Source organism: Phodopus roborovskii, unplaced genomic scaffold (assembly GCF_943737965.1).
Source record: "Phodopus roborovskii unplaced genomic scaffold, PHOROB, whole genome shotgun sequence".
NCBI lineage: Eukaryota > Metazoa > Chordata > Mammalia > Rodentia > Cricetidae > Phodopus > Phodopus roborovskii.
Window position 1 is genome coordinate 20,714,286 of NW_026126482.1, and position 51,744 is coordinate 20,766,029.

The window sequence follows — 51,744 nt, forward strand, 5'->3', positions numbered from 1 at the left end:
CTCCAAAGCATGCTCCCCAGTACAAGGAAGTCACAGTACTCTTTAGATGCCCATCAGTAATAGCAGTGAAACCCACAAAATATTGTATCATCAGAAGTGATAAGCCTTGAACTGAATGCTTCTAAATGAAGTAAGAGCAGTTAACCTCAATAATTGATCCTTTTTTAAACATTTTATTTTTAATGTGTGTATGTGTGTGCATATGCAGGTACATGCACACCACTCATTAAGTTTCTGTGCTTAAAAATATATGTGTTCCTTAGTAAATGGGACCTCATGAAACTGAAAAGTTTCTTTAAGGCAAAAGTCACTGTCAATAGGACAAAACAGCAGTCTACAGAATGGGAAAAGATCTTCAAAAACCCCACATCCAACAAAGGGCTTATTTCCAAAATATATAAAGAAAACTCTAGAAACTAGATACCAACAAACCAAATAATCCAATTTTAAAATGGGGTATATATCTAAACAGAGAATTCTCAACAGAAGAATCTGAAATGGCTGAGAAACACTTGAGATGCTCATCATCCTTATCCATCAGGGAAATGCAAATCAAAACAACTCTGAGATTCCATCTTACACCTGTCAGAAGTGACAGCTTATGCTGGAAAGGGTGTAAGGGAAGGGGAATACTCCTTCATTGCCAGTCGGGGTGAAAATTTGTACAGTCACTTTGGAAATCAGATGGCCCCTAGGATTCTTAAAGATAAGATTGCTCAGGAAAACATAGCATTGTGAGAAGGACCCAACATGCTTTTGGTTGAATTCTGACTTCCTCAATATTCTACCTCTGTTCCCTTCTATCCATTATTTGACTTTCCCAAGACTCAGTTTCCTTACTGGGCAAGTGTCGCTGAACTGCTATAAGTCACTTAGCACACTTTGGATTTATATACTCAATAGTTACCAGAAAACACTACATTTGACCTGAAAGAATGACTTGGCATTAACTTTAGGATCCCTGTTTCCCAGACATTGACAAGCTCTCTCAGATTGTAGCCATGTGTGTAGTTGAACTATGTGCTGAGAAAAAGCCCCTTCTCACTCTTTTTTTTAATAAAATAAATTTTGACAGTTTCACACATGTACATGACATTTTTTTAATCATAGTCCCTGTGGTGGTTTGAATATAAAAGGCCCTCATAGACTCATGTGCTTGAACACTTGGCCCACAGGGAGTGACACTATTAAGAGGTGTGGCCTTGTTGGGGTAGGCGTTTGAGGAAGTGTGCCTCTGTAGAGGTGGGCATTGAGGTCTCATGTATGTTCAATCTATACCCAGTTTGGGACTCAGTCTCTCCTGCTGCTGCTGCCTGCACATTAAGAAGATGTAGCATTATCAGCTCCTTCTCCAGCACCATGTCTGCCTGCATGTTTTCAGGCTTCTCCCATGATGATAATGGACTAAACCTCTGAAACTATAAGCCAGTCCCAATTAAATGTTCTCCTTTATAAGAGTTGCCATGGTCATGGTGTCTCTTCACAGCAACCCCCTTTTGCATTAACCTCTGTTATCCCCCTCCCACTGTCTTGACTTGACTTCTTTCCAACATGACCCCTTCATACTTTCATGTCTTTGCCATGAGCCACATCCTAGGTACTTGGCTTCACTTGTGTGGATCTTGGGTTGTGGTCAAAGCATCTGGAAGGGCAGAGACTGCATCTTCAGGAGCAGAAAGACCACAGCAGTTGTATACTATCATTATATGAGTGCTCCCCTAATAAACACCTGTTAATCAGTTATCTGGGTTTTGTGGACTCATTTGTGGACTCCAGGCTTTCAGTGGCCTGAAAATGTAAGACAAATAAACTACTATATTACACTACAACAACAGAAAGCAAACTAAAACACTGACCAAGGATGAGATATGGGAATAAACATAAATATTTAGAAGGCAGTATGCTCTGCCCTAGAGCAATGAATCCCCAGTTAGGGTCTTTTTGACATGATTTACAGTATCAGGTATGAATTCACTCCTGTGGAGCTTGCCTCGGATTAAGTCACAAAGTGGTTGGCTACCCCCACAGCAGTCATGCCACGATTACACCAGAAGTCACATTCTCCCTGGAAATTCAGTATGGTAGTACCCAGGTTCACTTCTGAGTAAGATCACAGAGGGGTGTACAGTGCACTCTGGCATTATGAAAGCTAGCCAGTAGAGAGGAAGATTCCAGATCAGTCCCAGCTTGATTTCTGTGTCTCTTATAACCCAAGTGTGTGATGTCTTCAGCAACAGGGTCTTACCATCTAGTTCTACTAGGCAACCAACAAGGCTCTTCAAACCATTGAATACATGCCCAGAGTGGGTCTCCTAGTTGGTTCTAAATCCTGTCAAATTGACAGTAAGGATGAAACATCACAGGAGGTGTCAAAAGAAGAGCTCCTTCAGAAGAAAACCATGCACACACACAAAGGACATCAGCCAGTGCCTATACTTCCCAGTTTTCATCGTGGTGGGTACTGGGTGGCCATGGAGATCAAATGAATACTGGTTCAGGATTTCGGCGATTTGTGGATTAGATACACTTTCCACATGTGAAATATAAGATATACAAAGGAAGAGAGAAGGAATGTATTTTCAGGTTTAAGATTCTTAGCATTTTTTATGATCGATATTTCTTTGTCCATGAGCCACCAAAGAACAACATGAACTCATTATGGAGGCAAAATGAAAAGCAGCCATGTGACACACAAAGGCTGTTCCCAGTTAACGAAGCATTGAATAAATCACCTGAGCCCCCGGCATTGTCCGGAAGTAAGATCTTCTGAAAAAGTCAGCTGAGACTGAACATTGGTACTAATCTGCTCCCGATGGCACACCAAAGGAATACAACTTATCGTTTGTTTATTTTCTACTTACTTATTTGGAGCAGGGTCTCACGAAGCTCAGGTTGGTGCTGACCTCACTAAGAAGCCAAGGCTGACCTTGAACTCTTTCCTATTCCTCCTGTCTTCTGCTCCCCAAGTGCCGGTATTGCAGGCGTGCCCTGCACATGCCCTGTCTCTATATCTACTACACCACCCACATCGGGCAAACCTGCGTGCCCAATTTAAATCACCTGGCTTTCGCCCCTAGCCTCGCTGCAGGGGTCCCCTCCTCCCAGGGCTGGCAGAATTGAGGGACCTCAGGTGACTTCTCCAGGTGCTGGCTGTGCCTAGGCTCGTGCAGAAGGCCGCCGGCTGGGCTTGCAAATCCCCGCCCGACCGGCAGGGGGCGCCGCGTCGGCGCGGGCGGGCGGGCGGGGGGCGCGCGCGGAGCGGGGACGCGCAGGCCTCTGGGGCCACGGTCTCGCTGGCCGCGCCGGGGCTCCTCCCCCGCGTGGTCCCCCTCGGGCGAGCGGCGCGGGGCGGAGGAAACGGCCCGGAGCGGGCAGGGCGCGGCGCGCGCCCGAGGGGGCGGGGAGGCGGGCGGCGCGCGGGGGCGGGGGCGGGGGCGAGTGACTAGCGCGGGCGGCGCGCGGCGCGGCGCAGAGGAAGGCGGCTACCCTGGACAGCGCATCGCGGCCGCGCGGCCATGGTGAGTGAGTGGGGCCGCGCGCCTGGTCCCGGCGGGCGGCGGACGTTGGGGCCGGGGGCCGTGCGAGCCCAGGGCCCGGGCGCCGGCGGGTAACGGGGCGCGGGGGCGTGTCGGCGCTGCAGCCGGGGCCCAACGCTCTCCCCGGAGCCGCTCGCCGACGGTCCCCCGCGAAGCCAGGCGCCTGGGCACAAAGGCGGAGACTGTGTGCTGCTCGGCTCGGAAGGAGCCGGTCCTGGGCGGGCAGCGATCCCAGCCCTAGGGGAGCTGAGGCAGGAGGATTGCCGCGAGTTCGAGGCCAGCCTGGGCCACGGTGAGACACCCTGTCTCAAAACAAAACAAAACAAAAACCACCTCCCCGCTAAAGAAAAGAAAAGAAAAGAAATCCGCACATCCTGCGTTTGTCTTCAAACCCGCATTTGTCTTCATTGGTCTTTGTCTTTTCGCCTGCACTTCACGGCTTGCTAAGTATGTGAAGCGACTGCCCGCTTTCCTTGCCTCGCCTGATACCAGTCAGCCCTAGATTGTCCCCCTCCTCCCATACCCTCTCTACTAGACTGAATGGGGAAGTCTTAGCACTGAAATTCTAGCCCACCGGTCACTTTCTTATTCTCCCTACCTCCTTCATTTTGTTTTTTTTTCTTTTAAGCATGCTATAATCTGTTTCTTTATTGGGTGTATTGAATATCTCCCGCACCAAAATTTGTCAACAGTGCGTGGTACACTGTGTGTGTGTGTGTGTGTGTGTGTGTGTGCGCGCGTGCAAAGGAAAGTACTTTGTGCTATGCTAACAGGGAGACAGCAGCGTCCTTGAAGTGGATCACTACAAGGACTGTCTTCTTGACGGGTGATGAGAATCTAAACTGCACTGTAGGAGCGGGGACACACTCCATTCTTGGACAAGAGGGACTCACTGATCAGAATATTGGTGGCCACCTTATGCTTTCTCTGCCACTTGAGTCTCCCTGACATCTGAGTGGACAGAGCACTTTTAGCGCTAATTGGCCCCCTCTCTCTCTCTCTCTCTCTCTCTCTCTCTCTCTCTCTCTCTCTCTCTCTCTCTCTCATATGTGTGGAGTGTGTTTCTGTCTGTCTCTCTCCCTCTCTGAACTTTTATTCCAAAGTAGATAGAGTTTTTAGTTAGGGAAAGCTTCCAAGAATATTTAACTCAATGAAGCAGTCAATGGGTATTAACTTGGAAGAGCCAGTGCCAAGGAAGTCTTACAATGTTTGTTCTATAGCATTTGAGCTCCTTTTCAATAAGCATTTTCAAATCTGTGTCCAAATCAAGCAGTAACACTTTTGAGAAATGAGGCTGGGGGGAAAGGGTGAGGGTTAGTTCCATAAGTAAGTGGGTCTGTTGATAGACTCTTCTATATACAAGCCAAAGACATCTCTGCTAATTAGTCTTATTGCAAACAATATTATTCAAGCCCCCTCCCCTTGCACAGTGTAAATGTATGGTTATTGGCCTAGGGAAGTGTGTTTATTCTAATCAGACAAACTGCCAATGGCATTTACATGAGAAGACTTGAAAATAATAGAGTTAAGATTGTACAGCTGCTGGTCCTCAACTAGTCTTGTGCAGATAGTAGAAATTAAAGATTTGCTTTTTAAAATTAAAACCAGTGAGCTAAACATAAATTGATGATGGTTCATTTTTAATTTCAATTTTCATTTGATTTTACTGTTAGAACTCTAGCAAAAAGAAAATAAGATTTTGTTTCTTGGACTTTTTTTTTTTTGAGACAGAATCTCTTAGTTCAGGCTAGCTTCAAGCTCTCAGTCCTCCTGCCTCTACCTCCCGAGTGATAGGCTTGCACGATGGAACCACCATACCAGGCACAATGTATTTTTAAGTTATCCAGCTGGGTAAGCTAAGCGTTTTGATTTTTGGTAAAGGGTTGAATGAACTGCATTTTAGTTTGGGAGGTTCATAGGCTATGGTCTGAAAGATTGCTGGAAATGTGTTAAGTGTGTTTGTATCCTGTATTTTAGTTGTGTTCAGCATTATGTCTATGATGGTTTTCCTCTGCTGGACAAGTAGATATAGGCCATTCAACTGTGTGGGGGTGGAGGGGTGGGCATAGAGTTGCTATGAGTAGGTGCTTACCAAGGAGAGTGGAGACTTTGCTAAGTGAAACTGTGTGGACACCATCGGTAGCTCATCATACTTCAGAAGTCATACATTTACCTATTTTTGTTTTCAGCTATGAGTAATAAGATTAGGTCATCACTAAGTCTGACAAAGAACCATTCTAATGAATTGGTACTTCCACCATTTAAAATCTAAAATCTAGCCATTTTAGCAACTTGAGAGTATGACTTGTTTTGAAGTTGATGTGATCTAGTGTCAATCATGAGTTTGAATCTCAGCTTCACATTTAACCATGTGACCTCAGGATTTCCTTCCATAAAAAGTGGTACTATGGCAGGACATTGAAATGCATAAAAGTAATTCTAGTTTGTGGGGAGCCAAAGTAGGAGGGCCGGAAGATTGAAACCAGCCTGGGCTAGCTAGCCATAGGATCAGCCAGAGCAATGGTGACTGTCTCAATATTATAGGGTTTGGGGGAGGAATAAATAAGATCATGTATTTTATGAGTCCATTATATCTAATAGAAATATAATGGAAAGCATATATGTGATTTTGAATTTCTGATAGGCACATTTGCAAAAGGAGAGACTCTGGCAAACAATTTTAACATTTAAGACACTCAAAGTAAGTGTTACATCCACATGCAATCAATACAAAAAGTTAAGGGATTTTACACATCCTTTTCACACAAAATCTTGAAAAATCATTCCCTGGGCATGGTGGTGCATTCCTGTAATCACAACACTTAGGAGACAGGGATCTTCGATTGTGAGTTCAAGGCCTCTCTGGACTATAAAAAGGAGATCCTATTTAAAACAAAGAAGCATCCGATTGTTTTTTCAAAATTCCAATGTGTTTATACTTACAGCAAAGCATGCGCCAGTTCATGGTGGCTGTATTTTAGTTGCTCGTGCTTTGGAGGTCATCATATTGGACAAGCAGCTCTCAGTAGCATGCATGTCCAAATTTGCCTCTTATCTCTGAGACCCTTTCCACTGATGCGAGCCTCGCTGACACCTTAGACACAGCACGAGGCGCAGGAGGAGGCTCACCTTTCAGCCTCTGCTCTGGCTGTTGGCATTGCCACCAGCCCTCTAGGTTACTGTGTCAGAAATCTGATTCTTGGTCCATTTTTTTTTTCTTTCATGTTGTTTTTCTGTCCAATATTCTCGGGTTTTTGTTTGGAAATGTATTATTTTAGTTTTTAACATTTTCTCACCTCTACCCCAGCTTTCTTTCTGTTTGCCCATCTAAAAAGTTTCTACCTTTTTTTGTCTCTTGATTTTTAAAAATGATATTCTCTGAATCGCTGGTCTCCACATCTCCCTATCCTTCCCTCGGTCCTTTCTCATGTTAAATCATAATGGTTTCTATTTTGTAGTTCATCTCTAATATCCAATGAATAATAATTACTGTAAGTGACAGCTTGATCTTAAAATGATCCATCCAAGAAAAGGAAAGGAAAATAAGCCACAGAAAGAAAAAATAAAACTGATGTTAGTACCTTAGGAGCATTTTTATAACTTTATTGGACATAAACTTCATTTATTAAATTAATCTTTCAAGAGACATCAGTGGCTCTGATTAATAATTATAGCAGTGACCATGACAGGGGTGTCCTCTCACTGTCTGACACTTTGTCAGAAGCAGAGTGCTCGCCTCTGTATCCCCGGAACAAAGGCACAGCACAAAGCAAGATACTGGACAGGTGGTCAGAAGAGCCAGCTCTCAGTGCCCCAGGCAGGTCAGTCTGCCACACTGTTTACCCACTTACTAAGTGGGGTTAATCCTTTGCCTACGATTATTAGCATCAGATGGGACTCAGCCAGGGCTATTCCCTCAGAGTCGTGTGTGTCTTCTTACCACCACTGTGGTTAGACCTCATCTAACCACACTCCTGAAGGCTAGAGCCTACCTACCTTCTCTATACACACCAGACTCTCTCGCACCCCAGCAGACTTCCTATCAGCACACTCAAGTGCTCTCTGCCTCATCTAATCAATGCTTATTAATGGTGTCTTTTGGCTTTGTGTCTCTTACTGCGTTCTGACTTCCTGAGGTCAGGCCTTGTCTGTGTTCAGTGATGAATCTCAGTATTAGGTGATCATTCTAGGGAGGATGCTAGCATATCATAGGCACTAGACATTATTTGTGGTAGTTGGCCATATGATTATAACTTAATGCACTGTAGGTGGGGGGGGGATGGTGGTCAGTGAAGGGATGCTGGGCCAGCATGAGGACCTGAATCCAGATTCCTGGCACCACATAAAAATGAACAGCCCCAAAGCTAGGCATGGCGTTGAACACTGTAACCAAGTACTGAGAGGGCTTGCTGGCCAGCCAGTCTAGCGGCACTGGAAAGTTCCAGATTCAGTGGGAGTTCCTGTCTCCGTGTGTGTGTGTGTGTGTGTGTGTGTGTGTGTACTGTTTGGTGTTAATTTGTGAATATTTTATATGTCTACTAATTTAAACATAATTAGGCTTCAATGTAGCTAAAACAGATGCTTTTCAGTGCATTTATACACCTAATATTTTGAGTTTTTCCTCATAAGAAAGTAAATCCTATCAGAAACGATGACAGCAGCTTTGCACATTGTATGTTTTAAGAGTTTATTTTGTTTTAACTGCAGTGCTTTAGAGATGTAAATATGTTGAATTTTTGTGTGATTAAGCAGAACTTGATTAGTGAGATCTTAGAATTCCCTAGGTATTAGGGCTACTTGGAGACCCTTATTTAGTTGACAGGGTCAGAACACTTATTGGCCATCATGTTAAGGAGTTAGATTTAAATTAACTCCTGCCTTTAAAGATACATGTGTTTCTATTGTAGAAACAGTGTTTGTTTGGTTTTGTTTGGTTCTGTTTTGAAGCAAGGTCTCACTTAATAAGGTGGGCTGGCCTGGAACTTGCCACTCTAGCTCAGCCTCCTGAGTGCTGAGATAACAGGTGGCAAGCTGTGTTCAATGCTTACTCTAGCTGACTGTCCTCTCTGTGTCTGGAGAAAGAAGCATCCTGTGCCTGAACCCCTCTGCTCCTGTTCTTAGGACCCCTCTGCCCCTGTTCTCAGGGCCTTCCTTAAGCTGCCCCTGGAAAGACACTCAGAGACCCACAGCTTTCTTGCCTTAGAAATCAGATTCATAGCCCTTGGAAAATCAGTGGTGAACTTAGCTTGAGAGGAAGGGTGCTTTGGATGCTGGAGAAATGCCGCTAGGGCAACCCATCCAAATGGTTCCTGGGGTCTCGCACATCCTACTCCAGAGGCTGAGCAGTTGCTATTTCTTTATATAATCAAGATCCTCAGCTCCCTTTCTGGCCTTTTTTGTGTTCTGACTCCTAAAAAGAAATGGCATTTATCACAAGTCATTTTGCATTCACAACCTGAAATCTGTTTCAAATGCCAAGCACAAAGCAACCACACTAGTGACTTTTGTGAGCCACATTTCTCCTTAAACAGTAGTATGCTCAGACACCAGCCACTTGGATGTTGTTAAGTTCAGTTTGCAAATTAGGTTAACTGGCTCCTAAGTTTCTTTCCTCTTCCAATTTGAAGCATAAGTGGAAGTGTTCCTGGGTTAGGACGTTCTGCAGACAATGCTAATCTTATCAGCACTTGCCTCCTATAGGCAGAACAAGGCTTTGTGACAGTTCCCGGTGCAGACTTTGGAATGAATAGTTTGCTTTTGCTCTTCCTTTGAAAACATGAAATCCGTTCTCTGTATTGAGTAACTTACTCTTTAAAACTGCATTCAAAGAAACATACAAATACCTTGTCTCCCAAGGGAAGAGCCTGGGCTCTGAAGGCCAGGAATCCAGGGCACACAGCTCTGCAATAGTGCCCTGGAGCTCAGACAAAGAGTGGCACCTGGTGTAAAAATGTTCCATGTGTGCTTCAAGGAGTTGGGGTCCACCCTGGATTGTGACTGGCTCGGTTTTGGTGTGTGTGAACACAGTGATGTAGACCCAATTAGAACCACACAGGTAGAGGAAGTAATGAGTAAGGCCACAGAAAGAAAAGGATTTGAGAAACCTCATCCTGGGAGTACTTTGTGGTCAAGGCTGTGTCTTCACAGAACCAGCCTCATCCCTGCTGGGACAGCTAGTGAGTACTGTAATGTGAAAACTGGGCATTGCGACTGGGAGAGATGGATCGGGCCAGGTTTGGGCTAGTGTTAAACTTGAGAGTAAGATTTTGAAAGGGGTAGAGAAGGATGGTTGTGCGTGGAGGAGGCATTCTATAGAAAGGCTAACCTAGTTACCACTCTATCTCAGGCTCCAAGCTCCTGGACATGGGGCTGATGTAGGGCGTAGCTAATAGGTTGCCTCTTTTCACTTGTTTTCATGATTTGGTTGTTGGGTTTAACTCCTTGGTCTCTCCGTCTGCCAAGTTGTTTAGTCATGTAAAACTCAGTATTCTCACCCCTAGACTGTGATACATAGTGGAGAAGACAGTGCATGTGAGGCCCTTCTGAATAGGTGGACAGCAATTGCTTACAGAAGCTCAGGCATGTCCATCTTTCCAGGACTGCTTTTCTGTATGCATGAACTAGAGAGCTTTTCAACTACCCTGATCAATCTAAACATACATTTTAGAAACTGTATATCACTATGAAGATGAATGTTAAATTTCACATTCAGGATACACACACACACACACACACACACACACACACACACACACACACACACACGAAGAATGAAAATGTGGGAAGGTTTCATTGTCTCAGCCTCAGATCCCCAAGGCTACAAGAATTCTATTAAAGTAATTGATGAAAAGGAAAACCTGAAACACAGTTCACATGTGCTTTTTTAAATACCATTTTCTTACTGAGTGGTTCTCATAGCAAAGTGCCTGTTAGAAAATGGCCATGGATTTGAGTAACAGCTTTGGGTGATCTAGAGAGCCTCCTGTAATCAGATTAAGCCACAGCTATTTGCTCAACCACCCACATCAAATTGCCTGGTTTGAGCTTCTTAATGGTGCTTAGCCTAAGGCCTTAACCCCTAAAAACACTCTACTAGAAAATATTTCTTCCATTCTCTCCTTTTCCCACTGTACCCTCGTTCTTTCAGTACTAAATATAAACATAGCAAATAATTGGATCTGTGTGTGTTACAGAGAAAGAGAGTGCATCACTCTGTTGTCTGTCATTTTAGAGGGGATAACAGTTGGCAAGACATTTAAGAATTTGAGTAAGAACAAAGTAGAGAATGAAAGAATGTGTTATCATTGGCAGTAATGTTTGCAAATGTGGGGCACTGTCTGGTGGAGTGAAGCTACTGTTTGAGGGACTGATGGAAGACAGGCTTCGGGGGACTTTGGACCATGTAGCCTGAAGTTTCTGGGTCTCTGGACAAAGTCCCTGCCCTCCAGCATAGTGCTGTAGAGTGACTAGTTCTGTCATGGCTTGACTCTCTATCCACCCCCATGTGCACACACCGTTTGTGATCAACCCAATGAACACATGTTACACGTGAAATTATAGTACCACATGTTTGTTCAGTATGTTAGTGTACAGAAACAACATCTGGCATCATCTGTGTAATTGATAGCTTGCATGTTATGCTTGCTTTTTTTTTTTTTTTTAAATCTCTCTCTGCCACCGCATTCATGAGGGTGAGTGTTTCCCCTGACATCTCTACTGCTGATTCCAGACCACAGTGGAGCCTGCACACAGGAGACACGTAGAAAATAATGTTTGATAAACAGATTTGTAGCTTTCCCGTGTTTGAGGATACCAAGACTCAAGAGTCTAGTTACAAATTCAGAATCTAAAAACCAAAGTGCTAAAGTAGCCCTGCTTGCTATGGGCAGGGGTATCTTGAGAACTGTATTTTGTAATTTGTAACTAGCAAGTGGTAGACTGGAGACTCAAACCCACTTTATGTCTGTGTTTGTCATCTTCTATAGACCATTGCGTGTAGCATTGTGTATATCTGCTTTTCACACAACCCTGATGAGGCATAATTATTCAGTTTGTCTGACAAGCATTGTAAAAATTCTCAAATTGAGTTTCCCCTAAAACTGGTAGTGTTTTTAAGAAGGCAGGGAAGGGAGGATTTATCATAGTTGTTGCTTTATTTTTGAGATAGACTAGTCTACATTGGCCTTAAATTAACTAGGTAGTTGAGAGGGTGACTTTGAACACCCAACCCTCCTGCCAGCACCTTCCACGTGCTAGGATTACAAGCATGTGCCACACACCTGGCTTGATTGAACATATTTGTAAAGAAATCCCAAGTTTCCTTCAACTACTTAAATACTAATTTTCCATTTGATATCATTTCCTTGGGATTCATTTATGTAGCAAATACTTAAGATAATTATTTGCTTCATATTTATTTACATTGTAGGTGTGTCAGTTCATATTTGTGATGTATAGAAGGGGACCAAACAATAAATATGGACTCTAAATGAAGACTCTAATAAATAGCATGTTATAAGGTTGATGTCCATGGATAAAACCGTTAAGCAGGATGAGACAACAGGCACACTGTGGTCAGAGGGAAGAGTCAGTGTGATAGGAATTGGGTATTTTTGAACAATATATCATTAGAGAAGAGGTATTTAGAGATTATTTTTAATCATGAGTCATTTTTTAACTTTTATGTGGTAGCATTCTTCACAGAGAATTTATTTGTAGCAATTCAATTTTTAGTAACAGAAAATAATATCCCCACTACTTTGAAGAATGTAGAACCAAGTGCTGTGCATATATGTATGTATATACATATATATGTATATATATGAATTTTGTGTGAATTCTAGATCATTAAAAAGGCTAAAAATATAAAAAATGAAACTTTCAAACTTGAAAAATAGAGGCTAAGGTATGGGTAACTTGGCACAAACCATAACATATAATGTTTAGGCTCAACAGTAGTGTGCTTGGCATGGATGAGAAGATACCATAGGCTGAGCTTAAAAAAAAAAAAAGGCTGAGGATAACTGGAAGGAACTGACTATTACAAAAGGTAGCAGGCAGGATACATGGTGACTTTAAATGAAGAGGACAAGCAGCCCAGCAGAAGCATGGGATGATGGTCATGGAAATAACAGCTTCCCGAAGAGGAGGCTTTCACAGTATGCTAACAAATATGTAAAGACATGCACAACCTCTGAAGGAATGTGGAAGTGCAAACTGATACCATGTCACACCCATGAACTTGACAAAGATTAAAAACTGACAGTACCAAGTTTCATAAGTGTTTGAGAGCAATGTAGTAGTTTTCACAGAAAAAAAAAAAATCAAAAGTGCATTTCCTAAACAGCTTAGCAATTTCACAACTAGGTTTTTCCCAGAGAAACTCCTACTTATGGGTGTTAGAGATTTTTATAAAGCAGCAGTTTTGAAATAACAGAAAATTGAAGAAAAACGCTAAAATATCCATCAGGAAATAAGTAATGTATTCGATTCCTATGGTAAAATGCAGCCTGTGGATGAATGAACTAGATTGTAGGTTCCACCATGAACAGATCCCACCAAATACTGAATGACAGAACAAGCTACAGAAACAAATATGCACAGTGTGTGCAAACCCCCCCAAAGCACACAGCTACTCTTTGTGACTGTCACATCAGGTCTGGCACAGGCACCCAGGTTGTGGAGTTGAGCAAAAGGGACAGCTGCTTCATTAGTTGTGTTCTGTTCTTCATGCTTAGCCTATCTGAGACCAAAACGATAGCTGAGTTAATGATTAGGGATTTGAAGCAAATGACAGAATTTAAGCATGTGCATGAGATATATTTTGTGTATATGTGTGTGTGTATGTATATGCATGTGCACATGCGTGCATGCATGTGTGGAGGTTGGAGATCAGCTTCAAGTGTTACTCCTCAGGAGCTGTTTAACTTGGTTTTTGAGATGTGGTTTCTCATTGGCCTAGAACACACCATGTAGGCTAGTCTGTCTGACCAGCAAGTTCTAAGAATCTGCCTGTTTGGCCTCCCTAGTGCTGGGATTGCAAGTGGGCCCTTACCACTCCTGGTCACTCTACTGACGATATATTTTATTCTCTACATTTTAATACATTTACATCTTGCTGCCAAGTTAAAATTTAGACACTGCCAACTTTAAATTTGGGATCTGTGCTAGTGTTGAAGGTCCAAGGCCTTCCCTGCATGATCCTATCAAAGAAGGTGAGTCACAACCAGGAGCCTGCCCTTTGTTTCTTTGGACACTAGGCTGGTCTCTTGGCTGAATCAACATCTGAAGGGAAGTTCTAGAAGGACATGGTCAATAACAGAGACGAGAATAAGCTTGTTGCCCCCTATATGAAAGAGAATGACCAGATACATGAGCAACTAGCCCCATCTCCTCAGCCACAAGAGCCAGCCTTGTTGACACTCATTCACTTCCACAGCACACTGGGACTTGGTTACCGACAGGGCAGCTATAGAGAGGGTCTCATGGAACAAGGAGAACTTTTGTGCTCAAATTGCATGGCATAAATATTTGTACTTTACAACTTTGAATTCATGTCAGGGAAGTCATGTCCTCCCTCCTTTCTCTTCCACAGTTAATTTCTCCATTCAGTGTTGGTTTTGAGAATCCTTAGGGTGCCCTCTCTGATTAAGCTGAGAGCTGGGAATGTGTCTTAGTGGTAGAATACTTAACCTACCAGGCACAAGGTCCTGGGTTTGATGCCAGCACCAAAAAATGAAACAAAACACTTCAATTGGAATTCCTGCCTCTCCTTGTTAAACCACTGCATTTCTTCTTTTAATTATTTAAGAGGGCCATTACTGTTGAGAGCTCAACAGGTGAAAGCACTTGTCACATAACCCTGATGATCTGAGTTCAATTCCCAGCACCCATGGGAGGTGGGAGGAGAAAACTGACTTTATAAAGTTGTCCTCTGACCTTCACATAGTGCCATAGTGTGCCCATGCCCCAACACTCTCATCCAACACACACTCACACACACACACTAAATTTATTATTAAATTATTCATTAAATTAATAAAAGGTCATCATTTTTGAGATAGGTTGCTAATGAGAGGATATACCTGTTCTATAATGCCACTCTCTTTACTATCAAATTAAGGTGGCAGCGGAGTTATAAGGCAGAGACAATGTGTCCACTTTTGGGATTTGGAAATTCTGAACACTTAATGCCTATCTCTTCCATATCAACTTTGTGTCAACAGCTGTCATAGATGTTTTTACAAACATTCAAGTATTTAATCTCCAGCCATGCTGTTGTGAGATGTTTGTCTTCATCTCATAGAGAATACAGGGGCCACTCAGATTGTTTCCCCAAGTGTGTGCTCTTCTTGTGAGAGCTACAGCCATGCCTGTTTCTTGCAGTGACACATGGTGTGCCAGGCTGTCTCCTCAGTAGCTCAGGTGACCATCTCGCATATACCCAGATCAAAACTGTCCCCCAAACCCACACATGATGGGTGGTGAGAAGAATTGGCTTTCTTGCTGTGAATGGAACAGAGAAGCTTCCTTGCTTAAGTTCACTTACATCACTTGTCGAGGAGGAACAGCAATGCCTGTCTTCCAGAGTAGGGACTGGAATGCTCTGGTGGCTTGTATTAATTACACCCAGTATTTGTGTGGACATACCGTATGAACACTTGGATTCAGTGTTACCGTTATCAGTCATGTGTGTCCTATATAAAATGAGGACCTAAGTGACAGCAACTCTGAAATCACTCTTAAAATGAACTACATATAGGAAGTAGGGTCATGACAGCTGTAAGTAGCTAACATTGGAGAATTATTCTTTATTCACCAGTGAAAATGTGGAAAGTCTACAACCATCAGTACATTGCATCTAATGAGATGGTTGCTCTGAGCTGGATCCATGTTTGCTTCTAGTCAACAGCAATTCCTCTTTAGCAACCACAAGGGTCAGAGAAATGAATTCGGGCCATGGCTTATCATGGAAGATATGCATACACTTTTCTAGAGTATCATATTTTAATCTACTTTGGAGTTATAATGCTGCATCCAGATCTAGAGCTAGGAACCAAATCCCCAACAGAGTTACAGCAGAATACTATAGTCATTTGCTTGATGGACATGAGCAAAATATGTGTCTTGTCCCTGCCCCACACCTAATCCTAATTAGGTCCGTTTGAAGGTAGGGGAAGAGTAGGGGAAGGTAGGCTCAGGAAATGGAATTGGTTCTATCAATAGAAATATGGTGTTTAGGATAAGAATTTATACTTCTACTTCATTCTGAGAGTGTTCACTTAAGTAGTTGACAACTAGAGTAAATCCAGAGCAAAATGCTTGGCAGGTGTGGTGACAATTGTCCAAAACTCAAGAATTGTGGAGGTGAAGGCAAGAATATCTCCTTGAGTTTGAGGTCAGCCTGGATTACATAGTGAGACCCTGTTTAAAAAAAAAACACACCAGAAAAACTGAAGAGAATGCTCTAGAGCAGTGGTTCTCAACCTTCTTAATGCTGTGACCCCCAACCACAAAATCATTTTGCTGCTACTTCATTTTGCTACTGTTGTGAATTGTCAATATCTGATGTGACCCCAAGGGGTTTGAGACCTACAGGTTGAGAACCACTGCTGTAGAAGATGAGGTAGTCTTGAGAATACTATATAGGCAGGCATGTGTCTGAAATCTCACACTCAGTGGAACTCCACATCTGTGGAGTACGGAAGGAAGGAAAACAGAGTCAGACCACTGCAGGTGGAGTGGGAAGAGGCAGGAGGCAGAGAAGCCGAGCCTCTGCAGCTGATTGGCTGTGAAGGAAGGAGCTAGCCTGAACTGCCTCCTCTCCAAATAGCGCAGAGCCACCATGTGGAAGAAGAGTGCTGGTTGTGACTCCAGGGGGAAGAAGTGGGATGTACAAGTCATGCTGGAAGGTGAAGAGATGAGCACTAAAGCTCTCGGTGAACAAGGAATACTGAAAACGGAATGTGCTGCTGGGGTTTCCCTAGTGGGTTAGGAGATCACAGTCAGCGCTCGGTGGGAAGCAGTTCTTTCCAGCTTGTGTGGATTGTTGAACTAGATATCTGTGAATTGCAACTGTTAATAAGCAGTTCCCATCTCCATCTGGAGTTTAAAACACATGACACTGGGGCCGGTGAGATGGCTCAGCATGTTATGGCACTTGCTGCCAGCGCTTACAACATGAGCAGGGTCCCTGGAGCCCACGTGGTAGACACAGAGAGCTGACTCCAGCACATTGTCCTCTGACCTGTGTATACACAACATAAGTCAATGACAAAATTACTGGTAAATCTCTCCTTTTCGAGACCATTTCTAGTCATAACAAAACTGTATGTTTCACAGCTAATTCTTAGGTCTTTATTATAGATTTGTATGAAAAGAGAAAGTCTTTATAATAAAAATTGACATTTTCATATTTTTAAAGTTACATTTCAAAACTATACTCTTTGAAATGCATAAAGCCAGGCTTTGGTGGCTCATGCTTTAATCCCAGCACTCAGGAGGTAAAGGCAGGTGAATCTCTGTGAGTTCGAGGCCAGCATGGTCTACAGAATGAGTTCCAGGATAGGCTCCAAAGCAATACAGAGAAACCCTGTCTTGAAAAAAACCAAAAAACAAACAAACAAAAATGTATAAGTATTCATACCAAAACTTTCTCGATATTGGCTTGATATCAACAAATGTCTTTTTGTTGGTTAAAAGATGGAAAATTTAAAGTGTAGGAATAAATTAAAAAAAAAAAAAAAGGTCAGGTAATGTATAAGTTGATTTTACTTGGCCAGTTCAAAAATGTATGAATATTTTAAAACATGTCTGACACTATTAACACTTTTTATTTATTGATCATAAATTAATTAAAAGTATAAATCCAAATGCAAGGATGTAAATCTTTAGCTATAGTGGTAATACTACATGTAAAGTTCACTTGGAATCAGACTACCATCTGCATTTCTGGACAGGTAGAGGTGGAGGCCATTTCCCGAGGCCAGGGAATGAGCTCAGCAGCCATGTCAGAAGTACGTGTGATGACAACACACAGTGTCCTTTCTTTAATGACTTTAAGGTGGAGTTGGATGTTGTGACTTACATTAGTGTTCCATGAAGTCTGCATAGAAACCCTTGTTCCGGTGAGAGCTCTTTCAGCGGCAGCTGCTCCCACTCTCACAGGGAGGGAGTGTAGGTGAGACAGCCTAAGTCCAAGGCCGCACAGCTGTCACTCATCAGAGTCCAGAGAAGAACCAGGGTCTCCTGACTCCTACCCTGGTGCTACCTGCCTTGTTAGTGATCATCAGTGTCATAGTGAAACATCCGTCTTAAGTGGAATTGGGAAAAGCCATGTGACTAAGTAGGATTTTATTGAATATATGAGACATTGCAGCTCTCTGCATCCTGACTTCCCTTTAAGTGTGTGTGGGCTGAGAAATAGGCTTTACTCTGAATAATGTTACCTGGGCAGGAGTAACCATTGTTGGCATGGTCAGGTGGCTTTCTTTGAAATTGAGTGGTTCCTCCATTACAGGAGTCTTTAGCCTAGAGATCAGCAGAATAAGATGAACAATTGGGTGAAAAGTGACCCTGTAGCAACACCACAAGGCCCTTTTCTGGACTGTTACCAGTGGCTTTCTTCCTAAGTCTTTCAGTAGACAGAGGACCCCTGTACCAGTGAGACTGTGACCATGCTAGCAGTGCAGTAGACAGCTGCATCATCCCCATGTGCATGCTTGTCATCTCTACTTCAAATCAGATTCCCAACCAAGCATTGCAGCCCCAACCAAGCTTCTCCTGCAAATGGACTCACTGCTGCTCTTCCCGAGAGACTCACACAGGACACCTGCCCTGGCAGCCACCTCAGAGAGTCACACAGGACACCTGCCCTGGCAGTCACCTCAGAGAGTCACACAGGACACCTGCCCTGGCAACCACCTCAGAGAGTCACACAGGACACCTGCCCTGGCAGCCACCTCAGAGTCACACAGGACACCTGCCCTGGCAGCCACCTCCCTGACCTTCCTTCTGGGCTGGCTGCTGGCTGCTGGCTGCTGGCTGCCATAGCCATTACATTTCTGCCCCTTGGTCTGCTTTGAACGAGTTAGACCTTCTCTTTCTACACCAGCAATAATTTGAGAAAATAATTCAGTGTAGCATCTCTTTCTTTGACTTTATTAACTTGCCTAAACCCAACACACATTTCCTTTACCCAATCAGATGGAAACTTCCAGCCCTTGCTTCTCCAAAGCCTAATTTGGCTCTTATTGGAAAACAACTGGAGCACTGATCCAGGCTGAGATGTCACCAACAAACACCCAGTCCTGAAAGTGTGTCTGCCGAAGGAAGAGTCAGGCAGGGCTGTGCTCCTCCTTCCCCAGTCTGTCACCACCACCTGCTGATGTTGCTGGATTTATGTCTTCTCTCTTATGAGGTGGAAGGACAAAACACCACAAAGCTTTCATGGCTGTGTTAAGCACAGTAGTCATATTCTCTCAATGATAGTTTCATTGAAAAGCAAGTTTTGAGAGTTGAAAAATGAGATGAAGAATTCTGTCTAGAAAATATTTTTAAAACCAAAAGATCATGACTGCTCAATTAGTGTAATTCAGTATTTATTTTGTAGAATTCAGATAGGCTCTAGTGGTTCCTCTAGAGAACATATTGATACACATACTTTTAAAAAGGAATTGGGTTGTCCTCTCTTATACGCATGGCTTCGAACAGCTGGCTTTTCTTTATTATGAAGCTGGTTTTCCTTAGCACTTTGAAGATGAGAACGTACAAACTTTCCTGTCTGACTGGTAGAGGGAGTGTGGTGGACTATGCAGACCACAGAAGACCAGCAAAGCAATATGTTGTTGCTACCATGGTCACACCACTGCTAAGGAAGCTGCAGAAATCCTCTCTTCCCATGGCAGGAAGCCCTCCCTTCTCTGAATTTCTAAGACACGGGCACAGAGGAAGGCTGTATATTGATTTCTGTGGAATATCTAGGGGGAAAATTGAAACATTTGCCTATGGGATCTGGGAACAAACTTACCAGGCATTTCGGGTTAACCAGCCTCTCTCCACATAGCCCATTAATTAGGTCAAGGTTCCTTTTGTGAGTTTTGTAGTTTTGTTTCAAAATCCAAGATAATATGTTTGCAGCTTGCCCATACTTGGTCAGCAATATCTCAGGGTCAGTTCTTTTTGTCTGAATCTGGCACTTTTCCTACTTCTTGGAGCCTGGAAAAGAAGAAAGAACAAGAGAACGGGAGGACAAACACTCATTAGATTATCTCTTTAAGACCTCGAGCCGGAGAGGGCCTCAGAGAGCACGTACTCACAACACTGAACAACTTTTGTACCATAATTTTAAAAAGTAGCCTCCAGAGACTGAAGAAGAGGCGTAAGATGATTGCATTTAATTAGGATCATTTTGTACTACAACGTGATTTCTACTGCCTAATGAATAGAAATATTTGTAGTAAGAAAAGGGGTAGTAATATTTTATTAATGCACTCATTTTAAAAACATCGAAGAGCCAAGAGGAAACCAAAACAGGATTTCTGATGTTGCTGAATTCTGAAAATAAGGATCAAAGTCTTATTTTGACAGTATGTTGGCAAAAGCATTGGCTTTGTCACATTTGTGTAGCTCATAATAACTTTGTCTTCTGCTCCCATCATCTATAGACAGACACTTGTCACTGTCTTCTCCCCTCCCCTGGAGGTATATCCATTGGTCACATTGCATTGGGATTTACTAGCGATGAAAAATGAACATGAACTGTTAACATCCTTATGATGCTTAAATATATGAAAGTTGAGTACCTAAAGCTAGCTTGCACTTTTCTACCTGTCACAGAGGCCAAGGAGAATGAAATTCCATCTTTGCACCCATAGCTCAAGCCTCATTCTGCTTTTGGATGGTCTGCCATCCTCATAATAACCACTAATGTCTCTCACCTGACATTGCTGAAAAACTAAGGGAGAGCTATAACTAGTTTTTCTTCGCCTTCTAGGATAGACTGCAGTGAGCTATCAGCTGTCACTTCAGTGACAACACACTCACAGAAGAGTGTGCCCCAAAGGGTTTCTTACATTCAGCAGGGCTAGCGCTCTATTCTTCAATGCAGTCCTTTATCAGTTGGTTTCACGGCTTAAGGGAAAATACAAACCAGATCAACCACATGACTTTTGGGTTCTCTTATTGGAAGTAGCAGTTAAAATAATCTGGCTTTACCAAAAATGTATTGAAATGCTGGAGATATCATTAATAACATATATATATGACCTTTGCCTGGAAAATTAGGAATAAAATCTGGCCCATATTTTTTCATAAAATCACAAGAAGCTTTGCTTTGTTTCCTGTTCAAAGGGATAGCACTTGTTCATGAAAAGCACCGACCTGCTTCCCCTCTGCTCCGCACTTGACAACCAGAGCACATGCGAACACAATTTCCTTTCATTGCCACTGTGACTTGTGAAAGAGCCTCATTCTTCCCGTGTCCTTAAGACACGGAGACTGCAGTCGTCCTGACTATTCTGAGTACAGAAATCTGGCTTTGGCTTAATCTCCAAGGAGGTTTATTTTAGCTTACCACTTCCTGTGGAACTAGGGGTTGTGATGTCTGTAACAAAGATTTTGACCTAGTAGAAGTGCTCATTGTGAAACTGGGCTCCTTGTTTAATGTGTAGTGGATTTCATTTTACTCAACTAACCCTAAGGCAAGTTGCTTTATATCTTTTAATAAGATCAAACTGTTACAAGAAAAATGTTTGGTTTTTCCCCCATTATTCTGGAGGGAAGACCTTAACTTTTTCCAAATACTTGCATTTTTTAAATAGATTTCATTGTTTATATTCACTGTGTATAGTACTATGTTACAGAAGGACATTGTCAGACAAGCATAAAACATACATTGTGCATGTCCCCCCTCACCATCCCTATTGTCCCTTCTCACCCTACCTCCTCCTCCTGATTGCCTTCTTCTCCTAGAGTTTCACCTCTTATTTTCTTAGCATGTATATATAAACAGTTTTACATATCTACATAAAATCTACCAACCAAAATATGAAGACATACTAATTTTTGGGTTTTTTCCCCCAAGGTTGGGTTTGTTTGCTAAACATGATTATCTCCAGTTACATCCATTTTCTTGAAAAAACAAACACACAAAAAAACCACTCTGTTCTTTATCATTGCTGGAAAAATGGTATTCCATACATATTCTATGTATTTTTAAGTTCTCTCTTTTGTTGTTAGACACCAAGATAGGTTCTGTAACTTGGCCATGTGAGTAGTGCTGCAGTGAACATTGTGTGCCTGATCTCAGGAAGTCCCTGATGTCTTGAATCTGGGTCATAAGGTGGATCTAATTTTATTTGCTGGGAAATCTCCATACTGATTCCCACAGTGGGTGAACAGCTATGGCGCCCCTAATGTGTGCCAGACAAAGAGGCTTTTGAGTAGTTTGGGAGAAGGGAAATGCAGAGGAACAAAATGCAATTAAGTGCCATCTAGGCACTAGCAAGCAAAATTCAGGCTGGCAGAGAGGAGGAATATAGTGCAGTAGAATCACTCCAATAATAAGACATGCCCTGGGCAGAGTGGACATGAGGACATGGACGCAGGGAGGCTGAAACAACAGTGGAAGTCACTGAATCTGGCTCAGCCAGGCAAAGGAGTTAATAACAACTATTTCATTTTCTAAAACTCTCCACATTTTATGCCTAGGAGGAATGCTAGTTCCTGAGCCAAGTGTGGCAGTGCACGTCAGTAATTCCTATTCTCAGGACACTGAGGAGAGGGAACTGCCAAGTTCCAGGTCAGCCTGGGCTACATGGATAGCAGGGCACCACCAAAACGAGTTCTTTTTGTATGGCCAATCGAGGTAAAGGATTTGGGGTCATTTGCATCTGATATCGGTTGGTTTGCCTTACTGCAGTCCACCAAGTGGGAGATAGGGTAGGAATAATCCCCAGGAGTCAGTCAATAGGCTCAGTATTTGACTGTCATCCTGAGTCCTGGACACAAGGTAAAGATATGTCCCTGAGGGGACACATCTCCTCCTGAGCTCCCTACAACTTATCTCTGACTTGAGGCTCTTGGGAAGTTTCTGGCCTTGGAATCACACCCCATTTCCTGATTTGCTGTCATTGAATTTTTCAGCATTACTGTATTTGGAAACATAAAAAGAGAAGTAAAGATTTTTACACTGTTACACTCAAATGTAACCATCTGTTTTGTGTCTTAATATACTTGTTTTGAAAAGCAGTGAACTTCTGCTGAAAATGCCTATTCTGTCTTTAACCCATTCTCAAAAATTCTGCTAATAGAAGAAACACTAAGATTCTAAGTCACTTTTTAAAATACAATATAACACCACCATAGGCAAAAACTAAAATCTACAATATAGAGCCAGTGAGATGGCTCGGCAGGCAAAGGTCCTTGCTGCCAAGCCTGAAACCTGAGTTTGATAGCTGGGTCCTGTATGGTGGAAGGAGAGACCACCTGATTCCCACACATTATCCTCTGCTCTCCACATGCATGCTGTAGTGTGTCCCGGTGTACGTGTGTGTGCATGCCTGTGTGCGTGTGCGTGTGTGTGTGTGCATGCATGTGTGTACCTGTAAAATGCCTAAAACAAAAGGTAGAAGTGAAGAGGAGAAGGAAGAAGGGGAAATAGGAAAGAGACGAGATGAGATATCCAGTCCTGCATCCACAGGGCAGGATGGGCTAATCTCTCCCAGGCTCCTGCCTCTGCTTCTACAGAATGGCTCTTAATTATGATTGTAATGGCCATGTAATGAAGCCTTCCTGGAGGTAAACCCAGGCTACTGAGGAAGATGTAGCACTCTTCCAGGCATCGTAGCCTTCAGAAGCAGACCAGAAAAGAGCCCCCATTTGAGATAACCTGGTTTGACTTGACCTCCAACTGGTGCAGTTAGAGATGGGTGGGCAACCAGTTGGCACTGTGGTGGCAAAAAGCTAAATTAAGTTCACTCTTTTTTGTTCCCCCAAGTGCTTGCAGAAGCCAATGGCTAGGGCGAGGGCATGTCCCAAGAAAGCTGCTAAGGTTTCTGTAGTCTGTGCAGTGGAGCTGCTGGATAGGCCACCACTCCTCTGGGAGATCTTCACACTTATGGGAGGAGTAGAAGCAGCTCTTAGGAGTGCTGCTTCTAGCTGTCAAGGTGGTGGATACGGTGGTAGAGGTGACATAGGGGGCCCTGTGTTAATAGTGGACATGATTGGGTGGGCAGCCCAGATTGATTAGGGTGCTCTGGGCTACAGCTCTTCAATTAGATTCACTTCTGGTGCTCATGGCTTTCTCTAAACTCTACTTTCCATATGGCATCGTTTTCCTTTTGCTTGAAGACATCGCCAGCATACTCAGAAGCACAGTCCTGTCAACTGCAGACTTCCTTATGTGTGTGTCCAAGTGTCGTTATTTAGCCCTTTTTTTTGAAGGATAGTTTATTTTTTTCTACCTACAGTCCTCAAACAAACACTGCTTTCTGTCATTAAAGTTGTATTTTCCCAGCATTGCCTGCCTTTCTACCATGTTAGCCACTAGATGCTCTGGTTATCAGTGCTTCCCAGATGAGCTATATGTCAACTTGCATCTGTGACTCTCTCCTGAGACAGGGTCCCCAAGGGTCAGGATTCAGCAGGAGCTCTTTTCTAACACAGTCCTGAGAGCTTCATAATGCTTTTAGGCCTGCAATTCTGAGTTACTCTCTAGACTGAGAACGTCATGAGGATGAGGACCATGTATGCTGACTTTGCCCTCAGCATCTAATGCTGGTGTCAGTTGTAGTGAATGGCAAAGAATGAAAGACTGGGTGCCCTATTACTCCTTTTCCATCTCTGCTCTTACTCCTTTTCTGCTCTCTCTCTTCCTACCACCTTGTGCTTTGTTTCCACAGTATAAGTAAAGTTCTGAACTTTGCCACAGTAATGGGTCTATAGTCTACTAGTCAGTTTTCTTAGTTCTCTACATTTTGGAAAATGGGTTTTAAACCTGAGCAAACAAGCCAAAACGGTTCAAACATTTGTTCATGGTGTGGCAAGAGCCATGAGTCCATCTGTGGGTGTGGGGTTAATGCTCTTATCTGTTGAAGAATATGATGTCTGACAAAGATCCGCAGATCAACAGCCACACAACTGGCTTTCTGTCCTACGTTGTCACGTCACTGCTCCTTCTCAAACCTGGGCTTCTAAGATGCCCCACATGGAAGCCAAAGATATAGCAGTGGTCCCCAAAGTTCAAACTTGACTTAGCAAGACACTTTTTACAGGGATGTCTTGAAATAAGAAAGATATGGTTCCTAACTCACTGCCTGGCTATAATTGGTGCTCACGAGTACTGTCTACTTCCCAGCCTCCTCCAGAGCTTCCTCGGGGTACCAAAAGCCCATTATATTTTTCTTGAAATTTCAGGGTCAAAGAGTGAAAAGGATTAGGTGTCAACAGCTGGGGCCATACAGGTCCTTTCCTCAGCTTCCTGAGCATCAGTCCCCTCCCTGGACCTGGCCTGTCAGATTGTCTGAGCATGAGGTGTTATAGAGGGTCATGACACTCCACTTTGAATGTGGAGCTCATTCTTTGTAAGGGCATCACACCAGCTGCTACCAGAGTCATCATCTGAAATCCCTTCCCAGAACCCTGGATCCTGCTCAGTCTTCACTCCCCACCCCCATTGCTTGAAAAGGAGTTCCAGACTTTGTGTAGGGACAGGAGACTTGAGCAGCTATTCTGAGCAGACAGGCAGGGGCAGGGCAGGATGGTGGTAGGCAACATGTTTGCCATAAGATGCTTAGCAGTACCTGGCCCCAGTTTGAGTTTGTATGGCAAGAACTAATCCAAGACATCCAGGTAACATTCATTACTGTTAGTTAGTGCTGATGTGCAAACATACAGGTAATAGAAAGTAGTCAAATATTCTCTTTCTTTCTGGACTAGAAAAACAAGCCCCCTTTAAAGCTGTAGGTTTGGCTCTGGGAAACATGGAGCTGCTGAGTCCCTGTTGAAAACTGTTTATGTCCTGTAGACACAGACTCCCTACTCCCTACAACAGCTTTCATTACAATCCTGGAAGCTGATTATGGAACAGCTTTGCCTGTAAGCATTCTAGAGGTGATTGGAATTGGTTTGAGTGAGCCCACGTGTCTGAGTCCACCAGGTGGTTTGAGATGCTTCTTACCTGGACACAGGTAAGCTGGACACAGCAAGGCTGTGCTTCCTGACCACTCTCAAGAAGTCTGCAGTCACATTCCAGGAAGCTGAGGTCCTCACAGATACAGTAGCTAGAAGTTGGTGGTGGCCGCTTGTGAGTTTAAAAAATTCCTGCTTAATTTCCCCTCTCTTTTAGGAGCATCTGAAGGCCTTTGATAATGAAGTTAATGCTTTCCTGGACAACATGTTTGGACCACGAGGTGAGTGGCCTGCTTGTCTCTGGGGTCCTGAAAACGGCAGCATCTGACCTTGTGGACCGTAAATGCCTTGCACAAGGGCCTCTTTCCCAGAATAGCAGAATCCATGTTTTTTCTGCCCCACCGTGTCCCCTGGAATGAGGGGCAAGTGCAATGTAAATTTTCCTTCAAGGTATCAGCTCTGAAGCCTGATGGTCCCTTTGCTTTCTCCATCACCTGCCAGCCTCTAGTCAAAGCCTGTCGCTCTCACTCATACGGATACAGCCACTCCAGACATCTTTTGACTCCTCAGATGTGTAAGCTTGTTTTATTTGCTGTTTCCCTGCTTTGCTTCTTCCTGCTGTCTTCCTCTCGCCCCTTCTGGTCAGCTCCTCCTATTGCAGACATAGCTGTGGGCTTTCTAGGGTGTCTTCCTCTCTACTGCACCTCATTACTCTAGTCTCCACATTTCTCTTCTGCACAGGCTTCCTAGAGGCTGCTTGTCTCTTGAGAACAGGAGCCATGACCCTGTTTACCATCCATCAGCACGGCATAAACAGCTCTGGGAACAGAGGACTGATATTTCTGACTAGCTGAAGTCTGGACAAATACTTTGCTTCACTTGCGCTTGGTCGTTTGACAAGCCTGTGGGAAATCCTTGGTTTCCATAAGCAGTTTCCTCAAGACTGTAAAGACAGGAAGACGGGCTGAGGTCTTCCCACTTCTCACAGCCTTTACCCAAACCTGGAGATTATTTGGACCATGCCCCAGTTTCCGCTGAGGCTCTGAAACCTGTTCTAAGTGAATGGTGACTTTTGTTGTTTTAATAGAAACTGTGCAGTTTGGCAGGGGTTTTTCCAGTCTTCTCCGTGAGGATCTTGTGTGATGGGCCAGCCATGTCTGTCTGTAACCTCCACACACCCTGCTTGTAGTTCTAGAAAAATGGGGAGGAGCTGGCCCAGAGTGGAGGGCATGGCCTCTTGCTTAGGCAGGACACCACAGGAGCTGTGAACTCTTGGAGCCCACAGCTTTCTGTTTCTCCCAGCAGAAAGTTAATCATTGATCTCTCTGAACTAAGTTCACACTAAACTTTGCTGTCAGTAGGTTAGTGGGAGCTAGAATGAATATAGACATGGGTCCAGTTGAGGAGAGGATTGCAGTTGTTACTGTGCTTCAGTAATTCTAGTGGATTTTCCCTTTGTAGCAGGGAGATTATAAAATTAAGTTTCACCACTGAATTGGGTTACTACAGTCACACCAAGAATCCTAAAGGTGACTGGCACTTACAGTGACTGCCATACCCAGTGACCTCAGAGGCATCCCTGGCTTTTTCTGATCTTGCACACACACTATCAGTAGCCTGTGGGATATGCCAGACACAGACAAAGAGTAACACTACTCAGGTATCAAAGAAACAACACAACAAATGCTCCCATGTTTTAGTTGCAGCAGTTACGATCACCTTTAACTGTGGCAGCCATAGACAGCAGCATGATAAACGCAGTAAAAAATTCAGGTGCTATGTTTACAGAGCATCCGCTGATGTAGTTTACATGAGCCTCCTCCTAACTCTACAGATATTAGTTACAAGTAAGACAGGAGAGGGGACTGGTTCCTCCTCTCCTCACAGAGCGCAGGCAGTGATTGCAGAGGGAAACCTAGCACGTGGGAACAGTCAGGGAGCAGCCAAGACACAAAGCTGTAAGCATGCATTCCCTAGGACCATGTGGCTTTGAAATGACTGAATCATATTCCCCCAGTTCTGAAGTCAAGGTTGGGCTCACTTGATTCCCTTGACATGATAAGAAGAACCCATCTGGTGTTGCTCTCCCAGGGTCAGATTGCTGGCAGTCTGGTGTTCCTTGGCCTCTAAATGCATCTCTGTCTTCACATACTATTCCTGTCTTCTTTTGTTCCTTCCTAATAAAGATAGCACTGAGGGTTTGGGCCCATCCTAATCCAATATGATGGAAAGGGAAGATGATCAGTGTGTGCTTTCTGCCCTCTGTGGCTCAGGTTCCCTAGGGAACCTCAGGAATGTCCATCTTGTATATATAGGAGGATTGCTTTTAGATATCTGTCAACATGTGTCAAGGCTTTACGCAGCGCCTGACATGGAGAAAACCCTCACAGTTAGCTACGGCACAGGAGCCTGAGCAAGAACCCAATGTGGTCGTGACCTTGTTGAGCAAATGAAACTATGATTATGAAAGGCAGTGAGAAATGGTTCCCTTCAGAAGGCAGAGTCTTCATGTGGCCATTAAAGGATGAGCAGTAAGGCACTAGTACATATGTCTGTGTCTGGAAGGCTGTCACTCACCTAGTACTCCATCTCCATCACTAAGGGGGGCTCTCTGCCTGTAGAATACTCCTTGGCACAGTGGCAGTGCTCACAGAGGCACTCACTCTCCTCATCGGTGTGTCTATAAGTGTGCTAAGAAAGGGTAGGACTAGACAGTGTGGGGCATACCTGGGAGGTGGACTGAGGCTGTGGGAGAACCAGCAAGGTCAAGAAAAGGAGAGTTTTGTGCTGTCTGAGTAGGTTAGAAACAGCATGCACATTTTGTGATTCCAGGCCAGTCTTGTTTAAGGAGACTTACAGGTCACTTCCAGGTTATTACCCAGTGTTATAGTGTGATCAGAGGCTGTCAGGTTTCACTCTCTGGAGGAGGGGCATCTGTGAGTCCCTGCTATTGACAATTCTAGTTCTGAGAGAGCTAAGGCTAAAGCCACAGTTTTGTATCATGCTAATCAGCCATTCCAGGGTTCTGCCTCTTAGTCCTCAGGGCCCCATGCTGACTGTTCTGGAAGGCCACCACTGTGGAACCTGGGTGTTGGGGATGATGATACAAAGCGCCCTCTTTCTTCTGATCTTCCCAGTGGGAGGGTCTCAGCCAGGGTTATGGACTGAGGTGGCCGATAGAACACAGATCCAGACCCTGCTGTCATTGTGTTGCCTTTTTCTCGGCTGTCTTTTCACCTGTAAGATGTGTTGAGTTAGAATGAATAAATGCAGTAATTAATGCAAAGTAACCAGCGGCTTCCTTCCACCTTTCTGTCAGTGCCAGCCATTTGTTCCTTGAAAGTTCCTTAAAGATTTAAATGTGTGTGTGCCTGTGTGAGCTTACATGCACTCTGTATGTAAGGAGCCTCAGACATCAGAAAAGGCATCGGATCCTCTGGAACTGGAGTCACCAGTGGTTGTGAGCAGCCATGTATGTGCTCAGCACTGAACCCAAGTACTCTGCAAGAGCAAATGCTATTAAACTCTGATCCCTCTCTCTAGCCCTTAAACATCAGGGGTTTTGTTGTTCTTGTTTCTGAAACAGACTCATTATGTAGACCAGGCTGTTCTGGAACTCAGAGATCTGCCTGCTCCTACCTTCGGGTGCTGGGATTAAAGATGTAGACCACCACTCCCAGCCCATGAAAGCTTTTGAATTTATTTTTATTACTTTTAATTGTTCATATATGAATATGTACACTTGAGTGTAGGTACCCATGGTGTTCATTCTTGTGAAGCCAGATGACTGCTGACTCATTTAAGTCCCCATGAAAACTTAACTGTGCAGCCCTGCTACACTTTAGTTTGCTTAACTCAGCATTGTGTGTGTGTGCGTGTGTGTGCGTGTGTGTGTGTGCGTGTGTGCGTGTGCGCGCGCGCGCGCACGCGTGCACATGTGCTACCCTTAGCTGATTTTGTTTCTGTGGCTTCTGTTACCCACAATCTACTATAGTCCAAAATAAAATTAATGGAAAATTCCAGAAGTAACAATATGTATGTTTAAAATTACATGCTGTTTTGAGTAGAATGATGAACTCTGTTCTGTCTGGAACTTTAATTATCCTTTTGTTCAATGTACCCATGATATATATACTACCCACCCCTTAGTTATTCTCTAGTCTTTTGGTTGTCAAGACTATGTAGTTGCACAGGGCTTGCATCAAACTAACACCTGATTTACTTAGTAGTGGCCTCGGGTGCAAGAGCAATGGTGTTGGCAATTTGGTTACTGCAAAGAAAATCATAACTTGCCTCCTTTAAGTGAAAAGGTGAAAGTTCCCAACTTCATAAGAAAAGTTCCAGTGCTGAGGTTGCCAAGATCTAGAGAAAGAACCAGGGTGTTTGTGAGTTTGTTCAGGGAAAAGCAACTTGAGTTGGTTATGCGAGTGCCTCTCAAATGGCAAGTGCTCAGTTAGAACAGGAAATCAGTGTTCACTGGGGACCGTGGAACCTCCCAGCTTGGATAAGGGCTCCCACTGCACAGACAAGGATGTATGCAAGTATTGCTAACTGCATGGGAGCTTGTTCCTCAGGCTTCTCACCATATGCTTCTCTTTCCAGATTCTCGAGTTCGAGGGTGGTTCCTGTTGGACTCTTACCTTCCAACCTTCATTCTTACCGTCATATATCTGCTCTCAATATGGCTGGGTAACAAATACATGAAGAACAGGCCTGCTCTTTCTCTCAGGGGAATCCTCACCTTCTATAACCTTGGGATCACCCTTCTTTCTGCATATATGCTGGTGGAGGTAAGTGTGAGAACCGGTCAGGTGCAGCCTTCCAGAACTGTGAAAGGTGCAGTTGGCAGGTGTCATTCTGTAAGGCCCCAGAAAGCTGTTCTTGCATTGATACCTGCTCCTCCCAAAGCGTCTAAAGCCCTTGTTTCTGACATGAATGTGGGCCTGTTTCTGTATCCTTAGACAAATTAAACCTAGAGCCATGATTTAGTGTGAGGGCCTTTTGAAGATCGTGCTCTACACGTCTCTTCTTTTATACACCTTATGATCCTGATCTAACTGTGTTAAATGATTGACATGCAGTTAGTGTACAGAGATCCAGACACCCCCTTGGAGGGTCTTGCCCAGTCTGGACCATGCTGGCAAGCCCGTGTTGACACTAGTTGACTCTAGCTGCCTACCAGGCCTTCAACTCCACCCTTTAAAGCACCGAACCTCAGGAAGAAGCAATGATTGCTTTGTTTAATCATACTGCAAGGAGGAATCTAAAGTATTCAACTTGCTCTAGCAAAAGTAACAGAGTAAAAGGAACAAAAAATAATCATTTTAAAGGAAAAATTAGGGTAAAACCATTTACAAAGGTTATAAATGGTTACTAATGACAAAGCAGGACTTTTCTACTGACCTTAAAATTTAAAAGGCAGTAAATCCTTATCTTAAAATGCTGCTTGCTCACTCTGCTTGCTCACTCTGACTTTATTTTGTGTATTATCTAGTATGCACCATTTTAATAATGGCCACTAGCTGCTGCCATAGTGACCCAAATAAGACACTGATGGGAAGGGTTTGGGATGAGGAAAGCCATGTAAACCTTCAGCATCAAATCACAGGTGACCACTAAGTTTTCTGACACTGAAAAGACAGTTTCAGGTTCTTCGATAAGGTGTGCTTAGCATGCTAAATGTGAACTGGCCAGATACAGCATGGGTTTAGTTTCTTTTTTCTTGAGACAGGCTTTCTCTATGTAGCTCTGACTGTCCTGAAACTCACTATTAGAGCAATTTGGTCTTGAACTCAAAGATTCATCCACCTCCTGAGTGCTGGGATTAAAGGTATGTGTCATCAGTGCCCAGTAGATGACTTAGTTTCTTTACATGGCTGGAAGAGACCTTCCTTGATGAGGAACAAGCCTGGAAGCTGTGTCCCAGGAGGCTGTGCACACAGCTTCGCAGGCTGCAGCTGCAGGTAGCTTGGGTTAGGTGATAAGGCTGGGCTTCAGAGTTATTCAGCCCCCACTCCCGCCCCCAGCAGCGTCATGTCCATCTTATTGACAACCAGGTTTAATTTCCTTCAGTACAAAGGTTAGATGGCTTTGGTACCCAGCCCAGCTCGAGAATTGTGAGTAGCCCAGGAGGCAGTTTCCTAAGTCTTGCTGCTTAATTCTGCTATGCAGTTGCCAAGTGTTTAGATAGGTACCATGGGATTGGTGACAGCCCTGGGCAAACAGAATATACCCTGTTCACTAAGGGGTTACCCCATGGCTGTACTGTGTATGGAAAAGATATACTTAACCCTTCAACTACAGCTTTTATCCTGAAAATGTTTTAAATATTTGTGTGCAACATAGACTTCTTGGTCTGAAAACTGCACCAACACACACACACACACACACACACACACACACACACACACACACACTTATCCTTCCATCCTTTAAGGCATCCTGGGTCTCCAGCCTGCCACAAGTAGGCAGCTTGGGACAGGAGTTTAAATACAGTTCAGGAGGCTACTGGGACCTGATTCAAAATAGAGTGCATTGGAAAATCCCTGTGTTTCTGCTTTCACAGGACTCATTTGTCCTCAGAACCTTCAGCTATGATTACATCACTCGAAGGTGATTTTCTTAGATGAGAAATATACCAACTACATCAGAACTGTGAAGAAGAGACCCAGGGTTCCAAACATTAGTTTCTTAGTCATTAACATTGTTAAGGCAGAAGAAAATTCTAGGCCTTTACCTGGAAAACTTTATATTCTAGGATTTTAAGTTGTTGCAGGGAGAGAGCTGCTTTTGTAGAATTTTTCAATGAAGAATTTAATAGGTTTGTTTTCTCATGTTGGAGAAAGACCAGGAAAGAATGAGTTAGGAACTCTGAGTTCTAGTGACATGCCTACCACTCCTTAGCTGTGCAACCCTGAGCAAATCACCTCACATCGGGTATTGCTCAGGGATCACTGCTTCCTGAGGATGGGACAAGGATGGATAGATAATGGGCTTTTTTTTTTTTTAAGGGCAGCTTTTTCATTAAAGACTAATTGGGAAGGGAGGTGTCAGCCACACAATTTGATTGTCAAGCAGCACAGATGGTGAAGAACATGTTTTAAGAACTTTCTGACCCCTTATAGCTGAAAATTGTAATCTACATTTCATAAATGTATTGAAGCTGAATATATTTTACTGTAGTTTACTAACAGTTGTTTATAATTCTGTGTTGTAAGATAGCTAAATAATTCATACTATATTTATAGGTGCTCTTATCTTACATTTGGGATCTGAGTGATTAGAAGTATGTGAAGGGATAGAAGCCCTGGCTGATGTGCAGCTGCAGGAGCTTGCTCTTCACTGGTGCTTGAAGACAACCGGGTCAGATTCTGGGGCACTTCCGCCCTAATGAGTGGAAGCTTGTGGGACATGTTCAGTGCCAGCCATCACATTCTTGTGTTGATTTCTTTCCTTTCCTCTGTGCTTTGGCAGCTCATCCTGTCCAGCTGGGAAGGAGGCTACAACTTGCAATGTCAGAACCTTGACAGTGCAGGAGAAGGTGACATCCGGGTGAGCCCTGAGAAGTGTCTCCATCCCCTCTACAGTTGAATCTGGGATTACACTGAAGAGCTTTGGGGTCTGATGGAAAGACCTGTCCTAGGAAAGGCTGGGTGGAGGGCTTACTGAACCATACGCACCCTGCCTCTACCCGGTGCAGTGAGAATGGCCTCGCAGCCATCTGCTGTTTCAGGACATATTTAAGTGAACACCAGCACTTGCAGACTTTGTTTATCAGGAATGTCTTTGTGTGTACTTTTTAAAGAGAAACAGCAGCAGGAGAAATAGGAAGCTGGTGGGCGGGCGGGCAGGGATAGTATGGAAGCTGTACTGCTCCCAGTGCACACCTTGTTTGACTTTACATACATTGTAAAACAAAATTAGGTTTTAAAAGGAAACAAGGCAAATTTCTTCCCCCAAACATTAGAAGCAAAGGTAAATGAACTCACATACATAGGAAGGTACCCATCCGAAATTACAACTAGCGCATAGCCGTGGGGGCGGGGGGTGAGGGGGGCACAGATGACAGCCATGGCAGGGGGAGATAGATAGCCATGTGGGCAGATAGCGGGGGGGGGGGCAGCATCTTAACCCAATTCAGAATTCTTTGTTGCTATTGCTTATTGTTTAAGATGCATTGCTGCTTTTAGACAGCCATAGGACACTGAGGGATAAAGTATTTAATGAACTAACATCATTAGTAACTAGCATTTTTAAAAGGTATCTATTTTTTAAAGTAGTAAAAGTTAAACCTAGTAATCATATATGCAAATTGGAAGTGTCATAATTAACCTCGTGAAAGAGGCCACATTTCATATCTTTTATCTGTGACAGCCCAGGGCACTGAGTATGACTTTACTCAGTTGCTGTCTACCAGAAGGCATGAGGATTCTTAGGGGCACAGCCAGTTCCAGGCTTGGGCCAGGGAGTGTATTTAAGATGACTCCATCCCCTCAGCAGAGGAGCTACACATGGCTATTGGGGTCACACATGGTAATAGGAACTTCCGTGAAAGACTCCCTCTCATTGGCTATCGAGGAATTCGGGCATCAGAAACAACACTGCCTGCGATGAGCTGGAACACACTGAGTCCAGGTTTTAAAAGGATGAAAAGGAGATTACATCTTAAAAAGAAAACAAGTCTCACATTGCCTTTTAAAGGCTGATACAACACCAAGTCATTGAGAAAAAACTTAAGACAAATCATTAAACATACATGGTGTCTTTTTCCAAATACACGAGGAGAAAAACCTCTCTATGGGAGAAAAATATGTAAGTCACCAAAGAATCAGAACATCACCTTGCATCTCCCAGAGACACGATGCATCCCTTGTAAAACTGTCCATCACGTGAACAAGAGAGCATCCAACTCCAGTGATGGGAAACACATAGTGGTTTCGTGTCACACACTTTCAGAGCTCTGGGTATAGAGGTATAGTTAAGGCAGTTCTGAGAAAAAAACTAGGCAATTGGGTAAAGTTCCTGAGAGAAGATGGCTGCTCAGATGAGAATTAGTGAGGGATGGCTAAAATGTGCCAGATTTGAGGCAGGAAAAGTGTTCCATGTAGGTGGGAGGGAGATTCAGTACCCTCACCGGCTAACGAGACCACGTTTAGGGTTCACAAAGCCCTGGAGGTAGTGGAAGGTCCTGACCTTAGGTGGGGAATAGTGAACAGTAGCCTGTGGGTGTGGGGGAGTAACTTGATTGGATGCATGTCTGGGAAAGGTGCCCCATCTTTCAGTAGAGAGGGGTGGACTGCATGGAATAGGAAGAAACTGGAGGGAAAGCTAGCAGATAAGCAGCACTGTGTAGTCCGAGGGAAGTGGGGGTGGGAGGCAGAATGCTGCGCACAGGGCAGAGCTGGGGTTCACGGGGTACTCTGTCACCCTTTCTCCCTCTTGAACTTGTAGGTAGCCAAGGTCTTGTGGTGGTACTACTTCTCCAAACTAGTGGAGTTCCTTGACACGATTTTCTTTGTTCTTCGAAAAAAGACAAGTCAAATCACCTTTCTTCATGTCTATCACCACGCCTCGATGTTTAACATCTGGTGGTGTGTTCTGAACTGGATACCTTGTGGTCAGAGTAAGTCCTTTTGGTAACTGTTGGTTCTGAGAAATGAGTCTCACAAGAACACGAGTGCACCTCTTACCATCAGTATGTGCAGATTAGGAGAGATGGGTGTCCCTAAAGTAGTGTCCTAGTCACTACAGGAAGCACATTTGCTGGTGGCTTTTTGGTTTCTGGATTTTTATGTTGAAAAACGCCGAGCAAGAGTTTAAACATATACACATACATACATACATACATACATATATTTTCTTTGCCATACACCAATTGCCAGACGGTCAGAGAGGTGCAGGCCTCAGCCAGAGCCACCTGATTCCATAGAAGGTGGCTCTGGTCACCTGAGGCTGCACCTGCCACAGCCACCACCTCACTGTGAAGCACAGCAATTATTTCAGCTCTTTGGGATTTCTTACCTTACACTCTGAAAAACTAATAGCTCTCTGCACCAAAGAAAATAGCTTTCACCTTTAAAAATGAGAACTATTGTAAGAAATAAATTTTAAGCTGGATGTGGTGGTTCATACCCTATAGTCCTAGCACTTAGCAGGCTGGGGTAGGAGGAGCTATAGCATGGCAGGACCCTGTTTGTGCACTTGCACACATGATACATGTAATACAATAAACTAGTGTGCTCATAGATACCATATACTTTGTATAGAGCAACAGCTCCATGAGGTTGTATTGGCCCTGGCTTTACCTGGAACACTGTGGTGTCTTGTTTTAACCCTACTTTACTTTCCTTTTTAAATTTTATGTTATGTACACTAGTGTTTTGCCTTGGGTGTTGGGTCCTGTGGAATTGGAGTTACAGACAACTGTGAGCTGCCATGTGGGTGCTGGGAATTGAACCTGGGTCCTCTGGAAAGCAGTGTTCTTAACCACTGAGCCATCTCTTCAGCCTCCTTACCCCTGTATTTTACTTCACTTTAAGCAGCTAATGATATCTCCCTATGTTGACTGCACAGCCCATAGGGAGTGGTGTAGAGTGCTCACTTGTGACTAAAGGGAACAGTACTTTTATTTAAATAATTATGTTCTCATGATTTTGAAAATGCTCTATAAAAAAAGTAGATGGGACAAAACAAGAAAAAATGATTTTAGAGGGCCAAGTATATAGCTCACCAATGGAGCACTAGCATGTACAAGGACAATCCATCACCAGTACCACACACACACACACAGTCAAATTGAGTGGTGGCTTTAAACATTTTTAAATGGGTGTGGTGGCACATGCCTGTATTTTTCTTTAGGAGTGGGGTCTTGTATCAACAATAGAAACTGCCACAGATACGTGGGATGCAGATGCCCCTTGACATACCAAAGAGTCAAATCTGGTAAAGAACCCTCTGTGGATTGAAAACACCATAATGTAAAACCACATATGACATGCTTAGTCCACCATCATAGCCGAAGTGCAGGGTACAAACCAAGTGGCCGCATGTCCTGGTTGCAGTATAGAATGAGCTGCAGTCATTTCCATCACCCACCATCCAGAGAGAGTACTAGACCACTGACAATACAAGTCATCACTCAAGGCTCCAATTACAGTTTCTACAAAAAGTCTAATTTTGGTCCTGTCGTTAAGTTGAAAAATCATAGAAGAGTCGTCATTAGGTTGCATGCCATTCCTGGCTGTCAATGTACAAGTGAAAATTTCAATGCAAGGAATGGAAGTTCGCAGAAGACGGATGGCCTTTACACTCACTCTGGGTCTCTAGGTGCTAAGGAAGATTAGTGAATGTCATAGGAGCAGGTTTTTGAGGATTTTTTTCAGTTTAACAGTGTCACTGGGCACTTAAAATTTACAATGCACTATTCATAGATGGTCCTGTGAATATATGTGTGCCATATCTCCAAGATGATCACAAAAATTATAAGTACAGAGCTACTCAGAAATGAGAACCCAGATGGCAAATAAATATCACTCATCTTGCACTGCTGAGTATTCCCAAAGTGTTGGTTTCCATAGAAACCCAAGCATCATAGTTCATCCTGGCCAGTATTTGCTGAGAACTTACTGTATGCATCACACTGTTCCTTTTGCTTTCCAGTTATCTAGGTTACTAATTAATGTAGGGTGAGAAATGGGGGCTAAATAATTTAAATTGACTGAGAAGCAGTAAGCAGAGCTCTTTAGTTCATACAGCAGGACAGTCTCTCAATCCCACCACAGCTTTGAGCAGATTCAAAGTGAGAAAATAGCTTACATAAGCATAGTCAAGACGGCATAACAAACCACTAGGCAAGTGCTGTGCCAATCCTCCAGCCAGAGGAGGCTCTGTCACCAACATGGCTTAATCAAGGTTTAAACAAAATAGGGTCAATCCTCCTTTAGTGGGAATCTTCAGCCAGACCCAAGTTCACCTTTTTCTGCCTCCCTGATCAGCTGGTAAGAATAACAGTGAGCCCTTTGCAGATACAGAGTGGCTGCTTTGGTTGGCTGGACATCTCTCCAGTTTACACCTCTGTCTAGGAGGTTATACTGAATCCTGGAATGACGACAGCTATCGGGCTCTCTCCATGTGAATGCTGTTGTATGATTGCCTACACGCCTGTTAGCACTTTTCAGTCAGGATGCAGAGACCATCACATATCGAGGAAGGACGAGCACCTCACGTTCTGGAGTACTAACTCACATACTCCACTGTCCTAGGCTTCTTTGGACCAACCCTGAACAGTTTTATTCACATTCTCATGTACTCCTACTATGGACTCTCTGTGTTCCCGTCCATGCACAAGTACCTTTGGTGGAAGAAATACCTCACACAGGCTCAGCTGGTATGTCCTTCTTTTTTTGCTTCTCCATGTAGTTCACAGACAGGGAAGGAATAGGCCATTCAGGCTCCGTGACTAGGCTGCCTTTTATCTTAACCTGTCCTTGAGGAATCATACTTCAGCATTATAGTGTCTTTTGTGTTTATTACAATTAGCTTCTAAGTGGACATTTTCTGATCTGGAATATACATGAACACTTTTAAGTTAATGTGCAAATTAGATCATTTCGATAAAAGTGATCTAACTGCTACTTTTCCATGAGAAAATGGACAAATGTATATACTTACAAGATTTCAAATAAAGTCTCTGGCAGAATAGTAGAGTATTGAGGCCTTTTTCTTGATTTGCTTCTGTAGGATATAGCCAGGGACAGTAGCCGTGTGTAGATAGGGGCCCACCTCCCATGGGACCTGTACTCACCTGCAGCCCTTCTGCCTTCCAGGTGCAGTTCGTGCTCACCATCACACACACTCTCAGTGCCGTGGTCAAGCCCTGCGGCTTCCCCTTTGGCTGTCTCATCTTCCAGTCTTCCTATATGATGACATTGGTTATCCTGTTCTTAAACTTCTATGTTCAGGTATGTAGGATGCACATGTTCAGGCCTAAGTGACGAGCTGCCCAGTGCACAGTTATGTTTAAGATAGTGGTATGCAAAGGAAGAAGTAAAGGGTGCTGTCCTAACCCTAACCCCACATTCTCCTCCAAGAACAGCCAGCTAGCAGTCCAGTTGGCCTTTGCTGAGAACTTTTGCTGAGGGACTGAGTTACAATTACACCTACATGTGGACTTGCCCCATGCTGCATCCAAATCTGTTGTCAGAAAGCTGAACAGGTATAGTCACAGAGCCCGGAAGACTGAGTAGAGCAAAGCTTGGGAGCAATCGTATGTGGTGTTTAATAATGAATTCAGGAAGCCTCCATCAGCCGCTCTGAGACACATGGGAGGCAGTGTTCCTTTGGGGAAACTCCTGTAAGTCAAACCCAGCATGGACAGGGCATGCTGACTCGATCTTTGTCAAGTGACATTTCCTTTTCAATTAACAATTTAAATGAAAGAACCCTACAAAGTGACTTTTAAGAACCCATGCAGGCTGCTGCAGCAAAGGCCTCACTCAGGTGGTTGTGAATTTTAAATGACAGGGCTAGGGAAATGGAAAGGCTGCTTCAGACAGAAAACAAAAACCTTAATTTATATTCAAATAGTACTTCTGAAATTCTAGTCAACTCTGTTTTCTCCTCCAGACAATTGCTCTCATTTTTTAGTTTTTGTTCACTGGTGGTTGTATGTGAAGGACCACTGTGGGAACTGGGCCTTTGACAGCTTTTCAGAGTGTTTCTGAATTGGACTGGTAACCAGTCCCTTTCCCTCGAGGATGTCTAAAGACAGACACATTGGTGGAACCAAAAAGATCTACACATGCGCACCAGAGCTCAAAAGGGATGACATGGATGGGCTTACGGCAGCCCAGCAGTGCTAGGCAATGGCCACACAAACCATCTCCACAAACTGGTCCAGACTGAATTTTAGTTCTGACTTTACAACATTCCAATTTTGGCCCTTGTTAGTGCCATCATTGTTTTTTAAAAAGTAAAAATGCTGTTATCCCAGCACTGGAAAGGTAGAGAAGATCAGGAGTTCAAGGTGATTGTGGGGTACATAGCAAGTTGGAGGCCAGCCTGGGCTGAATGAGACCTTGTCTTAGTCAGTCAATCAATATGACAGATGATGTATTCCATCAGAATGATGATGTAAGGCTGAGTGGAGTTCTGTGATAGATGACATAATTAATATCCATCAGACCCGCTTTCCATCTTCATTACTAAAGAGAACTATTAAAACCCTGTCAGAACCAGGGAATATTGTAATTACTATCTCTAAATACAAAGTAAAATAATGACTCCCTTTATCTTGAATTTTAAAGGAACTTATTTTTTTTTTTCAGGGGAATACCTAGTGTAAGATGCTTTGAATGCTAAGCAAAGTATGATATAATGCAGATAACATGGAATAACCTACATTTACATTCATGTATTTACCTTGGTTCTTACCTGAGCTTTATAGCAAGAGGCTTAAAAACAAACAAATTCTTACTAGACGACCCAGTGCCAAGGACAGTTGTGAGGTGCTTTAACTGCATGCTATGTCAGAAGGGTAGAGATTGGCTTATTAAAACGTCTCCTCTGCACTCTGACAGACATACAGAAGAAAGCCAGCAGAGAAAAGGATGCAAGAGCAGTCTGCAGGGAAAGAGGTGAAGAATGGCTTGCCCAAAGCCCACTTCCTCGCAGCCAACGGTGTGACAAACAAGAAGGTGCAATAAAGAAAGTGATGGGAAGCGAATGAAAAGTGCAGCCGCCAGCAGATGAGCTTCTTTTAAAGCAAAGACTGAATTGAAAGTTGTGTTTTAGCATAAACTAATTCCTTTTGAGTTTGTAAATCATTTGTACCCAGAATGTATTATAATGTATTGCTATTAGGTTACTCTATTAACTGAAGCGATGCTGACCTCTACAAACCTCAGAACAGGTGCAGCAGCCCGTCCCTCCTGGGCTCTTCGTAATGCCTTATTCGCACAGAAAACCAGGAGACACGGGCTTTGTTTTTATGGCAAGTCTTCAGAGTTAATTTTATTACATTAAATGTGTAAAATAAAATGTTGATTGTATTGTAGATGCCAGGGTCTGCTCTAGTCCATGTCAAGCAATAATTGTCAGCGCATAAATCGATGGCCAGCCCTCTTGCTCCAGAAGGCATCAACCCTAGGCAGTGTTCAAAAGGGGTCCCTAACAAGACAGAATCTAGCATCACATCTCCCTCGCTCAAGCCAGGGAGTCTGCTACAGTTTTTAACCACTCTGATTCTCAATTCAGTGATGTTGTGATGAGATTGGTTCATCTTCAACACAGTTTGAAGAGAAGTCATTCTGTGAACAAACAGCTTCTTGAGCTGGGTATGGTGTCATATACCTGTGATTTTACGTGTTAAGACAGCTTGGTCTACATGGGTGCAAGAAGACCCTGTCTCAACCAGAAAAAAAAAAGTTTCTTGCCAAATTGTCATAACTCGGGGGCTTTGGGCAGGAGTGGTCTCTGTTTCAATTGGCTTCCTTACTCATACATTTCTGCTTACCTCTCTTGCTAGTCTGGATTCAGAGTTATGTCTCCATATCAAAAACTTTGTCTACATAGAGCTGCCTTGCCTTTTCTGAACAAAGGCTGGAGTCCAAGTGCAGTTCTCCTTGGCACAGAAATGCACCTGGAATACTTAATAAATCATAATCAACAGAGGCCCAGGGGCAACAGGCCTCACATTTGTCAACTGTTGCTTCTGAGCCGACTCATGAATTTTATCCCAAGTAGTTGCTAGCAATCTTCATAAGTTTAAGTTTCAGAAAACAGAAAAGGGTGTTGTCATTGGAAAGATCCCATGGGCTGGGAATTAGCCATCCTGAGAGTGTGTCTGGCCCAAGCAGCATACACTTTCCATGCTCAGAACCGTGGTCTCCCGGTCTCCCCTGAGAAGCTAGTTCAGAGGCAGACCGAGTCCCTGGCCACTGCCTTCCCACCACAGTTAAAAACTGTACCAAGCATGAAACAGTGCATTTTCCAAAACATGACTGGCTAACTTTGACCATTCCCCACCCCACCCCCATCGTAGCAAGTGTGTACTGGGGTCATGGTTCTGGCATCCAGCCACACGGTAGGCTTTTCTTTGGTGCCAACAATAGTTCCTGCCCACCCTTGTCTTTCCTTTCTGGGCAAGCTCCCATTTTAATTTTTCCCTGTTTAAAAAAAAATGTACTGACTTTTTAAACTCGTAAGTATACCGCGCTTCTCAGTGGGAGTCCCTGTGTCCTGTGCCATCCCTTACTGTCATTCCTGTTGGACAGACTCTTCCTGTCTGCTGACCACCTAACACTCAATGCATTTTCTCAAACTGGTCTGCTCCCAGGTGCTTAACCACCATCTCTAGTGACTTGGACTCAAGTTAGTGTGTTATTCTTTCCCAAGAATTCATTTCATGGGTTAGCTCTGAGTATGTTCCCGTTCTTCTGTGCTGAGACACAAGTCAGCCAAAGGAGCAAACTCCTTGGTGAAACTGGAGTTCAGTTTTTGTTCTCAAACATGATCTGAAGTCTGTTACTGAAGTGAATCCTGGGTAAAAATGAGACTGAAGAGGCATTACTGGTCCTTGCACCCACGCTACTCTCACTTGCCAGTGCAGCACACCTGCAGTTGGGATGTTTGCACAACTTCACATCTGTGAAGCACAGAGGATGTCGTTTCCGTATAGCAGTTCATTAACGGCAGCTCGAAGAACCAGCCAGCTTTAAACCTCCCAGAGCAAAGCTCAGTACAACACTAAGCCTTAAACCACTCAAGGGCCAACAAGACATGCAGAGCTATGAAACCTGAGCTGCAAAAATGGGATCTGGGAAATACTTTAACCCATTTATTCTTACTGTGAATTTTCTAAACTAGAAGTATAAAAAATGTCTATCTCTATAATCTGATAAAACAGTTTACCAAGTAAATTCCCTTTTATTCATGAGAACAAAAGTACTTGGGTACTATAAAACCTTAACTTCCCCAGCTTTTAAAATAAAATGGAATGTTTGCTGAATGTAATTAAGCATAGAAAATGTCAACCCATCAGAATTATATTTATACATATTGGTGAATAAGTTCCTGTCTTCCCATATCAGAGAATTATTATTTTTTTACCAAAATAGCACTTTGTAAGAAACCATTCTAGTCCTTCCCAACATTCCTGTGTCATTTAAGAACATTAGTAGAGGTCACTTCTCTGGAAATTGAGGATTTTACATTGTGTTTTCCTTTGGAAGTGCTGCATCTAAAGAACACAGTATCATGACTGGGGTGAAAGGGAGGCAGAAGCCATTTTTCTTTTAGATAAAAAGCATTCTGTGTGATTGTTGTATAATAAATTGATTTTTATGCTAAAAACACGTTGCCCTTTTTCTTATCTGGCTCAAAGAAGGTAAAATGTGGGCCTGTGCGGTATTCCAAGTGGTCTATTATTCAGGGATTATTTTTACCAATAAAGTGAGATTTTAGTGATTAATCTTAAATTCTTAATTCATTTTAACAAGCAGTGTTATGTGACATTGTTAATGCAGAATTTATATAATAAATGAAATAGGAAGGCTTGTGTTTGATATGAAAGAGAAACTCAAAAGGAAGCTGGGAATCAAACAGAAATAGTGAAAACAAGTTAAATAAAAAAATCTTGTGTAAAGCTTCGTCAATAGCATAGATAAAGGGGAGAATAAAAGAGATGGACTTGAAGACAAGGTTGGGGTTTGTGACATTCCAATAAAGACAGAGATTAGTTGGTCAAGAGACCTGGACAGTACTTGTATGACACACAGGACACTCTGCAACTACCACACCATGGGATTAAAGAAAGTGAATTCCCTACTAAAGGAATAACAAACATTTTAAACAAAGCCACAGCAGAAATTTCCTTAAATTAGGCAAAAAGACAGAAAGGAAGAAAGAAAGAAGGAAAGAAAAGAGAAGAGCCTAGCCTATGTAGATATTGAAGGCATTTAGAACAGAAACAGACAAGACCTCTTCATGTCATAATTAACTCACTAAATGCTGAGAACAAGATAGCATAGTGACATTGACCAGAGAGAAGCAACAACTCACGTGACAGAGGCAGGCCTATGAGAGTAACCACAGACTCTCAACAGAAACTAGGAAAGCTGCAGTGCTCTGGACAGCACTTGGGATGATGCGGGAGCAGGGAGGCGCTTGGAACAATGCATTGTAAGTTTTGAAAGACAACTGCCAATATAGACTTTTATACCCAGCAAAGCTATCAGTCATAATTGGAAAAGCAAAGTCTCCATTAAAAAAAATAGGTTGAAGGAATTTATGATCACTAAGCCAGCTCTACTGAAGACACTTGAAGAAATTATTTTTTAAGCGTAAGAGAAAGACAAACACATCTATGGTGTTGCAGGGAAGAATGAACCACCCTTGGATAACAGTTAAGCAAGAAAGGAATAGAAAAACACCAAACAATACAAAGACAATACGATGATAGGGAATCATATACCCCTTTCCATTATGCTAAGTATGAATGGTTTCAATTCTCCAGTCAAAAAACAAAAACCTGGGCCTGGAAGGTGGCTTTGTGGGTAAAGTGAAGTTGAACAGAGATCCCTAGAACCCTTTTAAAATCCATGCACACTAGTATAGTGTGACTATAACCCCACCCCTGGGGCAGAGAGAGAAAAGACCTCAGCGGCTCACTGGCCAATCCAATCAATTGGCTGTTTACTTTGCTGCTCGGAAACTTCTAAATTTCATAAAGTGCTGTTCTTCCAGCAAGAGATGCTATTTCGAAAACTAAAGCGTAGACATGATGGAGGAAAAGTAATCCCTTATCAGCCTCGGGCCTGCTTTGTGTCATGAGTTAGTCTCAGCCCTTACACAAGGACCTTGCCAGGGGCACTCAGTCTACTGTCAACTCCTTGTTCAGCTGGCAACTCCATGCTATTGTTCACATGGTGTCTGAACAGTGGGGGGTGTGAGAGCACAGTTAAGGAGGGAACAGGAAGTAGGAAATGGGGGGGCAGAGGAGGCCTTGGGTCCTGCCAGCACAGGAAATAAACTCAGAACATGCCTACCAGATCACTCTGATCCTTTATAATCTCAAATCTCACAGAATCTGTGAGTGTCACCAGCCTTGGAAAGGACTGACTTCCCTCCGTCCTGGCCACAGGTAGGGGATGGTACAGAGGCAGGGTGTGGAAGCATTAGGATCCTCCATGCTGACCTAGTGGGTTTACATTCAGATGTGCAAAAGCCAGGAGCCATCATGCTGCAAGCAGTGAGTAGGGTCATGGGGACAAAGCAAATACAAAAGCTGTTGTGGAACATGGAAGGTCAGACAGAGAGGAATATTAGCTCTGAAGAGTCAAGCCGAGTTCACAGAGGGCAGTGGAGCCCCTGTGGTGGGCAGAGCATTATTCTTCCCTAGGACTGAGTCAAAAAGGAAGTAGGCATTCATCCAAAGTAGCATCCAAAGCCATTAGAATCAGGGTGAAGCGGTCCCTGAAGGACAAAGAGTCTACTTTCCCCTCAAGTCACATCCTTGCCCACATCAGTCAGCTATGCTGCTACTCTCCAAGCCAAGCCAGACCCACGCTGCTTGCACACAGCCCAGCACTGCACTTGGAAAGCTGTTTTTCCTGTTTGTTTGTATAATTGCTTGGTTCTCATTGATTTCATCAGAACATCTTGACAACAGCAACACTGCACCTTCAACCAAGCTCAGGAAAGACTCTGGTTGGCTTTTCAAGATGTGTCTTCCCAATGCTTGAGCTCATGTTTTTGTCATCTTTCATCTATGTGGCCTCTAAATCAGCTCTTTAACTCTCTCACCTACCATTGTCACTCATATGTGACACCCGCCTTTCATTGCTCTCATGGGTTTGAGTCTCAAACGTTCCCGCAGACTCATGATTCAACACTTGACTTTAGTCTGGTGGCAGTATTTTAGGGGATTGTGGTACCTTGAGGAGATGGGGGAAGTAAGTACTTGAGAGAAGTAAGCCACTGGTGCCGGCCCTTTGAAGGACTGAGCCTGGCCCATATCTCTAGATATTCTCTACTCTCTTGTATGCAATGAGAAGGGAAGATCTGCCACTCATTCCCCTCCCAAGAGTTCCACCATGCCCTCCCCACCATCCTGAACTGAACCCTCTGAATAATAACTGGAGTTAACCTTGACATTTCTATCACGTACTTTGTTCACAGCAATACAAATGTAGCTGTTGTACTAAGTAAGCTATAGTTAGAGCTTTCACGATGGCAATAAACTCTTCCAAGTCCACTGGATTCCACTGCATACATCCTAGTCTTCCTAAAACACTGTGATAACTTTATCATTCTCTAGCAAAAGTTCTCATGTACATACTCAGTCCTTCCAGTTATGGGGGTAAATGAAGGTTAGTGTGGGCCTAGACAAACTTCATTCCTGAAAATACTTTGCAGTTCATGGCCTCGAACAAACTTTTGGTCTGCCATACTTCATATAGCCATATTTATCTCTTTCTTTGTCCTAAAAAAGCCATCCTTATCCTGAAAGATATAGTTCAAATAGTACCCCTTGTCTAGGAAGCCTTTCTTGACTACCCAGTAAAAATGACCTCTTTCCTTGTGACTTTGCAGTGTCAGTTACATCTGACAGCGAGTGGCATATACAAGGAGTCACCTGGATGCCCTTTTGTCCCCCACAGATAAGCCCTTACATGTACAGTCATATATCACTATGCATCTAGCTTCTTCCATGTAAGCTAAACTCAAGGGTTTCCTAGAGAATAGTGCCCCATGTGTGTTCCTCAGTTAAAGGAAGTCACATGTACTCTTTAGGTGCTCATCAGTAATAGCAGGGAAACCCACAACATACTGTATCATCAGAAATCTAAATGAAGTAAGAGCAGTTAGCCATTAATTGATCTTTTTTGAAATATTTTATTTTTAATTGTGTGCATGCGCATGCATATACATGCACATCACTCATTAATTTTCTGTACTTAAAAATATATGTGCTCCTTAATAAATGAGACCTCATGAAACTGGAAAGTTTCAGTAAAGCAAAAGATGTAGTAAATAGACAAAATATCAGCCTACAGAGTAGAAAAAGATCTTTACCAACCCCCACATCTGACAGAGGACTGATTAAAAAAAAAAAAAAAAAAAACTCAAGAAACTAGATATCAACAAACCAAATGATCCAATTTAAAAATGAGGTGTAGATCTAAACAGAGACTTCTCAACAGAAGAATTTGAAACGGCTGAAAAGCACTTGAGATGTTCAATATCTATCAGGGAAATGCAAATCAAAATGACTCTGAGATTCCATCTTACAGCTGTCAGAATAACTAAGATTAAAAACACAAGTGGCATCATGCTGGAAAGGGTATGGAACAAGAAGAACATTCCTGCACTGCTGGTGGGAGTTCAAACTTGTACAGCCACTTTGGAAGTTCATATGGCAGATTCGCTGAAAACTGGGAATCAGTCTGTACCACAAGAACCAGCTATAACACTCTTGGGCATATACCCAAAGGATGCTCATTTATACCACAAGAACAGTTGCTCAACTGTGTTCATAGCAGCTCTATTTGTAATAGCCAGAACCTGGAAACAACCTACACACCCTTCAACTGAGGAGTAGATAAAGAAAATGTGGTCCCTTTGCACACTAGAGTATTACTTATCTCTTAAAAACAAGGACACCAAGAAAATTGAAGGCAAATGGATGGAACTAGAAAAAAAATCATCCTGAGTGAGGTAAACCAGACCCAAAAAGACAAATACGGTAAGTACTCACTTTATTAACTATAAAGTAAAGGATAACTATGCTACAATCCACAGACCCAGAAAGACTAAGTAACAAGGACAGTTCATAGGAAACACCCAGATCTCCCTAGGAAGGGTAAATAGAAAAGCTTTTATAAGTGGACCGAGAGGTAGGAGGGTGCTTAAAGAGACCATTGGATGGGGCAGGGAGGTATTTCGAGGTTAGGTATAAAACTGACACAAGGAAATCTCCCAGGAGACTCCAAGGATGACCCCAGCTAACACTTCTAGCAATAGCAGATACATGGTCTAAACTGACCATCTCCTATGGCCAGGACAGACTTCAAGTAGAGCGAGTGGGAAACCAACCCAGCCACATAATCTTCCATCTACAGCCTGTCCTACCTATGGGATGTACTGGGATAAGGGTGGTCTAGAGACAGAGAAAGTGGTCAACTAATGACCTATGTAGCTTAAAATCCATGCCAGGAGAGTGAGCCCACCCATGACGCTACCTGGAGTATCAGGACCCACAGGTTGGATGATCTGGAAACCTAAGATAGAATCAAACACAACTAGAGGGAGGAAATGTCAGTGTAACGATGCCTAACAATATTCTACAATACACATAGATGGTGCCTAGCCCAATTGTCATCAGAGAGGCTTCATCCAGCAACTGATGGAAACAGATGCAGATCCGCAACCAAACATTATTAGGTGGAACTTGGGGAAACCTGCAGAAGACCAGGAGAAAGGATTGTAGGAGCCAGAAGGATCAAGGACACCACAAGAAAACGCACAGAATCAACTAACCTGGGCTCATAGGGGCTCACAGAGACTGAACAACCAGAGAGCTTTCACGGGACTGACCTAGGCTCTCTGTGTATGTATGACAGTTGTGTAGCTTGGTCCTCTGTGGGACTCCTAACAGTGGGAACAGGGGCTGTCTCTCACTCTTTTACTAGATTTTGGGACCCTTCTCCTCATACTGGGTCAACTTGCCCAGCCTTAATACATGGGGAGGTTCATAGTCTTAATGCAACTTGATATGCCATGTTTTGTTGATACTTATGGGAGACCTGCCCTTTCCTGAACAGAAAAGGGGGGGGGGAGTGGACCGGTAGGGATAGAGAGAAGGTTGTGGGGGAGGGACTGGGAGACTAGGAGGGAGGGGAAACTGTAGCCAGGTTGTAAAAATAGATGGATGGATGGATGGATAGATGGATGGATGGATGGACGGACAGACAGACAGACAGACAGACAGACAGATAGATAATCTATTTAGTTTAAATATATGTGCTCTTCTCTTATAAGCAAAAGCTTATGGCAATGCACTAAAGCACACTTTCATTAAGGAAGAAAAAACACAATTCAATTAGGCTTACATATGTTTGTATTAGGAAAAAACTACAAATTATTATGCAGCCTATAACATAACTCACTGAGTTATATCAAGAACATTATGCTCAATGCGCAACGTCTACTGATCCAGCCATTAACCATCTGCCTTTGTGAGTGGCCTTAAATGACATGGGCTTTGTTTAACTTCTCTAAAATAAATTCAGGCACCCCACTGTGCATGAAGACCTCTGCAGACACACTTCAGTGGAGGCTTACTGGTGATTTTAGGAGGAATATGTCTCCTCTGCTGAGCATGTGCTTTGGGGCAGAGAGCTGGAGAAGTAGATATCTCTGAAGAGCAAACATGTCCTCCTTATAATTTCATCTCAAACTGTTTTCATCCCATTCTGTTTTGGGTTATTTTTCCTTTAAAGGACTGTAGGAAATAATCTCTATGCAGACACGGCTGAAGTTCTGCTTTCCACAAAACTTGAAAGCATTTCTAAAATTGAAATAAAGTTTACTCTCTTTAAATGATATGAAAAGTAAGCCACTTGAAATGGCTGAACATCTTGGACTTTTGTATGACTGGACCCAGTTTGAATAGGAAGCTTAGTTTCTCTGAACAAATGAATACTATGATACAAGCTGTGAGCCCGCCCTATCCCTTCCTATCATACCGCCCTTGCTCAGCAGCTGCTAAGGGCTGTTTGCTGATGAGTATAGTTCTGAAGAACAGCTCTTGGGCCAATGCATCACAGACTCCATCTCCCGCCTCAGGCTATTGCATCTGCTGGAAATGGAGAAAGGTAAGTGATTAGTCAAGGAGCAACCATCACACCTCTTGGGCCCTTAAAACTCACAGTCAACAAAATACCTCACTCTCCTTTTTTTGGAGTCACAGATGTGACTCCAACACTCTGGGAAGTCACAATCTTAAACACAGCCCTTCAGTTCTACACTTAACTGTTAGTAAGAAAGCAGAGAGAATGGAAACCAGGTGGAGAACCAATCAGCATGCTTTGGCAAAAATAAGCTGTAGCTGGAAATTTTCTGTCCCTCCTATTAGTCCCTGCAGCCTCTTGTGAAATAACACTGTGAGGCTTACTATCAACTACAACTGTTTGGCCAATGGCTCAGACATACTACTGGCTAGCTCTCTCTCTTATAAATTAACCCATTTCTATTAATCTATGTATTGTCATATGGATATGGCTTACTGATGATGCTCTGGCATTACTCCTTTAGTGGGTACATGGCATCTCTCTGACTCCACCTTCTTTCTCTCCATAACTCTGTTTGGATTTCCTGCCTAACTATATTTTGCCTGGCCATTAGTCAAAACAGCTTCATTTATCAACCAATAAAAGCAACACATTCGCAGCATACAGAATCAATAAGCTATAAATGAATATACTCCATATGCTGTGACTTACCAAATTCAATGTACTTACCCAACCATGGCTATTATTTTGTTGATGAACTTACTATATATATATATTTTTATGCACAGTGTTTTGCTTGCATGTATGTCTGCACACCACATGTGTGCAGTGCCCAAGGTGCCCATCCTGATATTGGAGGATACAGCTAGTTGCAGCCTCCCTGTGGGTGTTGGGAATTGAACCTAGATCCTTTTGAAGAGCAGCCAGAACTGTTCACCACTGAGTCATCTCTCTAGTCCCATGTTGTCATTGTTATAATTTTATGTTTATTTTCTGTGTGTGTGTGTGTGTGTGTGTGTGTGTGTGTGTTATGTGTGAGAAGATAAAAAAACAACTTTTCTTCTACCATGTGGGCTCCAAAAACTGAACTCAGGTTTTTGGGCTCGCTTGCAAATGCCTTTATCTACTGAGTCATCTCCCTGGTTTTGATATGGTAGGAATGTGTATGCATGCTGATCAGCTACTGTACCTCCATATTTAGTGCAATGTTTGATAGATGGGGCAGGCACTCAACTATACAGACTGAATGACTGACCCAAAGGCCTAATCAAAGGGTTGGAGGAAGCTCAGAGCAGAAAGGAAGTATAAAGCATCCAGGCTTTTCCGTGCTTAACTCACAAGGACCCAACAATGTCAATTTCTCTACCTACCTGAGGGTGCAGTCATAAAGCCAGGCTTTGGCTTTCCTTATGAAGATTGAGTTGAGTTAAATCTAGAAGAAGAAATTGATCCACCACTTATTACATTCATGTTAAGCGTGTTAAAATTAAGAATGTATATCTACGTATGTATCACAGGGTTATTCTGTGGATACAAGACAATGCCTGAGGAGGGTTTGTGGTAACCCAGTTATTTTCATTTTTTTTTTTCTTGTATTTGTTTTTTCCAGACAGGGTTTCTCTGTGGAATTTTGGAGCCTGTCCTGGAATTCGCTCTGTAGACCAGCCTGGCTTCGTTTATATTTCTATTTGGGTCTATGTTAGGAATAGCCACTGTCTATACCACTAGCCCACACACAAGAGACATTCTACAACCGCCATTCAAAGCTCCGGGATTCCTTAACTCCTTGAAGCTATAGACTAGAGGTCGAAAGGACCTAAAGGGTATCTCCAGGACTGAGCTACCTAACCTCTTGCAGGGATGCTAAACTTTGAACACTCAAGCCCAGAGCAGCATGCTTATCTACCACTTGCAAGCCAGGGGGCAGTCTGTTTGTTTTCGTGCCTTAGAAAGAAAAGAATAAAATCAAAAGTTTAAAGATGCACATTCAGAAGAGAGAGCTGTTCCCTAAGACATGCTAAATTCCCCAAGGGCCTGAGTGAGAAGGAGATAAATGTAAACAGTAATTACTACCTAATGATGCTAACTGGAGAGTGGGTTGCTTAAACCGGGGGGTAGGGGATAATTGAAATAAACGAGCCTTTTGTGTTTTAGAAGGCTTCTCTGAGGGCTTAAAGCGGAGCTGCATTCTTCAGCTGCTCTCAAAGTGTGGGCTGATATGGAGGCAGGGGTCCTGTGAAGCCAAAACTCTGATAGTGATGGAGGTAGCATTAACACAGTAGTTGCTTTTC

The 51,744-nt window shown here is 43.3% G+C and overlaps 1 protein-coding gene across 4 annotated transcripts; it reads left to right on the forward strand.

Annotated features, from left to right (window-relative positions):
- Positions 1-3,427: 3,427 nt before the first annotated feature.
- Positions 3,428-40,716, forward strand: Elovl2 (ELOVL fatty acid elongase 2). Of its 4 annotated transcripts, none has more exons than XM_051194401.1 (8): positions 3,428-3,518; positions 25,882-25,945; positions 30,267-30,454; positions 33,138-33,215; positions 35,115-35,286; positions 37,925-38,049; positions 38,489-38,623; positions 40,241-40,716. In XM_051194401.1, the coding sequence occupies exons 1-8, from the start codon at positions 3,516-3,518 to the stop codon at positions 40,364-40,366; spliced, it is 891 nt and encodes a 296-aa protein (XP_051050358.1). In that variant the 5' UTR covers positions 3,428-3,515; the 3' UTR covers positions 40,367-40,716. The 4 variants fall into 4 exon arrangements, with proteins under 4 accessions (XP_051050358.1, XP_051050361.1, XP_051050360.1 ...); XM_051194403.1 differs by lacking the exon at positions 3,428-3,518 and adding an exon at positions 3,568-3,828; XM_051194402.1 differs by lacking the exon at positions 3,428-3,518 and adding an exon at positions 3,858-3,983.
- The last annotated feature ends 11,028 nt before the right edge of the window (positions 40,717-51,744 follow it).

Coding starts and splice junctions, on each gene's coding strand:
- Elovl2 (XM_051194401.1), top strand. Junction 25,946..30,266: donor CAACATGTTTGGACCACGAG/GTGAGTGGCCTG, acceptor TTCTCTTTCCAG/ATTCTCGAGTTCGAGGGTGG. Junction 38,624..40,240: donor TCTTAAACTTCTATGTTCAG/GTATGTAGGATG, acceptor GCACTCTGACAG/ACATACAGAAGAAAGCCAGC.